The 72,089-nt window shown below is 40.7% G+C and overlaps 2 protein-coding genes across 3 annotated transcripts in view; one reads left to right on the top strand and one right to left on the bottom strand.

Annotated features, from left to right (window-relative positions):
• Positions 1–17,145: 17,145 nt before the first annotated feature.
• Positions 17,146–52,516, top strand: mr (anaphase promoting complex subunit morula). The gene is made up of 15 exons (XM_045738801.2): positions 17,146–17,302; positions 20,096–20,205; positions 22,626–22,793; positions 22,994–23,184; positions 24,908–25,019; positions 26,954–27,092; positions 28,792–28,975; positions 30,188–30,288; positions 33,013–33,137; positions 33,714–33,901; positions 35,186–35,357; positions 37,551–37,836; positions 40,697–40,873; positions 43,199–43,381; positions 52,299–52,516. The coding sequence occupies exons 1-15, from the start codon at positions 17,231–17,233 to the stop codon at positions 52,494–52,496; spliced, it is 2,406 nt and encodes an 801-aa protein (XP_045594757.1). The 5' UTR covers positions 17,146–17,230; the 3' UTR covers positions 52,497–52,516.
• A 5,367-nt stretch (positions 52,517–57,883) lies between these two features.
• Positions 57,884–72,089, bottom strand: part of LOC123755879 (uncharacterized) — a 26,286-nt gene continuing 12,080 nt past the window's right edge. Inside the window, exons 4-6 of one of the 2 annotated variants that reach the window (XR_011221984.1) lie at positions 64,507–65,334; positions 58,233–61,005; positions 57,884–58,166 (exon numbers count right to left, since the gene is read on the bottom strand). Coding sequence is in view for 1 of the 2 variants with exons in the window: in XM_045738802.2 (XP_045594758.2) it covers positions 60,431–61,005; positions 64,507–65,326 (1,395 nt within the window). In the remaining variant the exon portion in view is untranslated. Of the gene's footprint in view, positions 61,006–64,506; positions 65,335–72,089 lie in introns of both variants that reach the window. The other variant, XM_045738802.2, reaches the window with a different exon arrangement.

The following is a 72,089-nucleotide window of genomic DNA, read 5'->3' on the forward strand; positions in this document are numbered from 1 at the left end:
GATAATGGTCCAATATGGACTGAAATATTGTCGTTTCTTAATTTTCTGATGTATCAGGTTTGGTCATTGTATCTTCAGCCATGTTATTATGACTTCATCGACTGCAATGTCAGGGGGGCCTGACGGCTGAGTGGACAACGCTCGGGATTCATGATCCTAAAGTTCTGGGTTCGATCCCCGGCGGAGGCGGAAACAAATGGGCAGAGTTTCCTTCACCCTGATGCACCTGTTCACCTAGTAGTAAACAGGTACCTAGGAGTTAGACACAGGCTGCTTCCTGGGGGTGTGTAACAAAAAGGAGGCCTGGTAGAGGACCAGGCCGCAGGGACGCTAAGCCCCAAAATCATCTCAAGATAACCTCAAGATAATATGTACAGAGAGATACAAAATATCAAAAACAGCTAAAAAATAAAACACAAGTGATGAAAAAAAATGGGTAAACAAAAATCAAATTGAGGAATAGAAAATGATGATGCAACAAGCGAAATGGTAGAAATATAAAACCAGTTAGATGAAAACTTGGAAACAACTTGACCAAATGGAGGCCCTGAAAGGAATGAAAACTAACAAAATGTCACAGAATGCTCAGGAAGGCTTTTTATGGCTGCAAATATAGTGAATCACTGGAAATAAGGGTCAGTTTTGTGAGCATTGCTGTATTTGGTTTCCAATACAACACACTTGCCATTAAATAAACAGTGAAGGACTTATATTGAAAATACAGTACTGCACTCAATGTTCAGTACAATGATGGGGGCTGCTATTCAGTTTTTTATAACTGCCCCCTCTCAAAACATGGGTCAAAAGACTACATCGAGTTTAGATACAGCTGCAGATCATCAGTAACTGTTTGGAGGTGCTACGTGTACCGACAGTTTACATGCCTCTCCTATTTATTAAGTCATACTCTTCCCTGTAAATATTTATAAAGCACCCAAGATTTATTTTACTATATTTATGTCTAGCAAAGAAGCCAGGCTTTTGAATTTATTGCCATTTTGCTTCTGCAGGGGAAAAGAGAGTCTAACTGCCACTTCGATTATGAATTCAGGTGGTCGTTTTGTTCGTTTGCAGCTTTCTTCTATTCTGGTGAAGAATGGGACAGCAGGCTTTCGGAGGAGTTCATTGGTTGTGGATGCTTGGTTGGTTTGGCTGGAGGTGTGTCACGTGTTGTGTCCAGTGGCGGCTTTACGCTGCTACCTGTGGGCCACTGGTTCTGTGACGGTGGACGCGCTTTGTCTGGGTGGATCAGGTTTACTTGGTTCCCTGTTCCAGGGTTTGTGTGTCTCAGGTTGTTTGCAGTGTTATCAAGTCTAGCCAGCCTGCAGTCTACCCTCGTGCCCATGATGTTTGGAAGTATGCTGCTCTCGCAGCGGTTTGGGCAACATGTCTTTGGTCGACATTTGGGTGCAGAGGTTTTGGAGGTCAAACAGGGTCCTGGCCACCAGGTATCTCATGAACGTTCCGGTTCACTCCCAGCCGTGCGTGGCTTTGGGGCACCTGTTGTGGTCGCCTGTTTCTTCCTTGTCTTGAGATCTGCAGTGCTGCCACCTCCCAAGTAAGTCCCTCCTTTGACTAATTTTTGGGTATTTAACTTCAGGAAGCTGATGGGGCTGTCCACAGAAAACTAGTGTTGAATGCAGTGAAACTCCATTTTCTGGGTGCCCCAGGGGGGGGGGGAGGGGTAGTGCTAACAAGGAAGAGTGCTAGTTGCTTTAATTGCATAAACTGTTGCTTGTTGGGTTTCTTTCTAGGGGAAGTTATTTTGATCTTTTACGGCATAGATTGCACAGGCTAACCAGACAGTGGTCTATTTTGATTCGCCTATCTTTCTGGGTCCTTCCCCGGACCCAAAATTATGACGTACATTAAATGTAAAGTGCTCATAGGCCATTGCTCCCTGCACCCCTCTAAGGCTCTAAGGAGACCAGGTTCTGGCTCGTGGTCCTTGGTAGGCATAAGAACTCCTGTGACTGATGAACCCAAACTAATATAGCACATATCAGTTCGGATACCTTCAGGGAGCCTCTGGGGCTCACCCAGAAAATGGCGTTTCATTACATTCAACGCTGTTTTTTAATTATTTAATTCATATTGTGAGCATCAGGTATTATCTGGCTAATTTGTTTTTAGGAAAAATATTCCGTGAGTTTTGGTTATGGCTGGCAATGGGTGGAGAGTTGCCAGAAAGCGCCTGATTTTCCCAGTGTGTGTTGCCAGGTTTTGCCAGTTGATTCATGTGATTATTTCATTCATAAATGTGCTGGTATTATTTTGCTACTGTGTTTAAATTTCCTAGTGTCCAATTTTCTAACTGCTTACCTACTGAACTGAACAGTGTGTGCACAGATAATATAATTAATTTATATACAGTATTCTGCTATGGGAGACAGGAATTATATACTCCTTAATGAATTAAAAAATTGTCCATCCTATACCTTATTCAAAAGTAAAACCAAAAAGTACCTAATTTCATCTTCAGTTTTCTACCGTGTGCTTCAAACTCACACTGTATCATGTGATATCCACTTCCCCAATATTAGTACTTAAGATATGCAACTTCGCCAGTGTAATAATTTTTATCAATATATATTGCAGTTATTATGTTGAACTCAAATTTTGATACAATGTACTTATTAATAAACTTACCTTATCTGTTAGATTAAGGACCTGCCCAAAATGCTATGCATGTTAGTGTCTTTGCAAGACTGTAAGAGCACCAGTATAAAATAAAACTCCGGTGTTATGTACTCTCGCAAACCCAATGTAGCTTTTTGTATATAAATAAATAATTTCATCGTGTGTGGGAGAAGCCGATTGTTCTATGTCAAGGGTGAGGCTTTGCAAGGATGGTGAAAAACCTGGTCATATGTTAATACACAGAATGTCAGACCAGAGTAAGTCCAGATGCATGTAAAATGGAATACCCACAGAATACGTCCACAAAGAATACAGTAAGTACTGCCACCCATAGTGGTAAGTTGTTGTAGGGGTATGTAGCCTCATCTTCACATTTAGATGACAGCAAACAAGGGAGACACTGTCACTGAAGGTGTGTTAATGTGAAATTATGGGCACTGAGGCACCAGTCTGACTACCCCAATCTCATTAGTGGAGGAATCAATAACCTGTTCCAAGGTGAGCGAAGGGCCAGGGGAAGCAGGTGCTTTTGGGAGTTGGCTGTAGTCCCTTGTCAAGACAAGAATGCATGGGTAAGGGGAAATGTGTGTAAGACATGTTAGCACAAGATCAAAATATTTTATCCATTATGGTGACCTGTGCACATTATAGAACACGGGGTCTTACAAGACATTGGAACTGAGCAAAGTGCAATTTTGACATTGTAGCCTCCCTTCCCTATCCCCCCAATAGTAAGGGGAGAATATGATGTCACTGTTGACATTGAGGATGTAAGATGTAAGAGATGAGCTAATCATCACTACCATCAGTTGAGCTACTGCCATGGAGGTGGCAAGAGAAGGGAGATGATTGAGAGTGAACTGGGGACTGTTTCAAGCCAGGACTCAACACAGGTTGCTGAAGTCAATTCCATTCACAACTTTAAAAAGAAGTATGATAACAACGTTAATATTGAGAGGGGTAATCAGTACATTCGGAATAAACGGCAGGGCAAAAGCTATATCTCACTCTCCCATAGTCACTGATAGGTAAACTTAGCAGAAGCTGTGGAGCACGGAGGAAGTTTTCCATCAGGGAAAGGAAAACTGATCTTGGAGAAGGATGGAAATCCATCAAAATGCTTAAAAGAATGAGGATGACCCCCCAAGTGTCATGGGATACCACATAGCAGGGCAGGAAGGGTCACCGAGTGCAGGCTGGTGCAGATAGAGTTTTTTGTTGCAATCACCATTCCACCTTGTCATGCATTTCACTCCCCTGTTTATAAATGAAAAACGGTTTACACATGACTCACAACTGATGACGTTTGAACACTTCTGGAACAAGTGCTTCACTGACTAATTTTGTTCGAACCACAATGCTGAAAGTGCTTCACCCACGTACTACAAATACAAATAATCGCCAACAAAACCTAAACACCTAACCTAACCTATGCCTATATATGCACAATATGCTAATATATTAATTTATATTTGAGAAAAATCCTGTTTTGAATGAACAGCATGTTAAAATTGATGACTGAGTCTTTGGGGTTGACTGCTGGATGGAATGGACTTGGTCTGAGGACGGTTTGGCTACTAAACTTAACAGGGGTGCGTCTAATTACCTAAAGCTACTCAAAGCTCCCTAACAAACTACCCAAAGCTTCCTAACATTAAGGTAGTAATGAATAAATATAATATTTTTATTTATTATAATGTTGGAGCTGAATGTAGAACATGGAAAAACATATTTTTACTCAGAAAAAGTATTATTTCATAGTAGTAGTAGACGGAAAAGTAGTAGTAGTAAATTTCAAGTAGACGGAAATAAGCTGCTGGTGATACCAAAGCAAATTGACTGTCCAAGCGACAATGTTGTGGAGCGACTTATCCAAGACACATTTTTGCTTGGAGAGTGTTTGCTGGCATATCACCCTTCTGTACCTAACAAACCTATCCAAACATAACCTAACAAAACCTAACCTAACCTAACTAAACCTAACCTATCCAAACCTAACTTAATATAACCTGTAGGAAACAATATGTCTTGGATAAATCGCTCCTCGACATTGTTGCTTGGATTGTTGACTTCCCATGGCCTTTCATGCCACCTAGTTTCATCTAATTTTGTTATAAACTTATATTATTTCAGAATAAAAATATGTTTTCTCAAGTTCTACTTCAGTACCAACGTTATAGTGAGTAAATATATCATATTTCTTCATTACAGTACTTGTGTAATACTAGGAAGCTTTGGGTAATTAGATGGATTGCTTAACATTCCCTGTGGCGCAGTGGTAAAACACTCGCCCTGCGCTTCGCAAGTGCTTTGGCCTGGGTTCCTGTCCTGGCGATGGAGGATTGACTGGGCACCAATCCTTAACTGTAGCTTCTGTTCACCCAGCAGTGAATGGGTACCGTGTTAAACGATTTGGCAGGTCATATTTTGGGGAAAATTGGGATTAAAGGCCTGCCCAAAACACTATGCATGCTAGTGGCTTTACAAAAATGTAAGAACTCATATATATATATATATATATATATATATATATATATATATATATATATATATATATATATATATATATATATATATATATATATATATATATATATATATATATATATATATATATATATATATATATATATATATATATATATATATATATATATATATATATATATATATATATATATATATATATATATATATATATATATATATATATATATATATATATATATATATATATATATATATATATATATATATATATATATATATATATATATATATATATATATATATATATATATATATATATATATATATATATATATATATATATATATATATATATATATATATATATATATATATATATATATATATATATATATATATATATATATATATATATATATATATATATATATATATATATATATATATATATATATATATATATATATATATATATATATATATATATATATATATATATATATATATATATATATATATATATATATATATATATATATATATATATATATATATATATATATATATATATATATATATATATATATATATATATATATATATATATATATATATATATATATATATATGACCGCATATTCTGTATTTATTATTTTCTGGTTTAGGGCTTCTATCCCTCTAACTATTTTCTTAGCATCAGGGCTTAATTGAAATAGGAGTTCTCCAAAACTCATTTTCGTACTTTTAAGGTGAAGAAAAGAAGTGATTTACTATAGAGTGTATTACACTTATTTGTATAATTTGCACGACGTTTCGAACCTCCATGGTTCATTCTCAAGTGAACAGATCTTACAATACTAGTTGATTTTATACCCGCATTAGGTCAGGTGATAATACAATGAAGGTGAAAACATGGGGGGATACATAAGGGATAAACATAGGGGCTGCAGAAGGCTTATTGGCCCATACGAGGCATCTCCTATCTAAACACAAAGATTAATCCAGTGTAATTGGCCTGTTATGTTGGACATTGTCTTCTGTGTTGGCATCGATATGTTCTTGTCTTGTCCTTACTCTCATGGTGGGTAGAGTAAATAGTTCCGTGATTTGGGTGTTCATGGTAGGTCGCTCTATTCTTATGTAAATTGCCTCAAGAATTTGTAATCCTCTTGAATCTTGGGTTTTGTCTATTATGCAAGTATTCTTGTTCAACATTTCTCTTGTTAGAGTAATGTCATGGGCTTGTCTCATGTGATTCCTAGGGGCACCAGATTGAAGATGGCATGTCAAACGCCTCGTCAGCTTGGTCGACGTCATACCTATGTACTTACATTGAAGGTTACATCCTTCGTGGGGGCAAGTGTACATGTATACAACGCTTGACTGCTGTAGAGGGTTCTCCGTCGGCTTCGGGCTGTTTTTGATAAGGAGTTCGGAAGTCTTCTTGGTTTGTAGAATATTATCAGGTTTATGTTTTGGTTAGGAGTAGTGCTTTTTGGAACGTATGGGCCAATAAGCCTTCTGCAGCCCCTATGTTTATCCCTTATGTATCCCCCCATGTTTTCACCTTCATTGTATTATCACCTGACCTAATGCGGGTATAAAATCAACTAGTATTGTAAGATCTGTTCACTTGAGAATGAACCATGGAGGTTCGAAACGTCGTGCAAATTATACAAATAAGTGTAATACACTCTATAGTAAATCACTTCTTTTCTTCACCTTAAAAGTACGAAAATGAGTTTTGGAGAACTCCTATTTCAATTAAGCCCTGATGCTAAGAAAATAGTTAGAGGGATAGAAGCCCTAAACCAGAAAATAATAAATACAGAATATGCGGTCATATTCAATGAAACATGTTTGAAAGAAAACCTGCTGCCAGTATACACCAATATATATATATATATATATATATATATATATATATATATATATATATATATATATATATATATATATATATATATATAATATATAATATATATATATATATATATATATATATATATATATATATATATATATATATATATATATATATATATACTGTACTTTGCTTTGAGCATAGCCTAAGGCAGCTGGAAGGTATACCTTGTTGTTGAATCCCTGCAGACAGTGTTTTTTTTATATGCATACTTAATAAAATGGTCAAGGAACAAATTGTTGTGTTCACAATCAACGATCACATTCGCTCCAAAAAAATCACTTACGGGCAATTCATGCCCTTGCCACCTATTGCGTGGCTTAATATTCATCAATCAAATTGTTGTGGATCGCATCACATTGGCCTGCAAGAACATAATAAAGTTGATGCCCTTGCTAAACTTGTAGTAAGTTATGGCAATGGTGTGTAATTTTGCCCCGAGGGAAGGTTTTATTGGGCAGCGCCACTCATCTTGTGAGTGGACGCACCGCCATAGCAGCCTGTACAACACTCCCCAATAGGAAGAAAACCCGTTGGGTTATTCACCCTGTTATTTGTACCCAGACTCGGCTGGGACTTGATTAACTTTCTGCTAGAGCGCAAGTACAATAGTGTGTTAAGTAAGTAATTATCAAAAGAAGGTACCAAATCGGGAAGGCTATATGTAGCACCAACAATAGTGTGTTGCTTCTGATTAATATTATTAATAAGAAGCTTTTATGTATACTAATATTTAATATCAATGATTAATATTACATATTCGGCGTTTATTTTTAATACATATTGAGGTCCCTGAGGTAACCTTACACTCGGGGTCCTTGGGGTGGCCAGCAGGATTGAAAGATTGGGCTACAAGTAGCGAATTGGGCTACTTTTGAGAGCCCCGCGCTCCCAAATTTTCAATTTCGCTACTTGCTACTTTTTGGGCTAATTTAAAACCAAGATGGGGCTAATTTGGACTATTAATGTTAAGAAACTCAATGATGATTATTTATGGTCAGATGCAACACAAACAAGAACCCCGCGATAGCAGCTACAGACTGACGATTTAAATGCGAGCACAGCACGCAGTATATCCTCGATTGGATTAGATTGGTTTGATGTGGGTTGAGTTAGGTTAGTCAGGTTTCAAAATACAAAATTCCACTACGCCACGGAGCAGTCTCTGTGGCGTAGTGGTAAAAAGCGCGCGCCCGGCTCTTCGCCAGCGCTTTAACCTGCTGGCCGTGAAGGATTGACGGGGCGACAATCCTTAACTGTTCACCCGGCAGAGAATAGGTTGTTTGACCTGTTTGGCGGGTCGTATTCCGGAGGAAATAGTAAGATTAAGGACCTGCCCGAAATGCTATGCATGCTAGTGGCTTTACAAGAATTTAAGAACTCTTTTTATATATAAATAAACACAAAAATAAAAAAAAATCCGCTGACGAATCTTCTTGTGTGCGATGAGACTTAATTGTATCTGGCATAATTACAATATTAACTTAAATAATTCGTTTGTTAGATAATATATGATATTCAGATTTATAAATTACTTTAGAAAGGCCTATAATGCATATAAATATTAATTTACACACTCTTGGCGCTATACGCTAGGAATTTCAATATGGCATTCAAATAATTTTAGGCAGGGGGTCTCTGCACGGGGTCGGTTGGTCGCTACGGGTCATCGACGACGACCCGGTCAGTCGTCAGGAAGCAGCGGCGGCGTGAGCATGTCGCTCCCGTACTCACCTAGTTGTGTTTGCGGGGGTTGAGCTCTGGCTCTTTGGTCCCGCCTCTCAACCGTCAATCAACAGGTGTACAGATTCCTGAGCCTATCGGGCTCTGTCATATCTACACTTGAAACTGTGTATGGAGTCAGCCTTCACCACATCACCCCCTAATGCATTCCATTTGTCAACCACTCTGACACTAAAAAAGTTCTTTCTAATATCTCTGTGGCTCATTTGGGCACTCAGTTTCCACCTGTGTCCCCTTGTGCGTGTTCCCCTTGTGTTAAATAGACTGTCTTTATCTACCCTATCAATCCCCTTCAGAATCTTGAATGTGGTGATCATGTCCCCCCTAACTCTTCTGTCTTCCAGCGAAGTAAGGTTTAATTCCCGTAGTCTCTCCTCGTAGCTCATACCTCTCAGCTCGGGTACTAGTCTGGTGGCAAACCTTTGAACCTTTTCCAGTTTAGTCTTATCCTTGACTAGATATGGACTCCATGCTGGGGCTGCATACTCCAGGATTGGCCTGACATATGTGGTATACAAAGTTCTGAATGATTCTTTACACAAGTTTCTGAATGCCGTTCGTATGTTGGCCAGCCTGGCATATGCCGCTGATGTTATCCGCTTGATATGTGCTGCAGGAGACAGGTCTGGCGTGATATCAACCCCCAAGTCTTTTTCCTTCTCTGACATTCCCGTGTAGGTAAGGCTGATCAATTATTTTTGCTCTCTGAACAGTTGGGAGGTACACATGAATGTATAGTCTACCTCCACCTACAATGCTAAATGCATTTTACATTTGTTCGCTATTATAACTGAGTTTTTATAATGTCTCCGACGGTCATTATTTCCGTATTTTTTTCCATCCGGGTTCTGTAGTATTCAAATGTTTGTATTACATTAATGCTAAATTGTTCTGTCCTCTCTCGGATATTGTGGAAGATTTTGAGGATCATGATTTGCCAACATTATATGGGTAGGATATTATGTAGAATACACTTCCCCAGTGTTAAACCACCCTGTCGTTAGGCTAGGCTCGTTAACGCGGCTGTCGACCTCCGCCTCCACCTCCCAAGACGCATTTATTATAGACTTACGCGTACTGTGTATTAAAAATAGTTTTTATCGTGTATAAATTAATTTTATATTATGTTTAATTAGGCGTATAGTAGGTTCGGTATTTAGGTTCTGTTGGCAATTATTTGTACTTGAAGTGTATGGAGGGAGAAGCATTTACAGTTGCCTGTCCTCAGGCCAGGCTCGCCTACGCGGCCTCCCGACCCAAAGCCGCATTCGTTAATTTTATCGCTGTGTATTCAGAATTATTCTCGCGTATAAGGTAATATTATTTCATCAAGTTAATAGTTTTAAAACTAAGTTTAGTGACAAGCGACAGTCCTGTGTACAAATACGGTAATATATGAACAACTTCCCAACAGGAAGGAGCAGGGACACCCCTCCTGGAACTGAATTTACCTGAGGGTCACTAACACTAGTGGCCTCGATGAGGACTGTAAGCCGGCGGCTTGTCAAAGGTCTTCCCCCCCCCCATTTGCCCTGATGATCTTTTCCAGCTGTAATTTAAAACCCAGCAGGGTTTCGGCGTTTACGGCTTCGGCGGGTAGGCGGTTCCACGGGTTTACAACCACTATGGGTGAAAAAACATCTGTTTCCTATCCAACATTCTGGCTTGTTGAGTTTGAACCCGTTGCTCCTTGTTCGTGTAACATCTGACCTTTTGAAGACATTGGCCTGATCGACAACCTCCAAATTGTTTAGTATTTTAAAGGGTTCTATGAAGTCCGCCCTGTCATGCCTGGTTTGTGATGTTGTTAGCCCTGTGGCACTCAACCGTTCCTGATACGAGAGATGACTATAAGCTCTGGTATGACTTTTGTCGTCAGACATAGCTCCATAGCTCTAGTAAGACATGGCTCCAGAGCAGCTATGTCTTTCTGAAGATGAGGTCTCCATGCCTGGATGCATTAATTCATGTGGGGGCGCACCAGAAACTTATACAATTGAAGGTCTACTTTCTTTTCCTTGAAGGTAAAGGTACGCATGACTATTCCCAGGGTTTGGTTTGCTGTTTTGCTGCCGCTCCCACTTGTTGTACAACTATCAGTGATTGGTGGATTATGACTCCAAGATAATGTTCATGATTCTTAGTTGTGTTATGCCTCACGCGATGGATTCTGACTCCAAGGTCCTTTTCTTCATCTATCTGTTGAAAGGTAGTGCTGTCAATTTGGTAGTTGTGACGTGGGTTGTTATGCCCCCATGCAAGGTCTTGCATTTATCGACATTAAAAAGTCATCTGTCCATTTGTGGAGTTCATGTAGATCTCTTTGTAAGGTTTCAATATGGCTTTCACTTCAAACTTTACCATAGATCTTGGTGTCATCTGCAAATTTGATGTGGTTTGTAATATTCTCATCTATGTATATGACAAAAATGGTTGGCCTCAAAATGGGCCCTATGCCACCCCACTTAGCACACTGGTGGGGGGTTGGATGAGATATTTGCTTGTTAGGCTTGCTATAAAACAACTGGTCGGGTTTCTGTTACACAACTGGTCGGGCTTCTGTTACACAACTGGTCGGGCTTCTGTTACACAACTGGTCGGGCTTCTGTTGCATAACTGGTCGGGCTCCGGTTACACAAATGGTCGGGCTCCGGTTACACAATTGGTTGGGCCCCGAGGGTGTCACTTGGGCTACGGGTTGTGCATGGTCGGGCTTCGGTTCATGCATGGTTGTTCCTCAGAGGTTGTTTGGTTCTTAATTGCTAGGCTTGCAGTTACACAACTGGTCGGGGTCCGGTTACACAACTGGTCGGGGTCCGGTTACACAACTGGTCGGGCTTCGGTTACACAACTGGTCGGGCTCCGGTTAAATAACTGGTCGGGCTCCGGGGGTGTCACTTGGGCTTCGGGTTGTGCATGGTCGGGCTTCGGTTCATGTATGGTTGTTCTTCAGAGGTTGTTTGGTTCTTAAATTCTAGGCTTGCAGTTACACAACTGGTCGGGGTCCGGTTACACAACTGGTCGGGCTTCGGTTACACAACTGGTCGGGCTCCGGTTAAATAACTGGTTGGGCTCCGGGGGTGTCACTTGGGCTACGGGTTGTGCATGGTCGGGCTTCGGTTCGTGCATGGTTGTACATCAGATGTTGTTTGTTTGATGTTTGTTTTGAATTGTTTGGTTCGTTCATGCCAGGTTTGTAGTTACACAACTGGTCAGGGTCCGGTTATACAGCTGGTTCGGGCTCCGGTTACATAACTCGGGGGGTGTGATTTGTTGGGCTTTGGGTTGTGCATGGTCGGGCTCCAGGTTGTGCATGGGTGTGCTCCAGGTGTTGTTTGTGTACTAGTGCTGCAGGTTTGTTTGCTAGGCCTCCATGGTTGGTTTCTAGGACAAGTGGAGGGTTTTAGGTAGGGTTAAGGAGATTTTTGTTTGGTGGAGCTGGGTATGGAGTTTGGTTGGGCTCTGGGGCTGTTTAGCTTGGTGGGGATTGGATGAGATGTGTACTTGCTAGGCTTGTGGTTACACAACTGGTGGGGTCCGGTTACACAACTGGCCGGCGTCCGGTTACACAACTGGCCGGGGTCCGGTTACACAACTGGCCGGGGTCCGGTTACACAACTGGTCGGGCTCCGGTTACACAACTGGTCGGGCTCCGGTTAAATAACTGGTCGGGCTCCGGTTAAATAACTGGTCGGGCTCCGGTTAAATAACTGGTCGGGCTCCGGTTAAATAACTGGTCGGGCTTCGGTTACACAACTGGGCTTCGGGGGGGTGCACAATAAACTACTACTCGCTGGTTGAATTGGGGAAGCTGAATGAACTATCCACCTCTGGCGGTAAAAAATCAATGAAGTATGCAACTACGGTCTAGTTGCAAACATTGCAAATAATCCAATGGATTATTGCCGTTTTGTTGTTTGCACCATCTTGAGTTTATTTGTTCTGTAATAAGAGACAAACCCCTCGCTGATAGATGATAATAAGATATACAACGGTATAAGCCGTGCGCTAAGCACGTCAGCCCACATTTAATATCTATATAATAATAGCATTAATGTTTATTCAGGTAAAAGTAAATACATTAAAATAGTTACAAGTAGAATGTTGGACTAATAGATAAAGCTAGTACGTACTATGCTTAAAGCCACTAATACGCACAGCGTTTCGGGCATCTACCTACAATGATTGTAGTGTAGATATATCTAGATATAATTTTGCAGTATGAAAGTTGTTAAGACAAACTTATTTAAGTCATTCAATTGTTTAAGGATAAATCGCCTCGCATATCTGAAAAATACTTTTGTATTATTATAACATAATACACTCATGTGCCATCTTATTATTCACAATTTTAGCTTTTACTCAATTTCTATTGGACATTTTATTATCTTGGCAGACGAGAACAGAAGCGAACACACGCCAGCGCATATGTGAAGACGTGGAAGGACTCTACACCCTTTATGCTTCATACAGTAAATATTGGTAACTTATCCTATTATCATTATATATATATATATATATATATATATATATATATATATATATATATATATATATATATATATATATATATATAATATATATATATATATATATATATATATATATAATATATATATATATATATATATATATATATATATATATATATATATATATATATATATGTATATATATATATATATATATATATATATATATATATATATATATATATATATATATATATATATATATATATATATATATATATATATATATATATATATTAGTATATTTTGGTAGCAGTCTTTCCTGTAGACATATATTATTAAATATGACTGAAAAAGTAAGATTAATAATTCTAACACGAATTTTCTCAATCTTTCGTACATTATGCTTCACTGTTGGAGGTAAATCAAAAATCACTTCTCCAAAATTCATTTTTATTTCTAGTCTGACGCGACACGGGCGCGTTTCGTAAAACTTATTACATTTTCAAAGACTTCACAAATACACAACTGATTAGAACTTGCGTTTCCCTGATTTTATATCTACATTTGAGTGAGGTGGGAAGGGTGATGTGGCATTACATTTGAGTGAGGTGGGAAGGATGATGTGGCATTAACACAAGACAGAACACTAGAGGATATTAATAGGGTATTAAAAGTATCAACACGAGACAGAACAGAAACAATGGGTATTGAATAGAAGTGTTTGTAGAAAGCCTATTGGTCCATATTTCTTGATGCTTCTATATTGGAGCGGAGTCTTGAGGTGGGTAGAATATAGTTGTGCAATAATTGGCTGTTGATTGCTGGTGTTGACTTCTTGATGTGTAGTGCCTCGCAAACGTCAAGCCGCCTGCTATCGCTGTATCTATCGATGATTTCTGTGTTGTTTACTAGGATTTCTCTGGCGATGGTTTGGTTATGGGAAGAGATTATATGTTCCTTAATGGAGCCCTGTTGTTTATGCATCGTTAAACGCCTAGAAAGAGATGTTGTCTTGCCTATATACTGGGTTTTTTGGAGCTTACAGTCCCCAAGTGGGCATTTGAAGGCATAGACGACGTTAGTCTCTTTTAAAGCGTTCTGTTTCGTGTCTGGAGAGTTTCTCATGAGTAGGCTGGCCGTTTTTCTGGTTTTATAGTAAATCGTCAGTTGTATCCTCTGATTTTTGTCTGTAGGGATAACGTTTCTATTAACAATATCTTTCAGGACCCTTTCCTCTGTTTTATGAGCTGTGGAAAAGAAGTTCCTGTAAAATAGTCTAATAGGGGGTATAGGTGTTGTGTTAGTTGTCTCTTCGGAGGTTGCATGGCTTTTCACTTTCCTTCTTATGATGTCTTTGATGAAACCATTGGAGAAGCCGTTATTGACTAGAACCTGCCTTACCCTACAGAGTTCTTCGTCGACTTGCTTCCATTCTGAGCTGTGGCTGAGAGCACGGTCGACGTATGCGTTAACAACACTCCTCTTGTACCTGTCAGGGCAGTCGCTGTTGGCATTTAGGCACATTCCTATGTTTGTTTCCTTTGTGTAGACTGCAGTGTGGAAACCTCCGCCCTTTTCCATGACTGTTACATCTAGAAAACATGACTGTTACATCTTTTCTAGATGTAACAGTCATGGAAAAGGGCGGAGGTTTCCACACTGCAGTCTACACAAAGGAAACAAACATAGGAATGTGCCTAAATGCCAACAGCGACTGCCCTGACAGGTACAAGAGGAGTGTTGTTAACGCATACGTCGACCGTGCTCTCAGCCACAGCTCAGAATGGAAGCAAGTCGACGAAGAACTCTGTAGGGTAAGGCAGGTTCTAGTCAATAACGGCTTCTCCAATGGTTTCATCGAAGACATCATAAGAAGGAAAGTGAAAAGCCATGCAACCTCCGAAGAGACAACTAACACAACACCTATACCCCCTATTAGACTATTTTACAGGAACTTCTTTTCCACAGCTCATAAAACAGAGGAAAGGGTCCTGAAAGATATTGTTAATAGAAACGTTATCCCTACAGACAAAAATCAGAGGATACAACTGACGATTTACTATAAAACCAGAAAAACGGCCAGCCTACTCATGAGAAACTCTCCAGACACGAAACAGAACGCTTTAAAAGAGACTAACGTCGTCTATGCCTTCAAATGCCCACTTGGGGACTGTAAGCTCCAAAAAACCCAGTATATAGGCAAGACAACAACATCTCTTTCTAGGCGTTTAACGATGCATAAACAACAGGGCTCCATTAAGGAACATATAATCTCTTCCCATAACCAAACCATCGCCAGAGAAATCCTAGTAAACAACACAGAAATCATCGATAGATACAGCGATAGCAGGCGGCTTGACGTTTGCGAGGCACTACACATCAAGAAGTCAACACCAGCAATCAACAGCCAATTATTGCACAACTATATTCTACCCACCTCAAGACTCCGCTCCAATATAGAAGCATCAAGAAATATGGACCAATAGGCTTTCTACAAACACTTCTATTCAATACCCATTGTTTCTGTTCTGTCTCGTGTTGATACTTTTAATACCCTATTAATATCCTCTAGTGTTCTGTCTTGTGTTAATGCCACATCATCCTTCCCACCTCACTCAAATGTAATGCCACATCACCCTTCCCACCTCACTCAAATGTAGATATAAAATCAGGGAAACGCAAGTTCTAATCAGTTGTGTATTTGTGAAGTCTTTGAAAATGTAATAAGTTTTACGAAACGCGCCCGTGTCGCGTCAGACTAGAAATAAAAATGAATTTTGGAGAAGTGATTTTTGATTTACCTCCAACAGTGAAGCATAATGTACGAAAGATTGAGAAAATTCGTGTTAGAATTATTAATCTTACTTTTTCGGTCATATTTAATAATATATATATATATATATATATATATATATATATATATATATATATATATATATATATATATATATATATATATATATATATATATATATATATATTATTAAATATGACCGAAAAAGTAAGATTAATAATTCTAACACGAATTTTCTCTATCTTAATTATGTTTCTTTTCACTGTTGATGGTAATTCAAAGATCAATTCTCCAAAATTCATTTTTATTTCTAGTCTGACGCGACACTTGAGGGCGTTTCATAAAACTTGAGAAACGCGCTCAAGTGTCGCGTCAGACTAGAAATAAAAATGAATTTTGGAGAATTGATCTTTGAATTACCATCAACAGTGAAAAGAAACATAAGAAAGATAGAGAAAAGTCGTGTTAGAATTATTAATCTTACTTTTTCGGTCATATTTAATAATATATGTCTACAGGAAAGACTGCTACCAAAATATACTAATATATATGTGTGTATATCACGAAAATAAACACGTGACTAAGAATGTGACAATGTCAGACCACGGAGGAAAAATGAAACAGGAATTTCCTTAAGTACTTTCGTATATTAAATACATCTTCAGAAGGTCTACTTTCTGAAGATGTATTTAATATACGAAAGTACTTAAGGAAATTCCTGTTTCATTTTTCCTCCGTGGTCTGACATTGTCATACTAATATATATATATATATATATATATATATATATATATATATATATATATATATATATATATATATATATATATATATATATATATATATATAATTTATTATTATTATTATTATTATTATTATTATTATTATTATTATTATTATTATTATTGTGTGTGTGTGTGTGTGTGCAGAAATAATATTAATAAAACAATTAACGTCGTGTAGTGTACTCTATATATCAAAATATATTACTTTGAAACCCGTATCAGTCACTAAAAAAAAAAAAAAAAAATTGGGCTACTTTTTATTTCAAAATCGCTACTTTTAGACCCTCAGGTCGCTACTTTCAGCAATTTGGATCTGGCAACACTGGGAGTGTTGCCGTCGGGGGGTGGCTCCGACGGCACAGCAACAACAACAACAAACATGGCAGCAGATTCAAAGCAACAGTGGGAAGTTGTCAAGAAATGTTTCTATATCGATGGGAATTTTACGAGCGTGAGTACGGCATGTGTGTAGTACCGCCGAGGAGGTGGTAGAGACTTGTACTTCCTGCTCGCAGGTGTTAGACACACTTCTTCCTATCTATTGGGGTCCCGGTAGTACAGTTCGTTCTCAACGCACAATCTGAAGTTCGGGGTTGGAATCCCAGACGGGACAGAAATGGGCACATTTTCCTTCACCTAATGTGCCAGTTCACCTAGCAGTAAGTTGGTACTCAGGAGTGAGTGAGCTTGTTGTGGGGTTGTATCCTGGGCGGGGACAGTAATTCTACCTTATCCTCAATAAAAGCTTTACATGTATGAATACCCTCTGGCTTCCTGTCCCCCAACACAATGAATTATTATTATTAGATTTTTACTTGCTGCGAGTGTTATCTGTGTGTCGCAGGCAATTATTGAATATTTGTCCTAATCTCTCCCTAGGCTTATGGTTTGGCCATTACATTGGAATGGTTCCGCAGCGAGAGGTACAGTCTGATCGTACACAGGCATTTTGACAAATCTCCTTTTCTATTTATTAGAACCGTATATATAGTGGTAGGTTTGGCTTGAGTTGAGTTATATTTGGTTAAGTTGGGTTTGGTATCTGTTGGTGAAGTGTTTCAAGAGATGATTTGACTTTTGTTCATGTGACTCCAGCTCTGCTTGTGTGTTGTCGACATTGTACTACTCGAGTTAACACTTCTTCCTTGGCCAGAATTATGATGCCTAGCACTTATTGTGCTTGATATTCAGGGATATTGTTATTTTTAACCATATCCGGTTTAATTTAGCATTGGCTCTGATGAGGGATGCCAGGAGTTTGCATTGATGCATTTCTGTCTTTTTGAGCTTTTATTTCTTTTCATTTGGCAGTGGGATGACTGTGTTTTCCCCCAACTAAGTAAAGATGGAGACTCTGATGACTTTGTTCTTACTGAAGTCCATTATTTCAACCACAAAATGCATTCCTCTCCATGAATTGTATCTGTTTTATATGTCAAGTATATGTGATAAACTGAGAAGCTTAAATGCGTAGTCTAATCATATTTACATATGACATTTGTTAACCATTATTTCTAGTGTTGCTTACTTAATTCTCTCTCCCTAGAAAGAGGTTTGAAGGAAAATCACAGTAGGTAAATTTCTAGTTTACAGTTCAGTACCATCTTTATTTTTGTGTTACGGTATATTTGTTTCCTGGTATGTTGAGAGTATTTCTGGCTGCTGTGTTTACCATATGATTAAATGGCATTGCTTCACCTCACCAGACTTGTCCTTGCCTATCTTTGCTTAACCCATTATATTCTATGCATTCACCCACCTTTTCTCCGTAAAATTAAGTAAACGTGTATTATAGTGAATTTAATGTATGGTGATAATATTACTTCCCATTAGATTTTTAAAAATCTAATGATAAGTCATTAGAAATCATTAGATAAAAAGAAATTGTAACACCTCACAGAACACACTAATACTGTCCAATTACCCTCTCAATAAACTAACAAATTTATATAATTGTTACCAAACTGTGAAATTTGTTAGGCATTTGTTAGGTTTGCTGCTGTGCTTTTGGATACAGGTCCATGGTGAGCTGCACTCTTTGGGCAAAGAATAATGTCTTATTATAAGCAAACATAGTGTAACCTGTTGTTTCAGCCTTGTAAAAAAAAAAAAATTCTGGTGTAGCTTCCTTGCCCATGTCCTACTAGCCTTTTCCCATATTGCCATTAATGCTCTGAACAAGCTCATTTTTAGGTATTATTCTATAACCTACATTGTTAGCACCTTTATGTTGATTGTTGGTGCTCCTTTACATTTTATCTGAAAATTAGTTAAGTTTGTATTAAACATAATTTTTTTTTTTTTTAAATATCCTTCATATACTTTGTCACCTTGTATCACAGAAGAGGGCAGAAACACATCGTTAGCTTACATCGTAACAACAGTCTCAGTTATTTTAGCAGGGGAAAATGCAAGTACGATACTTCTAACAATCAATAAATTGTTTGATGCAATACATAAAATAATTTGTTACATATTTTGTTATTTAAGTAATTTTTTTGTAACTTTTTTGTATTTGTAAATATAGGCTTCCACACATCATTCAGTAATGATTTTCTGCATCAAGAGGTTGTCAAATTTGGCAGAGTTACCTGGAGCGCTAGGAGTTACAGTACTGATATTCAAACTAGTGAGCAGTCATTGTCTCATACCAGATACAACTGATATACAATGAATATTGTGTAAGATCCAAGCTACACCTAGTATATTACACAGTAATCCTGAATATGAACAATGAAATCACATGAACATGATGTGCATGTGCAATAGGAGTCCAGGTAATGCCAGTTTGATCCCATTGTATGGCCTTAACATTCCTCCTAAAAATGAACTCGGCCAAAGCTGGTTCACAGATACCTGAACCAGTTATGATCTGAAAGTGTATGATAAAATAAATAATACTGAATATTAGTTGTCTTGATTCCAAAACTATTCATAACAATAGTTCACATAATAGTTAATCAGATATCTGCATGCTAAAATCTATAGCAATGTGATCGATGAATGAACTGTTTCCATTTCCTTTCCATAGTTATGTAAAATTTTTTGGGGTCAACCAGAATGGAGCTCGCACACCACAGTTTAAGGACCTAAACTGTACCTAGTGTACTGTACTGTACCTATACTGTACCTGTGCCTAGTGTGCTAGGGGTATAAAAAATAACTTACTGTCTAACAGGTGTTGACTGTTCTGTGGCACATGCTTTTGCAATGTATTTTAACAGTGTAATGTATTGAGTTGCAGGGAGGTGGCAGTGATAATGATTTGGAGCTGGTGATGAGACTGGTACAGCAGTTAGGAGCAGGGCAACTTGTTCTGGATCTGGCTCTTAACTCCATCTGGGTCACTTTCAGGTACTAGTATTTGTTTACAATCATCAGTTTTGCATGAATTAAAAATGAAAGCTAACTAAAATTCTGTACTTACATTTATTTAGGGAAACACCTCAGAATTGGGGACTGTTTTAGTGTATTTACATTATACTGACTTGTATTGCCAAGTTACCTGGCCTTTAGGTTAGTTTGGCTACATTGTAGTTGGGATGAGAATAGTTTGTCTACATTTATTGTCTCTCTTGTTGCTTTACCTTAACCATTAACACTATCGCGTGCCTGGCGCACAGCTTCCCCCTCGCACCTCAAGGTAGGCAGAGCGTTGAGCGTGAACTCACCACCACATAAATATGATTATATTCTTTTCAGCTTTGTGACCTTAATTTCAATTTGTTACCAAATTGTTCGCAATTCTAAGGGAAGAGGGATTCTAAGGGAATATTTGAATATAAGAACATATAAGTGTAACTTTTCTATACTTTAGACCTGCCGCGCACCGCCAGGTAATCTGTGCGTTGTCCGTGAGCTCACCACCACATTCAAATGTTTATACCCTGATTAGCTGTCTGATGTCAATTTTCATATGTCATTCAATTTGGTATCAAATTGTTCACAATAGAATGCCCTAAAGGAATATTAAATATAAGAACAAATATTAGAACAATGTTACCAATACAGTGGTACCTCGGAATGCGATTGTCCCTGTATGCGAGGTTTTCGGAAGGCGAGGTGTATTTACTCCAAAAATTTGTCTCGGAAGGCGATGGTTACTTCGGGAGGCGAGTTTGGACGTGAGTTTGTTGATACGCGTACAGCCGACCTAGCGCGTGGTGGTTCGGCGATCGTCGCCCCTCCGCCCCGCCGCCCCTCAGTTTATTATTGTCTCGCGCTCAGTGACTACCCCCACATCAATTCTTCTCGCGGATTTTCAGTGTTTTGTTGGATTTTTGGTGATTTGTCTATACAATTTGTTATTATATATCTCACCATGGGTCCCAAGAAAGCCAGTGGTAAGGATAAAGGCCAGAAAGCTCATGTGAGGATGACAATAGAGGAGAAACAAGAGATCATTCGGAAGCATGAGAACGGTACACGTGTTGTTGAACTTTGTAGGCAGTACAACAAAGCCACATCAACAATATGCACTATACTTAAGAAGAAAAATAAGATTATGGGTGCTAAAGTGGCAAAAGGAGTAAGAACATTAACGGCACAAAGACCACAAATACTTGAAGAAGTGGAAAAGTTGTTATTAATTTGGATACACGACAAGGAGTTGAGGGGTGATAGTGTTTCGGAGGCCATTATTTGTGAGAAAGCCAGGGTGTTGCAAGAAGACCTTCTAAAGAATACCCCTGCAACGAGTGATGCAGATAAGAAAGAGTTTAAGGCAAGCAGGGGCTGGTTTGAAAAATTTAGAAAGAGAAGTGGTATCCATAGTGTTACAAGGCATGGGGTTATGTGATGTGATTATGGAAGGGGACTCCCCTTCCAAACAGTAACTCCTCTCCTCCTCCCCCCTCCTCACCATCTTCCATACGCCTACAGCACTCGACAGCAAGGTAAGTAATAACTGGAACACAGTTTTGTAGGTTTATTTAGATGAATTAGGTAAATTAGGTATAAAAATTTAGTTTGATGTGGGGTTTTTGGGGTAGTCAGGAACGGATTAATTCATTTCCCTTTATTTCTTATGGGGAAATTAACTTCGGAATGCGAGTTTTCGGAAGGCGAGGCGTCTCCAGGAACGGATTAAACTCTTATTCTGAGGTATGCCTGTACTATAAAATAAAGTTCATCGTCATGTGACCAACACCTGCTTTGTTTCATTGTTTCCAGTCATTATTCATTCCGATATACAGAACATGGGAAGATGTTGGCATGCATTTTAAAACAAGTCGCACAGTATTCGGACAATAAATAGAATTTTTACAAATTTTTAATCATTTGAAGCCGTTTGTGTCATCGGACCAACTCCGTATTTTTGTTTTATGATGTCGACACCGTCATTGGGCCGTGAAAGTGTTAAATTGCTAAATTCCTGCAACCAGGTACACATGCAAAAACAGAGTACTGTATTAAAAACCCATAAGACCAGGGTCTTTGATGGATTTTATCCTCCTCCCCTCCAATGTCTCGGGTGACTTCACATCCATCATATTATCTACACTTTAATGTCATCTAAGTATTTTTTTAAATTTTTTGTCAAACCAGACTGACTGCTCATAATGTAGTTGATTGACTATAGCAACAGTTTTGGGCCTGTTGTCCATATGAGATCTATGAGGTCCATATGAGAGGCATTACTGTGACATTACTTGCCTCTTTTTAAACATTCATTGTTTTATCATTACAGTACTGTATAATAATAAATGACACCAAAATAAGTGATAATATTAGTGCTGTAGCGGCTTTTGACTACAGTATTGATATTTTTTCAGACAATCAATTGTGCCTAAATTTTGGAGCCACTTTGTTACATACAACACTCACAAGAGTGGTCAAGAAGAAGAACCAGGCGAGGGAAGTGTAGAGGTCATGTCAAGAGTAACTACTGCAGTTAGTGAACTTTACAGCAGTGTGGTCATGTTTGTGCCTCAGATGTTCAGGTAATCCTTATGTAGCTTTTGTCAAATTGTTTGTCACTTCGAATCTCAAATGCTTTGTATCTGCCAAATGTTAACAAATTGGTGATGAGTTAATTGGTTTTTGGAATACTATATTACCATTAACTATGAAAATAATAAATTATGAACCTCTCATTATTTTTCTGTATTTACTATGCATTATTTTTACTTTCCAAAAATAGATGTGAAATGTTATTTGAGCATTGTGGAGCCAAGATTGAAGACTGTATTCCCGGTGGCCTGTTGGAGCACTTCAAGCTTCATCTCCGAGCCACCCTGCATAGCCAAATGCCAACATCCTTTACAAACCTTCTTCACAAATTTTATGCTGCAGCTTTTAAAGTTTTTTATCATGCTGAAGGAGGCAATCAGGGTGAGAAGAATATATTTGGTAGAATTATGACTTAACATTTTATATGAGTGATAAAGTTAGATCAGAAAGCTACATAGTATTCTATTACTTTAGTTCAGTACAGTATATCAATGTCATGTATTCCATCTCTTTCCAGCAGGATGGATTGCACTGTCTCCTTCAGCATTTTTAATAATTTGCAGCTTAAACTATTTACATTTCCTTACTCCTTTGGTCTATATAATCTTTTGCTTTGCACGAAGAAATCATATTAAAGTGATGTATCAATGATAAAATCAGTAGAAACCATGATGAGGATTTGAACCTGCACACTGGGTACTCCCAAGGATACATCCTAAGCAACTCAGCCACGACATGCTAAAAGTAATGCAACCTGCTTTTAGCAACATTCTTTTAGCATATCATGGCTGAGTTGTTTAGGTCGTATGCTTGGGAGTAACCAGTGTGCAAGTTTGAATCCTCATTGCTACTGATTTTCTCATTGATACTTCACATTAATGTGATTTCTTTGCGCATTTAAAGAGAAGCATTGGAGGCAGAATTCCTATACCAGAGCCAGAGTGCATGCGGGCAATGAATGAAACCCTAATTGGGTTTCAGTTGAAGCCTCATGAGCCCTAGAGGATTCAGTTGAATACCAGGTTGCCTTACTTTTAGCATGTTGTAGCTGAGCGGTTTAAGGTGTATGCTTGGGAGTACCCAGTGTGCAGATTCGAAGACCCTTTCATGTCTTCTACTGATTTTCTTATCTTTTCCTTTATTGTGCCTCTTTATTCTGTTACTTCACACATACCATAGACCCTACTACATTTACACGATAGGCTTATTGTATGCCTTTGTTCTATGTTATAACATTTCATAATATTTACTATTTATGCATTACTAGCGAACCCACTTATATTTGCCAACTACCCTTGCATAACACTTGTCGTTTGGGTGAAAAGTAAGTGTGGGTGGGAGACAACCCTTGCCTGTCCTCAACACTCATCCTGGCTCACCACACACAATCCAGTGGTATCTCCCAAACACCATTTTCCTATCTTACTCGTGCACCCCACCAACCCACAAATGCCACCTGCCTACTACTACACTCGATACCCACCCATACAGCACCCACCTATATATGAACCCATCTACCCATGCATGCATACACCCAAGCACACACCATCCCACCATGTACACCCTTCACATGATCATTCACCCACAGCACAACTCAACCCATTTACACTCAAATATGCAACGCACACTAAATGTACAACATAATGCACATCAAGTGTGCAAAGTAGAGACTGATCACTTTATAACACAGCATTCGAATAGTGGTATTGGTTAATGTGACGGTATTGGTAACGGTCAAAATATCGGTATGGGTACACTTCTTGTATGGAAAGAGATGAGGAATGGGTGGGGGCATTTGTCTTTTTATGAATATTTAATAGTGTTTGTATTGTGTGATCCTGTATACCATGCATAAGAAATTGGAAACCTTTGATTCGCTACAATTGAGAAATATCTAATTATCAACATTACATTGCAGCATATACTAATTGGGGAAAGGGACTCGGCCAAAATACCTGTACTGTATAAAAATATTGGTAGTTCAGAAGAGGTATTGCATGTTTTGCTCTTATTGGAAAACTTATTTATTATTGATCATTTAGTCACAAAGATAGTTTTGTCCACTAACTACATGCCAAGTTTAATGTCTGCAGTTTTGTTTTAGCGGAAGAATCTGACGAAGCAGCAGATGAGGCTGTACAGTGCGGTGGGTGTGATGCCTCAACTGATGCCTGCCAGTGCCAAGCTATTACTAAAGCATTTTGTGAAGTTAACAAGTAAGTAACCTGTGATCTATAGTATGTTTAGTGCTGCATTTGATTTGCTAATTACTGTAATTGAAATAATTAGGCATTTGATTTAATTTCATGGATATAATCATATTCATCTAATGTAAGGAAATTGGCAATTTATTGCCTTGTAATGAATATTATAGAAACTAGAAAATATGTGATATGAATTGAAGAAGAAATTCAAATTAATATGAGACGTGAGAGGAAAGAGAGATGTATTTTGGCGAAGGCAATTTTATTGTGAAAGAGGAATATGTCAAGTTTAGAATGGCCTCAGGAAATTGTATTCTACTCTGATAAATTATTGGATTAATCAAACAGTCATCAGGTTTAGTGGTCTCTAGATAGAGAGGAAAACAGGTTTGAAAAGAATTCTCCTGTTTCGTCTGAGGAACTTTAACGTCGTATTTCATAGTTTAACTTTTCTTGCTTTAACAAGGAAATGCAGTACCAATATGTTATACTGTATTCCTAATTTAGCATGGGTGCACTCGAGATTCAGGGCAAAATTAAACCATATGGATTTTAGCCACAAACATACATGGGCTGCATCTGCTTGTTAAGACTGAGACAGGTGTAGCCTCCATTGTTTTATTGGACACTAGTGGGAAGAAGATTGACAAAATTGGTGATGGTTCTATCAGCTCAAGAATACTTTAAAACTTTCATTTGATTCATCACTTCCAACACTACTCTTAATGACTTAATGTGGATTATAGCTCATTGTAGCTTTTACTTAAAGATTGACTTGTAATCAAGCATGTGCTGAAGATGTTTTCAGTGGGGAGCCCCAGAGGCTCCCCGGAGATTACCGGACTGATATGTATGTATTAGACCGTGGCATCAGTCGATTGGAGTTCTTGCCTACTGGGGATCACGAGCCAGAACCTGGCCCCCTCAGAGAGGCACGAAGAGCAATGGCCTATGGAAACCCCCATGTATTTGGAAGCATTCCATGTCTGCCATCGACCAGGGGTCTGGCACCCAGAAAGGTAGGTGTAACAAAACAAACCCTACATGGTAAAAATCACTACTAAAACCCCCACAGATAGGCAAAACTTCCAAACTAAAACAAGCAATCAAGCAAACATCATTAACGCTGTTGCACTGATGGTCCGCACAGCCCCCTTCCCCTTCCCCACCGCTGTAGCCGCTACAACGTTCAGTTCCTCGGCTCATGTTGACTGTGGTGGTCGTCGACTCTAGCCTCTGACTCTTGGAGTTCTGTGCCTTGTGGTATATTTCTGCTGTGTGTGGTGTGCAGGCTAGGAGTAATTCTAGTCAGCCCAGCCCAGCCTCCCCCTTGTGGATGATCGGCATGACAGCGTTAATGACATTTGCTTGTTAGCTTGTTTTAGTTTGGAAGTTTTGCCTATCTGTGGGGGTTTTGGTAGCAATTTTTACCATGTGGGGTTTGTTTTGTTACACCTACCTTTCTGGGTGCCAGACCCCGGTCAATGGCAGACATGGAATGCTTCCAAATAGGTTTCCATAGGCCATTGCTCTTCGTGGTTCTGAGGGGGCCAGGTTCTGGCCCGTGGTCCCCAGTAGATAAGAACTCCAATTGACTGATGTCACGGTCTAATACATACATATCAGCCCGGTAAGCTCCGGGAAGCCTTTTGGGGCTCACCCAGAGATGGTGTTTCATTACATTCAACACTGGTTTTTCCCTCCTAACCATAGAATTGGGAGCCACAAGCTCAATCTTTCCTTTTAGATACAGTAGCATCAGTTGAAAGTTATAATTATTTAAGTGTTAGCTTTTGCTTTATCTCTGTAGGTAGAGACCTTATTGAAAAATCAGCTCGTTATTATTATTATGAATGTGTAATGTACTGTATTAAAGTAACTTGTTTTGTTATTAATTTCAGTTTATGGGTTTTATTTGATTGAAATACATATACTTGTTGTACCAGACAGTTACTGGATCTGGACTTATTAGAGAGACTTGCTGGTGATATTATATCATCCCTGTTGCTGTCCATCATCACTGATCATGTCACAGCCACTTGCCGGGACTCGTATGATCAGTCACGGATCACCCAGCTTGAGAAGGTTGGTCGTTGTAGTATTATTTGGAGGGATATGGAAATCTGTAGTAACAAAAATGATTCCAGAACTAAGTTGACTCTCATTCCAGAAATTCTCATACTCTCATACCACCTACCTGCCAAAGCTGTAAATACCAAAACTCTGCTGAATTTTAAAATCCAGCTTGCAAACATCATCAGGATAAATGGGGAGGGGAAGGAGGAGGGGGGGGCAACATTTTATAAGCTGTTGGCTTTCACTTCTCATTGAGGTCACTAGTGTGTTAGTGGCACTTAAATAAATTCAGGTAAATTCTCAATGAGAATAAGTGTTAACGAATACTGTACATCAACCAGTTTGAAAATGTCATCTTCCCAGATTACAGTATAGTACTGAATATGAGAATGAGGAAAAAGTTGATACTAACAAAAACAGAGTTATTCTGCTTAAGGCATTGGTACTACTAATGTGTATTATTTGTCACGTTATTAAACTACTGTATGTCAGAGCAAATTCCTCTCGGAAGCTTCCCCTTGCCTTTCGCACCTGACTTGTGTGGTCATACACTTTCTGCCAGACTTTGAGCCACTCTAGATCCTGGTAGACAAGTATCTTTTCACAAGGTGTTGTCCTAGCTATAAACGGAGTGGGTAGCTCTGTACAGAGCATACCCATCACACACACACATGAGGACAAAGCACTGTAACACAAAAAGCCTTCACATCACTCAAAACTGTCCAGGCATATATTGGAGATTTGAAAATTGCCAAGACTTGCTCTGAATCTATTGAAAACAATTGAACCTGTGAGAGACATGTGCCAGCTTGGATGAGTGTTCCACTGCACACCTGGGCCAGGGAAGGGAGGCTAGCTCACTCTGTCTGGCACTTATAGACACACCTTCCCACCTCTTTTGGAACCCTCTGCTTATAACTAAGTACATGTACAGTGTGTTGCAATTCTCAAGGCACCATATCATATGTAAATTATGAAGAAAATTTGGAATAAATGAGAATTGTAGTAAAATTGACTGCTAAGTAGGGGTGAGTGGTGAGACGAGAAGAACAGTGTTTTGGGCTCTCGTCACTAAATGACACCATGTGTTAAATCATTTATTTAAACATTTCCAATGCTGATATTACTGACTATTGCAGTATATGAAGAAATTTTGCTATGAAAGTGGAAATATCACTTTCCACATTAAAGGAGAATTTTGTATTGCATGATCCTTGTTGACCTTTGCAGCAAAAGGCTTAGAGTAAGCCTATACTGTGAGACCTGTATCATACTTCAAAGCTATTTAGTTTTCTTCAGTTTTTGTAAATTAAATTTATATAGACTGTTACCTGAAACAGGTGCTGATGTCCCATGATTTTATGTAACCCTTATAACTAAGTACAGTGTATGGAAGGAGTACTATTTAATATTTTAAGAAATATTATTAGAAATAATGTATATACTAATACAGTACTAGTAAAAAAAAACAGGGTAAAAAGCAAAAAGTACAATGCTTATGATTCAAGGTAACTTGTAAGATGACTGTCTGGAATACACTAAGAAAGATCTCCGCTGTTCTGTTTGTTATTTATATACTTTACAAGTCAACACCTTGTGTGCATCTCCATATCATGCATCTATATTTTTGTGCATATTTTATTTTTCACATTGTTGTGTAAATATTGTTTTAAAAGGCAATTATTCCAGCAGATTTTATTATTGACAGTGGGTAGAGAATGTAGTGATTGGATGGTTGGAAGTGGTGTACTGTGGAGGACGAGGTCAGCTTTCTTCAGCCGATTCTGCCATCCAGACTATGGTGTCTAACAACCTTAACCAGACGTATATGACGGCTCTCTACCATACATACACCACCACACGGATAGACCAGCTCTTCAATATTGTCATTGGTTCGTATTGTTACATTTTTCTTACAATTTTCATCTTCAAATAAAGGGGTTTTGCTTTGTATTATATGCAGTATAAGCCTTCCTTGTTAAACCCATATCCATGCACAAATAAATATGTTAGGTATAAGTAATCCTGTCTCATTGGTATCTTGATGTACAGATATATTTTGTCTGTTATGATTACCTTGCAGACAGGTGTAAGAAAAATAGGGGGCTGAGTATTTGTGATTGCTTATCTCACAGGAGTGTAGTAGTATATCCAGAATGTTACTGTGCTATTGGCTCAAGACGAGAAACTACTGAGTTGCTCATCTTTCTGAGGAGCACCTCAGTAGTTCCATTCATGTTCATTCCATTCCTGTTCCATGAATGTAAGTACTGCTTTGCCTGAGATTGGGTTGGGCCCCCCCCCTCTCTACTGGCCTGTTTGTTTTGGAGCTGCCATTTGGTGGCAGCCAGGGTAGTTAGTCTATGGCAGTTCATTTGAATGTTTCAGAGCAATTCTACTACCTTTGAGTCTCCAAGATTAATTTGCAAAGAGCTTCTTAGTGACCTGAAAGGGTATCTGTAATTACGTAAGTGTAATTAAAGAATGAGAGTTACACTTGTGGTGTCCCGTGTTATGTATGATCTTTGTCATGTGACAATATGTAGCATTCATCATTTAAAATTATTCCATCTATTCTGTCTGCAAAAAGAGTACTTACGTACATTTACTTGGTATCTTACTTTTTGTAGCTTAAATATATGGCCTTTTGTTTTTGATATTGTGGATTTCAAAGGTTCCTCCTCTTAGGTTTTCTTGATGCTTGTTACAATTTTGTATGTGGTGATCATATCACTTTTTCATATGTCCAATAGTTTGTCATATTCAGCACCTCAAGTTTATCCTTATAGCTCTTGTATTTTAAGTTCGGGAACCGGTTAGTAGTGTTTACCTCATTGGTGTGATAAGCTCCCCACTCCATTTATGCTGGGGTAAGACTATTTGAAAAGATACTTGCCATGGTGGAGTGTGAATCACTTGGTGCATGGTGGTTGCTGCATGTTATTTTGAATTTAGTTTATAAAACTGCAGATGCTACCAAGTTAGCACTCGCAAAGAGGCATTTCATGTCTCTCGGCACTGTACTGTACTGTACTGTATTTTTGGACTGAATTATCGGTGTTGTGTATGTGCCTGCATTCACGTTCAATTTTTTTTAATTCCAGAATACCCAGAATCTCAGCCAGCTCTAGAAGATATCAGAGAATGTTTAGATCGAACACATCTAAGGAACCACCTTGTGGAATCCTTGAGATCAGCAATACAGGTCAGGAATAATATGTAACGTATATGATCCTGTGCATTTGAAAACCTTAAAAAATACCTAGAAAAATTTTGAATGATGGAGACATTTCATAATACGGTAATAATTATAAATTAAGGGCAAGAGTGTTCCATGTATACTATTTATGCAAGAAGCTGTTGAATATTAATTATTATATCCACACATTTTTGCTTTACATTTTTTACACATTTATTTGCTTTACAATATACAGTGGTACCTCGCATAACGAATTTAATCCGTTCCATGTTCGTCATGTGAAACGGACGTCATACAAAACGAGTGTCCCCCATGTAACCAGTGTGATGCACTGTGTTTATTGTGAAATTTCCCTAGTGTGCATGACATCAAATGTTCCTCAAAATATAATTTTTATTTGTAAAATGATAAATTACCGTCCCTGAACATGTCTATGTAAAAATAATTACCAAATTCCACTTACTTTGGCTGTGAGGGCGTGGACATGGTGGGCTGTGACGTCATCAGAGCCTGGTCGCCCGTGTGTGAAGCTCCCAGACACGGTCGCGCAGGCCATTCAAGCACCGCGTGTTGCCACAAATATATTTTCAAATATTTTTTCTATGCATTTCCAATGCGGTTTTATTTGTTTCTTTTATCGTATATGATGCATATTTGTGACCTTTACAATATGTATACAGTAGAATGTTCATAATTTTCCATGAAACTGTGATACATGTGTCAGTAATGTGTCCACAATAAATGTTTATTGTCACAATATTACGTGGTAAAAATTCACTAATATTACAATATGTACAGTTTCACATACTATTTACACAGTAACACACAGTATTACACACTCAGTACTTTGGAGGTGCGTAATAGTCAACGAAGTAGTCCATGGTACACAGCGCAACTTTGCTCTCCTTGCACCAGCTACAGATAGATTTTTGTTTCCTTTTTCATCGTTCTGTGTGCTTGCAAATAATGCACTCGCGTGCACCCTTGGCTTTAGTACTTGTAGGTGGTATGTAGCCAAGCTTGTAAAGCATAAAGTAGTATTGAAACGATTATAGGAAAAGCTCAATTTGTAAGGTAGTCTTGAAAAGATCGCTTTTTAAGGTCCCACACAGGAAGAGATTCAGCTAGCCTCAAAGAGTGTCCATCAGTCAGGAAGAGATTCAGGTATTCTTGAAAATATCAATGAACACCACCACCATGGAAGCCGCTAACACTGTTCATCTATGCTACTTGTATCAGATGCATCATCTCTGAACGCAGAAAACGATTCATCTATGTATCATCTATATACATTAGAGATGGCAAGGGTGGGGCTCAGAGCTACACCTGGATACGCTCGCTGTATCATCCTCATAGGTGCTGTATCACAGGCATCCGACCGTTGTGTTAAGCCCTTATTGCGCCTAGCTTCACCAATGTTATGACCCTTATGTTCTTCAAACAATAGGGTCTGAATTGCACCGACTGAGCACAGTCTTTCAACACCGTGTGGGACAGGTGTTTGAGAGCCAGAGGCACGTGTGCCACAAATGGTTGCTCACACACTACTAACCCAGCTAGCAGTCCTTGTCTTTCATATTCGTTATAGCAAAAGGTTCGTTCAGTGTTTGTTGGGTAGGCTGCTCCATTATGACAATCTTTCTTTGTTTCAAATGTGTTCCATTTGTTTTGTATTTGTCACTTACGTCTCAATAATGGAGCAGCCTACCCGACAAACACTGAACGAACCTTTATGACATTTGTCCATTTTTCAAATTGTTTCAACGGTTCTTTTATTTTTCGTTTTTTTTTTTTTTTTAAGAAACATGGAGCAGCCGACCTGTAGACCACCGAACGAACCTTTTTGACATTTGTACTGGTTTTCAAAATTCTTCATTTTTTTATTATTTACGTTTTTTGTATGTAAGAAACATGGAGCGGCCTACCTGCCGACCACCGAACGAACCTTTTGCTATAGGACAAATGAAAAATAAATATTAAACACATTTGAAGAAAGGAAAATGTCATAATGGTTTATTCAGTGTATGTAAGATAGGCTTCTCCATTATTGAGACGTAAATGAAAATTACAAAACAAATGGAACACATTTGAAACAAAGAAAGATTGTTATAATGGAGCAGCCTACCTGCTGAACACCAAACGAACTTTTTTGACATTTGTTGTATATCAGACATTTCATTCCTTTTTTCCTACAAAAACGTCAATGCTTTGCAACATCTCAGCAGTCACCCTTTTATATCCCAGCATCATTAGCATCTTTAAACAAGAACAACATAATTTATGTGCATCGTCGGAGGCGTCTAAGAATGTGCAAGAAGCAGCGCCACCCCACCATGTGGTGTTGACGTTACTCAAACCAGCGTTCGTCATACGGGACAATTTGACACTGATCGGGCCGTTCGTTACCCAAAATATTCGTCTTTTGGGGCAATCGTTATGCGAGGTACCACTGTATTTGACAAATTATTTTTCAATAGAATTTTGGCTTTCACACTGATATTTTTTATACCTTTCCAACATTCTACTTGTGATGGACCATTTGTGTTAATTGCTGTACTGAACTGTATATTGATTACATATTTCTTTGTATTGTAACATGAAAGTATAAGAACTTAATTATACAGAAACCATAAATTGAGTATCTGTAATTAAGTAAGCTAGTAATTTAATAATTCTATAAATGTTAAGCGTCCAATGAGTACAGTACTAAATATTTCTATTATTCTTCAGACACGTCTTCTTCACCCTGGGGTCAACACAACAGATGTTCTTCACGCATACATTTCAGCTATTAAGGCTTTACGTGTGCTGGATCCCAAGGGTGTTCTTCTTGAACTTGTTTCAGAACCTGTAAGGTAGGATGTAATAATTTATATATTTTCCCCCACACATCTATTACTGATTTACAAAATTTTAATGTCTTGTTTTCCTATTTAAAATGTAATGCTAAACTGTTATTTAATTTTTAATATTTTTGTATAGTGTGCATACAAAGTTGATCAGGAAAATCTGTTTTGAAATATAGTGAAAATGACTTGTATTGAAGTTTAAGTCTAAATTCCATAAACAGATACAATAGGCACTATACATATTCATTGTTCTCATACTTGGTTCTTAATAATTAATGAAGTTATGCCATAGTGTTTTTAGTTTTCTATGTACAGTACTGTACTACCTTATCATCCATGATTAATTAGGTCTGTGTTCTATTTATGTTCTGTCAAGTTGTACCAAACTATAGTTGTGAAGAATACACGTCACAGCATAAGGTGGAAGCAGTGCTGGCCAAGGTTTCTGTTGAGTTAATCTTTGCACCGAGCAACGTCAACTGGTGGATAAGTATGTACAGTGCATTTTAAAAGGATGTGCTTATTTTTCATATATATAAAGTATATTTTTATATTTTGTTAAAGCTCCTACTTTTATTACAGACAATACCTACGTGGAAGGGAAGACACAGTGCGTTATATTGTAACAAGCTTGACTGATGAAAGTTGCTCAGAACTATCAGAAGAGTTGCTTGTTGCAGCACCACTAGTCTTGGATGACTCCCACAGTGATGATGATAACACAGACAACTGGGAGACATGGACGCCTGATCCAGTACATGCTCATAGTTGTATGTATCTTTACAAAATCTTTCATCAAGAATTCTGATTTTAGCAGAAAGGTTAAAATTTGCTTTTAGCTAAACCTATAGCTAAATATGTGCATTTGTTCACACATCTATTAAGTGGGGTTTACATTGTCTTTGTCGTTGTTATTAAAGTTGTCTTCCTTATTCACAATGATCAGGCCCTAAGGTTCCAGATTGTAATTATTTTCTGAGTTGAGGTCCCTCAGCTCCTTGTCCCTTTGTGCATTCCTTTACCTGGAGAATGGGGCCATCTGTCAGCTGCATGTTGAATTGCCTATGCTTTTTGGGTGTGACATCATGGTGGATCACAGGGCCTGTGTGCAGATAGCCATGGTTTTGTGTGCACTTTGCAATGGTTTTGTTATGTCTGCCATGGAGCATTACCTTGTCTTGTGTGCCTGAGGTGGGACCATGTAGGCATTGTCTAAGTTACTCACTCCTCTCCTTCAGGAGGCAGTGAAAGACTTCTATTTTGCTTGTTTGTCTTACTGTCGGGCCATGCTGGCCCGTGCCTTAGATTTATCTTCATTCTTGTCCTTATACTTTTCCTTTTTTGTCTTCTGTTTCCCAAGGTTGCAGTCTTCAGTTCTTTTGGCTGCAGTGGTGGGCTTTTCAGCCACCCAGCTGTGTGTTTCTGCAGCAGGATTCTGTCTCAGCTTCTCAGGAAAGAGACATTCAAGGCTGATCCTCACCTGTTGTTTGTTGAGGGATAAGCTTTTGGAGGAGTCAGGTTCTTGGGCCATAGAGCTTCTCTAATTTTCACTCCTTCTGTTAGACATCACTGTCACGCGTCTTGGAGGGGATCTTCGCGTCGACCTTTCTGCACCTTTTTCCCTTTGACAGCAATGTTGGAGAATGTCTTGCCCAATTTGCAACCTCTTGGTCTCAAGATACTTGGGTTTTCTAGGTAGTGTCCTGGGGATTAATTGAAGGTGGTTCTCATCCCCTCCTTTAGTGTTAGGGGTCCAGGGCCAGCAGTCTACCCCCTCAGCTCCTCTCGGTCTTTGTAGGGTGGTTGGATGCTGGAGTGGTTGGGTTAATACCCACTCTGTGTTAGGTCTCCAGGTTGTCTTGACTGTATGCCCCCTAACTAATGGATGTAGCAGAACATAATTTAAGGAGCAGTAGATTAATAAGTTTAGAAGTACACTTTTTATTTGTTTCAATACCTACTATATTTTATTTCAAGTACTGTAATTTAAACCTATTACCTGCAAATAGAAATGATTCTTAATTGACCTAGTTATTTGTTTTCTTTTTTGACAGTGAAATCAAAATCACAGCGTACAGCAGACATCATCTCAATGTTGGTGAATATTTATGGGAGCAAAGATGTGTTCATCACTGAATACCGTACTATTCTGGCTGACCGCATCCTCTCCCAGTTTAGCTATGACACTGAGAGAGAGATCAGATATTTGGAACACCTTAAAGTTAGGTATGAATCATTATATAATCATGGGGTTTTGTTGTTTAATGAAGAATGCTTTTGAAAATTGGTCTTAAAATGTGTTCTTCTGTAACCTTCTGGCAACAATTTTGTTGCTGTCATGTGTTTCAAATTTAATTATATGCAGTTTACTGGCACATCATAAAATATGAATATGTACTTTTAGTTGTATATCTATTCAGATCTCAGTTTCAGATTTGGTGTAATGAGTGACTGGTATGATATTAAACACTTGTTTTCTTGGCATCCCCCCCATCCTCTCGCTCCCCCCCCCCTCTCTCTCTCTGTATCTCTCTTTCTTCCCTCTCTTTTTCCTCCCTCTCTCTCTGTCTCTCTTCCCCCTTTCTCTCAAATCTTTTCCCCTCCCCCTCCTCCCTCTCAATACTTGGAGCGTGTGGTGATCAGTACGACTGATCAGTCGAGATCAGTCAGGCAGTGTGTGTGCTGACTGGACGTGCTTGGTGAGAGGAACTCCAAAATGAATGTAATACATTTCTTCATGGAAAGGAAAAGGAAAACGAGAAATAAGAAAAAGGGATGTTGTTGACAGTAAAATTGATCCTCTATGGAAAGATATAAAAATGGAGAGACAATAAAGAAAAGTGAATGAAAATGAGATCAATTTTTGGGGCGGAAAGTTGGAAGCATTTTTGAAGAGGAATTCATACGTGCTGCTAGGAGAATAGTGAAGGAGAATATTCAGGATAAGTATGGTAAAATATTGACAACTGGGGGAATAAAATAAGAGATAGGTGAATTGAGGCTCACTCTGAAAGTGTCATGGAGAATGCAAATTTGCATTTGCAGTGCGATTACATTTTTTTCTTTTTAATTTATGTATACAAGAGTTTTTACATTCTTGTAAAGCCATTAGCACGCTTAGCATTTCAGGCAGGTCCTTAATCTTAATTTTCCCTGGAATATGACCTGCCAAATTGTTTTAGCAACCAGGTACCCATTCACTGCTGGGTGAACAGTGGCGTACTGCTAAGGATTGGCACCCAGTCTATAGGTTCATTCAACCAAGTTGTTATTGTGGTGTGCAATGGCCAAAAGCTGCTATTTAATCTCATGTTCCACCACAGTTTCTTGTTTAGAATAAATTAATGCGAGGTAAAAATTACTCGAAGTGCATAACTTTGGGAAATGTGGAAGAAAATTCAGCCTACAGATCAAATCTCTGTAGGCAGCTGTGGAATGATTGAAGATTGAAGGCACTGGGGACTGTCTGGCATGGAAAATCTTTCCAGAAGATGGCTGTGGAGGGGAAAAGAAAGCCATCTCAGTGGCTGGAGAACAGCAGGCGTATGTTGTAATGTTCTTGTAGTGAGGTAATGTGTGTGTGTGTTTGTGTGTGTGTTTGGTAGTCTTTGTGACAGACCTTTTTGTTTTTCAGTCAAAATGAACTTTATTTTAAATGTGGGTTTGTAGTAGTAGAGCCCTCATGTAGTGTGAGGGGTGACTATTTCAGACATCTAACTGGTGGAATCAATTAAAGACACATAAATGTGAATATGTATGATAATTTTTTTGGGAAAAAAGAGCATAGGTGGTTTTAAAGCTAATGAAGTGACGCCTTCTCCTCTTGTACTACTTGGTAGCAACACGAGCTGCTGCTGCTGCACTCCAGTCACTCAACTGCAGTTGTCCCAGCTGCTTAATACACTGCATTGTCAGTTACCAGTGAAGTTTCAATGATGCTTCCTAGCAAACTGCTTTCACTCGGCTGCTGTTATGTATACCATGGTTATGTATACCATGGTTATGTATACCATGGTTATGTATACCATGGTTATGTATACCATGGTTATGTATACCATGGTTATGTATACCATGGTTATGTATACCATGGTTATGTATACCATGGTTATGTATACCATGGTTATGTATACCATGGTTATGTATACCATGGTTATGTATACCATGGTTATGTATACCATGGTTATGTATACCATGGTTATGTATACCATGGTTATGTATATCATGGTTATGTATACCATGAATTTACCCTTTCACACAGCTGGGCAGTTTTATTTTGTTATTCAAGTGTTATGTATTTTATTTAATCTTTTTCTTTTCTTGGAGATTTTCTGCCCTAGGTAAATGCATCCAAACCTGAATGTGGTAAATGACAATGAAGTCATGTGATTTCTTTGTAATAATGTAAATTTTGACTTTCAGATTTGGAGAAACCCTCGCACTTCTTCATAAATGTGAGGTAATGGTGAAAGATGTTGCAGACTCCAAGCGCATCAATAGTTCCATTAATTCTGACGAAAACCCTCGCAGGGAGAAGCAAATGTTTCCTGTGTCATGTATGATTCTTTCTGCACAGTTTTGGCCATCATTTAAGGAAGAACGTCTTCAGCTACCCGAGGAAGTAACAAAGGAACTTGACACCTATACTGAGGCATTCCAAGACCTTAAGGGTAACAGAACACTTAACTGGAAGCCACACTTAGGACAGGTATGTGATATCTCATATGTAATTGCTACAGTACTGTATTTAAGAATCCCGTTAACCTCCTAACCCGTGGTTATTGTTATTTAATGATCTCCTGGGTTACAGGTTGATATTTTTTCAGTTTTTGCTATTATTGTCTGTTTTCTGTGGGGAGCCCCTACAGCTTCCCTGGAGCTACCTGGTTAATGTGTGATATATTAGACCAGGGCATTAATCTATGGAATTTAGCTTACTGGCTATTGCATGGTTAGTCAGGCCGGGAGTGCATCATGTGTTGTGTCCGGTTGTGGCTCTTCGCCATTATCTGCGTGCTTTGGCTTCTGTGGCTGGGGATGCGCTTTGGGTTGATCCGGTTTCCCCTGTTCCCTGTTCCAGTGCTTGGGTCTCCCAGGTCGTCCGCAGGGTTATTAACACTTTCGCTCACCCCGCGCGCCACCCCTCGACAGGGCGATATGGGCCCCAGCGTGTCACGGAAGCGCGCGTTAATTCCGAAAAGTGTATACTCTCTTCAACTTTGTCACCTCAATTCTCCTTCTACGAGAATAAATTTGGTATCATTGTGTTCGCAATAGAATTCTCTACAGCACTAAATGCATATAAACTCCAAAAGCCCGGCTAATTACCCGCAGCAAACAGAGAAAGTGCGAACGAGTTACCCGGGAGCGCGCAAACGGGATAAAATGTTTTCACTATTTTCACTCTGGTCACCTCAATTTTTGTCCTAGGTCTTTCATTTTGGTCTCAATGGGTTCGTAATAAAATTCTCTAGAGGAACATTAGCATATAAAAAAAAACACCTGGTCACGCTCCAACCGCCGACGAGTTGAAGACGGGCCACGCGTTAGCCGTGAGTGAGCGCTCAGAGGCCTTCCTACTACACTCCCAATTCCCACCCTTTTCAAGCCTTTCTTTCGCAATTTTCTTCCTGGAAGGGCCTTGTTCATGATTACTATCCATCGTGGAGTAAGCGTAGATAGTTTCTAAAGCCGCAGTAAGAAATATAGCCACGGAAAATAGCCGAAATGTTCACACGTTTGAGATGCGAGGGGAGACGACATTGGTCACAACAGTGGAGCAAAGACAATGGGCCCACGGCGTGTGCCAAGCCGCCTGAGGGCCACGAGGCTCAACAAAGAAAATGGGAAGACATCGGCGCACATTTTAAAACCAGTCCCCAAAAAATCGGATACAAACCTGATTTTTGGCGAATTTTTAAAGTGGATGACGCAATGCTGCGTCATCCCCGGCATTACCGCCAGTAAACGGATGACGCAATGCTGCGTCATCCCCGAGCGAAAGTGTTAAGTTTAGCCAACCTGCGGTCTATCCTCGTGCCTATGACATTAGGATATTTGCTACATTGACTGCCATGTTTGGCAATATGTCTTAGGCTAATATTCGGGAGCAGGGATTTTAGAGGTCGAACAGGGTCCTGGCCGCCCATTATTTGGTTAACACTTTCGTGTGCCGCAGACTTCCCCAAAATATTCCTGACGTTTCGGGAGAGCGTGCGGCGACACTGAAATGTATATACTCATTTCAGTTTTCTCGCCTTTATTCTTGTGCTATGTCGTTCCTTTTGGTATCATTGTGTTCGCAATAGAATTCCCTACAGGGGTATATGCATATAAGGTGCAAAAGCCCGGCGCGACTCCCACAGAAAAACCGAAAGTCAGCCGAACATTATCCCTGAGTTCGCAAAAGCAGTAAAGTGTGTATACTCGTTTCAGTTTTCTAACCTTAATTCTCGTGCTACTTTGTTCCATTTGGTATCATTGTGTTTGCAATAGAATTCCTTACAGGACTGTATGCATATAAGGTCGAAAAGCCCAGTGCGACCCCCCACTCCCCACAGAAAAGTCTAAAGTTGGCCAACCGTTACCGGTGAGTAAGCACCAATTGGCACACCCGCAACCTAAAGTGTATACAGTGGAACCTCGATTAACAAATGTAATCCATTCCAGCACCTAGCTTGTCATGTGAAATGCTCGTCTTTCAAAACAAATTTCACCATTTGAAATAATGTAAATAAAATTAATTTGTTCTACCATTGAAAAACATTAATATGATATTAAATTTTTTAAATAATGGAGTAGCCCACCTGACATACTGAACAAACCTTTATCACATTTTGTCTTTTTTCACATTTGTAATTTTTTTTATTTGTAATTTTTTTTTTATAGAAAAAGGGTCGTTCAGTGTATATCAGGTAACCTTCTCCAATTTTGTATAAAAAAAGGAAAAAAAAAATTTAAACAAATTTGAAAAAAGGAGAAATGTCATAAAGGTTCATTCGGTATTTGTCAGGGCACAGGGCCAAGCACTTTGTCAGTATTTTAAGGCGCTCGTCACTTGAGGTTCCACTGTACTCTTTTCAGTTTCATGACGTCAATTTTCATGTTACGTCTTTCATTTTGGTATCAAATTATTCACAATATAAAGGCGCACATTTTAAAACTAGTTCCATAATAATAAAACAATAAATGGAATTTTAACAAATATTTTAATTTTAGATGCTCATCACCACAAAAGTAGTCCACGGGAGACATCTCCCGTCACGCAGGGTGCAGTCGCACCTCCACAGATCTCCAGTATCATCTATTGATACTGGAAATGGCTCAAAAGGGCCACCACTTATAGGCTATTCATGCCCATGCCACCTTTTGGGTGGCTTAATCTTCTCTCCCTCTCTCTCACCACAAAAGTACAAGTACAGTGGGGCCTTGATGATGAGGTAATAGTTTTGATAGTTGCGTTGCAAGTGTTAACCTTCAAAGTGCACGTCAATACAGTACTTTATTGTCAAACTACCAGTATTTGAAATGAAATTTAATTTTAATAAAGGACCTTCATTTTTACACAGGTTCAGGTAGAAATTGAGTTGAAAAACCGTACTCTAAACTTGACCGTCACACCAACACAAGCTACTATCATATATCATTTTCAAGAACGATCTCGTTGGACCATAGATGATCTGAGTGCTATCACACAGGTTCCTAAAACTGTTCTGAGGAGGAAGATTACTTACTGGCAAACACAGGTAAGGTAAATTAGGCTTGTAAGGTAAGGTAAGGCTTGATATTCTTAGCAGTATCATACTTGCCAGTGTATAAGATGCATCTAATTTACAAGGATATCTTGTGATTTATTTTCTTTAGCATGTTTCATCATACATTTATGGAAAGTTATTTTCAATTTTTTTTTTCTAGAGAAAACACCTGATTTTGTGCATGTAAATACAGTACAATATATATCTGGTTGAGCTTGTACCAAAAACATGCATCCTATCTGCCAGTAAACACAGTGTTATATATTTGCAGTGGTACAGTAGCAATATACTGGTATACCGTGTATTGGCATGGTGTAATCCGTCAAGAGATTCAGGGACTGGCTGGAGCTCGTGGTTGGTCACACCTCTTTTTGGCCTTTTCCCTATGGGTTAAATTTGACTATTAGAACCTTCTCCAGACTTGATAGAATGATCTTTTTTGGAAACTTCATTGCTTAAGGATCAGCATTTTGGCCTTCCATGATGACTGTCTGGTCTTGTCTGGCACATCAGGGCAGTTTCCATCTCCCTATAGATGACAACCATGAAGTCTTCCAGTCTTCGTTTGGTGTTCTGCAAATGTCACCTCCGACATCAAGAGTTTCATGCGTTACATCAGGTGTCTCAACTTTAGTTTGCATGGTTTACCCAATGGTTTGAATTTGGCTTTAGGCTTTAAACTACTGTCCCCCAGCTAGAGTGTGAATGATTCACTTTACCAGTGATCACCAGACCTCGATGATGTATCGGGCTACTATCTCTAGCAGTGGAGAGAGTGAGTGCGAGTAGGAGTGTGTGTGTGAGTGTGTGTGGTTTGTTGATCACCTAGTTAGAATAAATCAAAGAGTTCTGTTGTTTGATTTGTGAGTACCAAACTGCATTTGGAGTAAGTTAAAGGGTTCTGTGACTTTTTTTTTTGTTTTGTTTTGGAGGGTGGTTCACCTTGGTAGGTGGAGAAGGACCTTTAGTTTGTGTGTGTGTTCTTCCTGCCCCTTGAAGGGGACAAGTAGGGCTTAGAAAGGTCTTTATTCCCAGTGGGTAGCAAGTAGGTCTGTGAATCTGGTATGCAAAATATATCCCTAGCATGCCAGTGCTAAGCTGAAAAAAACTACCGATGTACTACCCTAGAAAGGGCATTTTCAATGCACTCTTAAATTTTCCTTTTTTCATAGGTATAGGAGCAAATGACTTCTAACACGCCTATTAATAGGCTTAGAGCTCTCCCTATCCCTGCTTATCGTAATCTTTAGCCTGTTAAATTTCCCTGTAACATGATTTGCTAATTGGTTAACAATCAGGTCCCCAATTTTTGCCGAGTAAACCACCTTATGAATGTATAATATTACTGTTATATCTGTAAGGTACTCTAAGGATGATGTGCTTATTTTTTTTGTCACTATCTGTTTTCACTATCATCTGGAGAAAAGTTTTCATAAACTTTTCCTACACAGTTAATATTTATAACCCATCCTCTACCAGCATGTGCCCTTGTTACTTTCCCTCTCCAAATACATGACCCTACCTCTATTTTCTAGTAGTTTAAATTCTGTCAGATCCCATTAACAGCAGTAGCAGCTAACAATGATGCAAAAGCTACAGCTCATGCCTTAGAAAAGTGCACCCCCATCCTGTCTGTTCATAGATGTGTTCCTTGTTGTCAAATGTTGCAATGGCCCTTGCCAGTTTTGTCGAGTTGCCATTTAACACCCATTTCCCTAGGCAGCCATTCATTTCCAACTCCTATTCTATGAATATTAACACATTATTGGAATCCCTCCGTCTGATCAAATTCTATCTACATCTACCTTGTAACTGGTAAGTAATTCCACCCTATTACATTTCCCTATATTGTGATGAGTATCAGAGGTGCTCTTGGGAGGATATGGTGCAGTACAACCCTTGACAACATGTTGAAGACTAATGTGATAAAATATTTTTTAAGAAGTACAGTAGTTTTAAATTGGGTTAAGTCCATTAATGAAGATATCAGATAACACACATGCATTCATTATCATTACCCTCCCCCCCTTTTCTCACTCTTGTGTGGTGGGAGCACGAACAGAAAAAGGTGAATAATGTATTCAAAGAAGATTACCTTGTATACAATTTCCTGGTATGTACATTTTATGATTTAAATTGTTCTATATTGATGGGCTATCAGTATCTATGTATACTATGTAATACAAGCTTTTATGTTACATAGTTATGCTCCACTTATTTTCATTCATGAATTGATTCATAAATTGATTGCTTGATTGTATTAGGAAGTTGACTTCCTTTAATCTCCGTTCTCTATGGAAATGTTGCCATTCACAGGGTGTGTTGCAAGAGGTTGAATCAGATGTGTTTGTACTTGTTGAAGGAGAAGAACTTGGTGACAAAGGTCACGTTGCAGCAGCGGGTGTGTCCCAGCCTGATATAGCTCCTGCAGCAATAGAGGAGGATGAAGCAGAGAGTGTTATGGCTTCAGCACAAGACCAAAGAGAAGAGGAGTTGCAGGTAAAAATTTTACAAACATTCTTTGGGAGATTGTTAGGTAAATTGTACAGTGGCAGTAAATAATTATGGCAATTATAATTATTTACTGTGCTTCTTCCTAGCATAGGGTGATGGTACAAAATTATATACTGTAATGATATTTTGCCATTTTGAGGTATGTAACTTAGGTGTTCTCTTAAAATGTATCAAGCTTGGCTCCATGGACATAAATAGACAGCAATCAGGACAAGCCAACACTTTCTCCTGGTGCTGCAGCAAAGATCTTTACAAAAGTTCCCATTGGGTCATAGTGGGAATGTGGAGAGACTGGAGAAAAAACGTTTCCAGCCTGGGATGATGATCTGGAGAATTATTCATTTATTCACTCAAAACCCCCTCCAAAGCAAACGAAAACAAAGCCTTTAGAGTTATGACTTCAAGCAACATCAACATTTGAAACTAAGGAGTAGGCAAAAGTCTAATAACACTTTAATAAGCGAGATGGATTCCAACAGCTCATAAGGAAGATGTATGTGAAATAACTCGCCCAATAACTTATTTACTCCAAGTTAATAAATAGTGGTAAATAAGATAGATCAGGCCAGGATCCAGAAGTTCCACTAGATCCATCTGAAAAAAATGACTTTAGGCATGATTCTTCATTCAGTGAATACCAAGTAAAAAAAAAAAAAAAGGAAAATCAGGAGAGGCAGACCAATGCATGAAGAATGATAGAGAAACATAAACTGCTGGAGCACCTGCCAGGCTGCATGGCAAAGTGGGACCAAAGAGTCAAAGCTCAACCCCTGTAAGCACAACTAGGTGAGTACAATACGGCAAACAAGAGGATGCACGTAAATGCTAGTGAAGAATCTCCACAAAACAGACGGTGGTAGATCTGTACTAGAAATTTTACACGCGCAAATAAATGGTGGAGAATCTGGAAATGCTCGTGTAGCTCTTTTGACCATTTAGTTATATGAAGAGAAGAGTTTGGAAGGAAGATGAAGTGAACCAATGAGGGAACCAGAGCTGTACTTACCAAGTAAAATTGTGCAATAAATTCCTAGCTTCAACAAAACAAAACCATCAACATCAGCTGGACTTGAGAAAATAAATTATCTCCCATGGTTTCAATTGGGATGAAAAGCATCACAACGAAAGAGGACTAGTTTGTGAAACAAAGCCACAAAATCTGGAAACTTGTGGTTCCGTGTCGACTCAAATAGATCTAATACAAATACTAAAGCTTGCAGAAAGTGTCATATGTGCACAGAAAAGATGGCTCATTCATCAACCATTTCATCCCAGTCATGCATAATAAAAAAATGTCCAGCAGAATATATGATCCCCCTTGAATGTGAGCTGCTGTGAGGATTAATGCCCAAAAATCTAAAGAGAGAGAGAGAGAGACAGAGAGACAGAGAGACAGAGACTGTGAGACTGAGACTACAACAAGAGTCAAATGCAATAACATGGAAGACTGAGCAGTCATTTTAATTGATGCAGTACACTACTGGAGCACTGTCCGAATGCACATGAGAGTTGTGCCGTTCGGGAGAAACACTTTTTAAAAGCAATTCAACACTGTCACCATCTCCCATATGTTTATTTGAGCAAACATCAACACTGGAGACCTGTACCCAGTTTCACCTAATGACAGCTGCAAACAAAGCTCTATCCTACTTGACTTTCTCCTATGCTCATCTACCTCCCATGTTCAACTTTCCTTCCATTCTCAACTTTCCTCTCACACCTGCCTCTCATTTAGGCTTTTCTCCACACTCGGCTCTTTCCCACATTTGACATCACTCATGCTCAACGCTAAGAGCTCTACTGTAATAAGGAATTTTTCAAGTGGTCTTGTCATGTCGTTAAAGGAGGGAGAGGGGAGTGGCAAAATACCTCAGTCAACCACAGATCAAACTACTGTATTTGTTACTACCCCAACTGCCACCAGATGTCATCGCTAGCTAGCACATCAGGGTCAAAGGTGGTGGCAACTCTCACTTTGTGCCTGGCATCCACTTATTAAGCCCCCAGCTCTGCAGAAATCAATGCAGCTAAGTTTACTAGTTGTCCTCTGCTCAGGATGGAGGTGTTTCATGCTTTAGTGTTCATTGGGTCTGAAGTGGGAATTAACACCACCTCCTCCAGCCCTGTTGTGCTAGCCAGTAGCTAGTGCTGACACCTGGTGGTGATCAGTATAGTACATAGTTTACAACTTATGAAATTCCATAGCAATAATTGGCTAGCCTTGTGAGCCCAGTGATAGTTTGAGGGGGTGTTGTCTTGAGGTTATGTTGAGTGGTTTGGTTTGTTTTTGGTGTCTAATGAGTGATCACTCAACAGTGGATTTAGGTTAGCTCTCCACTGCACAGTCTCTCCCGCCTCTGAACTGAGTGGCAAGACCCTATATAAGTTCATTACTGTGCTGACCAGAGCTTGGCATGTTGACAGGGACCTGGGTGAATCCATAACCCTGGCTAAGGAACAATTATAGAACTACTCAAGAAGGAGCATTTTATTACACACAACTCACTTTTCTGGGGGGAGCCCCTACGGCTCCCTGGAGCTTATCGGGCTAATGTGTGTTATGTTAGACCGGGACATTAGCTATGGAGTTCAGACCTACCAGGGACCAGCGCCAGAACCTGGCCCCTTCAGAGAGGTTTCAGGGAGCAATGGCCCTGGAAAACCCCATATGGTTGGGGGTTTTCCTTATCTGCCATCGACCGGGGTTAGGCACCCAGAAAGGTAGGCGTAACAAAACAAACCCCACATGGTAAAAACTACAACAAAAACCGAACAGAGAGGTAGAAAACTCCCTACAATCCCAAGGAAAACAATCAAACAATCAATTTACTGCCGCGCCGGTCGTCCGCGCAGCCCTCCCCTCCCCGGGAGGGGGAGGGGGGGGGGCCCCGGACCTCACCGCGCCGGCTGCCGTCAGTTCGCAAGCTAGTGTCAACCGGGATAGACGCTTCTCTGGCCTCAAATTCCTTGGCGGTGTTTGCCTCGTGTGGCGTTCTCTGCTGTTGTTGTGGTGTGCGGTGGCCAGGAGTACCTCATCAGTGCCGGGGCTGCATGCGTCTAGGGCTTCCTTCCCTAGGCGCCCTGTGAGTACTGCCCTTGCGTGTCAGGGTTATCTTCTCTGGGGCGTTCGGGAACCGCTCCCGTAGAGGTTTTTGCTGCTCGGCATTTGCCTCGCCCTTGGGGCCAGCTGGGGCTTGGGGCCCTTGTTTGGCCTTGGGTAGGGAGTGGTTTTGTGCTGGTTAGGGCGTCAAGGTGTTGCGCGGCCTGCCACCTAAGCGGCGACCGGTTCCTGTTGCTCTGGGGACGGTGTACTTTTGCGGGGTTTTTCTTTTGTTTTGTTTTTGGTTGCCTGGTGGAGGTGCTGCCTCGTGGGCCCATAGTTCCCCTGGTATTGTTTTGGTGGTCCTCTGCTAGGCCCCCGTGCTTGTACACGTCCCAGGGGCTTTCAGTGTTATCATTTACCCGTGTTTTGTTTGGGTTTCTTAACCGGTTAGCAACACCTTGCCCGGGCTTCCCGTAGTTGCTACCCTACGGGCCCTGGAAACCCCTGTCGGGGCTCGGGGACCCATGGAGGCGTCTCCCGAGTTCCAGCCTGCCTTGTGCGGGTTTGAAGGTTGCAGTGTGCCCTTGTCTCAGGGTGACAGTCACCTGTTTTGCCTCCGTCATGCTGCCTGTTGGGTCAATGACACCTTTGACCCGGAGTCTTGCGAGTCCTGTTCTCTGCTTGTGCTCAGGTTTTACTCTGAGGATGTTCCTATTAGAGTACAGGCAGCATCAGCGTTGCATGTTAGATTTAGGTTATTGCAACGCGCTAGGTTGGTTTCCCACCTGGATGCCCCGAGGCTGCCCCGTTTTGGCTTTAGGGACCCTGACCTGGGGGCGTTGATTGCTATGGCTTTGACTCCTACGCCCTCTGGTCCTTCCCCTGTGGTTCTTCGTGCACCACCCCCCCTGTGTCCGGCTCCGAAACGTATGCGGCTTTCGGCTTTGGCACAGGATTTAGTTGGTGGAGAGACTCGGGCTGCTTCGGGGGCTGCCCCATCCGGGTCGGGGACGGAGGCATTTGAGCCGGTTCCTCCTGCCGAGGCTTCTGGGTCCCACCAGCAGGCCCCCTTGTCTGCCTTTCCCTTGGACTCTACCTTTTCTTCAGGGGTAGAGGGTTTGGAGGACGGCTCTGCCCCGGGTCCCGACGTAAGGGATCCTGGGGCTGGGGAGGAGTCGGCCTGGGGGCCTTGGGCCCCCTGTGACCCCGCTTGGGTGCTTTTGCCTTCCCCACGGGGTTTATTGTTGCAGGGGGAGGGGTTTTCTTATCCTCCCTCCCTGTATGAGTATGATTTGGGTTCGGCTCCTCCCCGTGTTCGGTTCCGGGCGCCTTTGGGTACCTCGGCTCCGTCTTTACAGGGGTTTGCTACTTCCCGTCTCTCTGCGAAGGTGGCTCGGGAAGCTCTTGCTGCATACCTCTTGCGAGACCCGGGTTATGCCTCCCCAATGGATCCGTCCTCGTTTGAGTTCGGTTCTTCTTCCCGTTTTTGGGTACGTTTGGAGGTTCCGGGGTCTTCCTGGCTAGCAGACTGCCCTTTCTTTTCGTTGGGGGCGTGGCATGGGTTCTGTCGGACCCGCACGCTTGATTGGCGCGAGACTGCTACTTTTATGCAGGTTTACCTGGGGGGTGAGTTTGAGCACCTTAATGCGTGCTTATTCGCTCCTGTGCTTTCTCGGGATGTTGGCCTTTTCCAGCTTCACGTGCAGGTTCCTCAGCTTTCGGCTTCATTGGTTGCGGAGGAGTTGCGCTCCCGTGGGCATTTGGCTTCGGTCTTGCGTTTCTTTTCCCTTCTCGAGCTCTCTTCTACTTGGCTCGAGGAGGATGTGGGAGCGTTGGCTGAAGGGCCTTCGTCCGGGGCGCTTTCTTCGGCAGCTAGGGCGTCGGCTGCACTGTTGAAGCTCTTTGCGCCCATCCTGAAGGAAGCGGTGTCTCTGTTTTTTGCTTCTCGCCTCGCGTGCCGTCAGGCTGTGCTCACCCTCTCTTTGGATTCCGCTTGGGCCCTGGCTCTTAGGTTTTCGTCTCCTTTTTGTCCGTTGCTGTTTGCAGAGTCTGCGGTGTCCCAGTTTCTGCATGCGGCTTCGGCTAGTTGTCGTCCTATGGCGGACTTGTTGATTCTCCGGAGCAGTCGTTCTCGGCAGTTTCGGAGGGGTCGTGCCAGGGTTTCGGTTTCCGCTGGTCGAGGTGGGCCTTTGGTGCCGGTTTCTGAGCCGTTGTTCCCTTTGGGGCCAGCGTCGTCTGGGCGGCGCAGTGTTCGCCCTGTTCGACGGTTGGGTTCTCGTGCGGGGCGTCGGCCCTTTCGCAGTTTGCCCCGTTGACGGGGCGATGGGGGGGAGGCTCGCTCTGTTTGCCCACGCTTGGTCCCACGATTTGTGGGCCTTTTCGGTCGTGTCATCCGGCCTGCGGTGGCGTTGGGCGACTCGTCCTCCTTTGGGGGGTTCGGGGCTAACAGGGCAGGTCTCTTCTCCTGCGCTTCGTCAAGTCATCTTGGAGTGGGTGCGCTTGGGCGTGGTCGAACCGACTACGTCCCTCAGGTGGGTTTCCCGCCTGTTTCCAGTGCCGAAACGGGACTGTGCGGATCTGAGGTTCATTCTGGACTTGTCCCGTCTGAACCCCTGGATTCCTTGCCCCTCCTTTCGGATGACTACTCTGTCTCAGGTCCGGCTTCTGTTGGAGCCGGGTGCCTGGATGGTGTCCCTGGACCTAAAGGACGCGTATTGGCACGTTCCTATTCATCCGGGGTTCAGGGACTGGTTAGGCTTCGTGGTAGGGCGTCACGCTTACCGTTTTCGATGCCTACCTTTTGGCCTGAATCTGGCACCTCGCGTTTTCACGCGTCTGACCCGAGTTGTGGTGACCCGTCTGCGTCTTCTCGGGCTTCGGGTTTTGGCCTACCTCGACGACTGGCTGGTGTGGGCTCCCAGTCGGTCAGCTTGTCTGCTCGCCAGGGATTTGGTTCTTTCCCAGCTCGCCAGGTTCGGGTTCCTGGTGAACTGGAGGAAGTCCCATCTGGTTCCGTCCCAGGTTCGGACCTGGCTGGGTCTTGTTTGGGATTCTCGGACCGCTTCCTTGTCTCTACCTCCGGTGGCGTTGCGACGGCTGCGGGACCGCCGTTTGCTGTTTCTGAGAGGGTCCCGGGTCACTCGGCGGTTGCTCGAGCGGTTGTGCGGGAGTCTGAACTTCGCCATGCTAGTCTACCCGCCGGGTCGGGTTTGGCTTCGGCGTCTGTTTTGGTTCCTTCGGGGACGTCCTTTCCGCCTCTCTCGCGATCGTTGGGTTCGCCCTCCGGGGGTCTTATGTCGGTTGCTGCGTCACCGTCTTCCTCTTCGGATTTTTCGGGGTTCGGTGCCTTGGCGCCTTCCCGAGCCCTCGCTCGATGTGTTCACGGACGCGTCGTCTCTCGGCTGGGGCTTTGTGACCAGTGCTCACCAGGCAGGCCAGGGTCGGTGGGGTCCGTCCTTCCATCGGGCTCACAGCACGGTTCGGGAGTTCGCGGCTGTCTGGTTCGCGCTTCGGAGGGTTCGGGTCGCTCGGGGATCGACCATTCGCCTCCATTCGGACTGTTCTCCGGTGGTTCATTGCCTGAACCGCGGGGGTTCTCTTCGGTCCTTGGCTCTTTGGGGTTGGTCCCTTCGAGTGGTTCGTCTGCTGGATTCTCGGGGTTTGGCTCTCCGTGCGGTTCACGTCCGGGGAGTGTCCAACGTTCTGGCGGACGGTCTGTCTCGCTTCCTTCCCCTGTCCACGGAATGGACGGTCGACGACGACTCGTTTCGTTGGATCTGCCAGACGTACGGTCTCCCAGATGTGGACCTCTTCGCGTCGGCGTGGTCCCGGCGTCTCCCTCTATATGTGACGCCCTTCCCCGACTGCGAGGCGTTCGCGGTGGATGCTTTTCGGCTGGACTGGTCGAGGTGGGGTTACCTGTACCTTTTTCCTCCGGTCCAGCTGTTGCTTCGGGTTCTGGTTCGGTTAGAGACATTCCCGGGGAGAGTAGTCCTCGTGGCCCCTTGGTGGCCGGCCCAGCCTTGGTTTCCGGTGCTTCTGGCTCGGTGCCCGAACCCGGGACGTTTCCCGCGGCTCCGCCTCTTTCAGCAGGTCGGTCCGATCCGGTACGGGGCTGGTTCGACCTTCTCCTCTGCTCTTCGCGTCTGGTCTTTTTGACGCGGGTGTATCACCATTTCTATGGTGATCAGGTGGCTTCTTTGATGGTGTCCCACCTGAGAGCTTCGTCTAGGCGACAGTATGAAGTTTCCTGGCGTTCCTTTCGCCATTTTCTGGCTCTTCGTAGGTTGTCTTTTCTCTCGGATCGGGTTGTTTTGTCCTTCCTTACTTGGCTTTTTCAGGACCGTCATTTGATGCCTAATACTGTCGCCTCGTATCGTGCGGCGCTGGCGGAGCCGCTCCAGCTCGCTTTCGGGGTGGACGTCACATCCGCCCCGTTTCGTAAGCTTTCCCGTGCTATGTTTCACCTCCGGCCTGCTCATGCGCCGCCTGAGCCGTCCTGGTCCTTGGACAGGGTGCTCTCCTATCTTTCCTCTCCTCGGTTTGTGGTGGCCCCTTCGGTTCCTGATTGTTTTTCCAAGGCTTTGTTTTTGTTGGCATTGGCCTCTGGGGGCCGGGTAGGGGAGCTTCATGCTCTCCTCCGGCGCAGGGGTTACTGCTCTTTTGGTCCTGGGGGTAGGTTTGTCCGTTTGCAGCCTTCTCCGTCCTTTCTGGCAAAGAACGAGACGGCTGCTTTCCGGAGGGGTCCGTGGGTCATTGATGCTTGGTTGGTTCGGCCGGGGGTGCATCATGTGTTGTGTCCTGTTGCTGCACTTCGCCGTTACCTGCGCGCTTCGGCCGGAGTGGCTGGGGATGCGCTTTGGGTTGATCCGGTTTCCCTCGTTCCCTGTTCCAGGGCTCGGGTCTCCCAGGTTGTCCGCAGGGTTATTAAATCTAGCCAGCCTGCGGTCTATCCTCGCGCCCATGACGTTAGGAAGTTTGCGGCTTTGGCTGCCGTGTTTGGTAATATGTCTTGGGCTCATATTCGGGCGCGTGGATTTTGGAAGTCGAACAGGGTCCTGGCCGCCCGTTATTTGGTGAATGTCCCTGCTCCTCGTCGTTCTTGTGTTGCTTTGGGTCGCAGGTTGCAGCCAGTTGTCTCGACTTCGAGTTGAGGAGTTTGTGGCCCCCGCCTCCCGGGTAAGTCCCATTTTTCCTTCTCTTTGGGTATGTAGCTCCAGGGAGCCGTAGGGGCTCCCCCCAGAAAACCAGCGTTGAATGTAATGAAACGCCATTTTCTGGGTGAGCCCCGGAGGCTCCCTGGTTACCCTCCCTCCCATCCGGTCGGCGGGGTTTTTTCGCGTTGGTTGAAGCCTAGTTTCCGAACTGACGGCAGCCGGCGCGGTGAGGTCCGGGGCCCCCCCCCCTCCCCCTCCCGGGGAGGGGAGGGCTGCGCGGACGACCGGCGCGGCAGTAAATTGATTGTTTGATTGTTTTCCTTGGGATTGTAGGGAGTTTTCTACCTCTCTGTTCGGTTTTTGTTGTAGTTTTTACCATGTGGGGTTTGTTTTGTTACGCCTACCTTTCTGGGTGCCTAACCCCGGTCGATGGCAGATAAGGAAAACCCCCAACCATATGGGGTTTTCCAGGGCCATTGCTCCCTGAAACCTCTCTGAAGGGGCCAGGTTCTGGCGCTGGTCCCTGGTAGGTCTGAACTCCATAGCTAATGTCCCGGTCTAACATAACACACATTAGCCCGATAAGCTCCAGGGAGCCTCCGGGGCTCACCCAGAAAATGGCGTTTCATTACATTCAACGCTGGTTTTTTTCTTTTTTTTCTTCAGTATTTGCATATATGGTAACTGAGCTTTCTTTCTGCAGGTGTTTTGGACGTACATTGTTGGAATGCTGACAAACTTGGACTCTCTTCCTCTTGAGCGTATTCATGCTATGCTTAAAATGTTTGTCCAGGGATCTGTGGAATGCAGTCCTCAAGAACTGCGGGCCTTTCTTGATCGTAAAGTTCGCCAGCACCACCTTATTTTCACCAATGGCCTGTATAAGTTGCCTAAAAATTAAAATTTATTACATTGACTAAAGTGTGTTTTTTTACCTCTCATTAGTTATGTATTTATAGGAAGAAGGCTGTGCTTTATAGTGTCCTGTTTTCTTTCAAGAATGCTTCCCTGTCAGTTAATTATGTCTACTATTTTTTCTTCCATCTTACGATATGGGAAAATTCAGTATCTTGGGTGTCTATCGTTTTACAATCTCAGAGCCACTATTGCAAGTGTTTGAATTTTATTTTGTACAACTTTCCTGTACACATCATTATGCTTAAAATTCTTTTTCTCAGGCCATTCCAAGAAACATCAAAAAGATTTCTCAAACCAGATTAGATTTGAGATCTACAGCAAGCCTGGAGCCTGGAGAGGGAGTGGCCCATAGGCCCACATATTCACTACAATCTGGTTGGTCTGGCACTTCTTGCAAGAAATTGTTTAAGTACCTCTTGGATACATCCACCTTTGTTCTGGCAATATTTCTAATGGTTGCTGGGAGGGTCTTAAACAACTATGAACCTCTGATGTTCAGATAGTGTTCTCTGATTGTTCCCATGGCACCTCTACACCTTATTGGTTCTATTCTGCATTTCCTTTTGTATCCTTTGCTCTAGTATGTTGTTATTCTACTGTGCAAATTTGGGACCTGGTCCTCCAATATCTTCCATGTATATATTATTTGATATCTATCTCGTCTCCTTTCCAAAGAGCCTTGAGATAGTTCCAATAATTTAGGTGCTTTATCGTGTTTGTGGGTGGCACATATGTTCTGTTTATTTCCTCTTTTTCAGAAATCTCTTTTGGTCTGAAAGGGGGAAGTGAGTACCGAATAATACTCAAGGCAGGATGGCACAAGTGATTTAAATAGTATTTGCATTGTTGTGGAATAACTGGATTTGAACAGTCTCATAAGCCATCCTATCATTTTCCTGGCTGACACAATATTTGCTTGGTTATGTTCTTTAAATGTCAGATCGTCGACATCATAATTCCAAAAATTCTCATCTACACTTCCATAGAAATAAACTCCATTCACCTGGGCTGTATGGGTCTTGAAACCGTGGACCACACGTGTGAGGCCAAAGCTCTATCGACTGGACTATGAGTAGTCTTAAAAAGGAAAGTTTCCAGAAGCAGCATCCTGCTGCCAAACTGGAATTTTTGACTTTACCCGACTACTACTGAAGCTCAGAGGACTTGGTAACTTTCCTTTTAAAAGACATAAGACAAAAAAACTGTCCTTTTTAAGACTACTCATAGCCCAGTCGATAGCGCTTCGGGTTCACACATGTCAGGTCCACGGTTCGAGACTCGTACAGCCCAGGTAAATATAATAATAATTCCAGATCTTTTACATGTTTTCCTTCTATAAAGTAATTCTGATTGTGTCTTCTATCCTGTATTTCATTAAGTTCTTAATTTTTACCATATGTAAGTAAGTGGAACTTATCACTATTAAACATGTTATTTTTCATTGTCCAATCAAAAACTTTATTGATATTGGCTTGTAGTTTTTCAGTGTCCTTTACAGAAGTAATTTTCATGCTGATTTTTGTATTGTCTGTAATGGATGATACAAATCTCTGATTTTTTAAATTTTTTATATGTGATATGAGAATGAGATAAAGCAGAGGTACCCAAGTGACTGTTCATTGTGGTACAGAAATTGTCTCTGCACTTGGACTTAATTTTACTTGATTGACTGTTACTCTTTGTATTGTTTGACAGAAAATATAAAATCTAATGCCCTACTTAACCCATTATTCCTGTTGGTGTCATTTTATGGGCTATCACTCTGTGATCACACTTATCAAATTCCTTTGCAAAGTTTGCAAATGTATACAACATCTACATTTTTTTTCTAATGCTTCCATGATTTTGTCATAGTGGTTGAGTAATTGTAAAATACAGGATCTTCCCTCTCAAAATCTATGTTGACCTTGGTTATCAAGTTCATCGTTCTCCCTAAACGTAGCGATTCGATTCCTAATCACTCAAATTTTTTTGTGTGTGATGGTAGTGCGACTGGCCAATAGTTTTTAGCCAAAGCCTTACTACCTCCATTGTGCAGTGGCACTATACCTGCTGATTTAAGTGTTTATGGTATTTCACCTGTATCCAACATTTTTTGCCATATTACACTGAGTGCTGGTGCTATTGGAACTTTACATATCTATGAATATTGAATTCCAAGCATCAGGACCCTGGGCTTAGTGCATGGGCATGTCAATTTCCCTTTCAAAGTCTAATGTGCTATTTCAATATATTCCATGAACAAGTAAATAATAATTGGTGAGAGTAGGTTTTAAATCGAACCATTCATCTGTATATAGAACTATTAATAAAAATAAATTAGGCAAGATAAATTTTGTGTGTAAATGCTTAAAGTATGGATATTGTCTTACATTAGTTCATGGAGTAATGCAGTCATCATATGATATTAGTAACATTCCGTTCTTATATTCATGATGTTGATACAAGTACTGTATATTGGCTTTATATGATGCAGAGGAGTTTACTAGACCCATAAAAAAAATTCTGCTATCATTTCCTTATTGCATAACTATATATATGTGGTTATCACAAATGATACTGTGCCAGTGCAGTATTCATCATGCTATAAAATTACATTATCAATACATGATTTGTATACCGATTATGTTCATGTGGTTTTTTTGCAGATCTGTATGGTTGTAATAAGTGTACTAGGTCAACCAATCAACTTTTGAATCACTATCATGAGTTACCTGTATTTAAGCCTGATGTTATATATCTGTTATATATTGGTGTTTCCCCACTTTTGTTTGATTCCATATTGTCACACATTGTGCCACTCAAGATCCATCACCCCTCGGATCACCCAACCCCATCAAGGAGCCATGTCAGAGCATACCTCTCTGTCGAGAAGGGTCATTCCACAAATGTACTAAACCGTTTCTGTACTACCCAAGGACTGAATATGGGTACAGTACCTCAATTGTGAGCTGATGATGTAGAACAGTCCTATAAAACCCTTACTTATATTCATTTCTTATGACCCATTGTCTGGGATACAAAAAATTAATGACCACATATACAGTACATTGGAGAAATGCAGTAATACTAAATCCTGATTGCCTTGTTAATTAAGACTAGGTTTTTCAGGTGGTTGGTGTCAACATAGCATTCAATACATTCTCCATCTTCTGTCGTGATATTTACAGGAATATAATCAGCTTAGGTGAGTTTCACATCAATAATACAATCAGTAAGCAGTATGATAATCAGAAGATACTAGCATAGTTTGTTAAACTTTTAATTGTTCTATATTTGACCAGACTAAGAAGCCTGGTCAGAGACTGGGCTGCAGAGACCTTGACCCCCCTGGAATCGACGTAAGGTAGGTGCTGGACACAATTGCATTTTAATATCAACAGTTCTAAGTATCACTGTACTCCAAAAATTTGATGGCTGAAATAATTTGAGTTGGTGTTCAGCACTCATGGTGATATAAAATATCGACATCCATGATGTCGATATTTTATATCGACATCATGGACTTACCCCAACAGCAATAGTGTGATGGGAATTTGATAAATAATTAAGGGAAAGATCTACCCCGAGAGTGATGGTGACCTTGTAAGTACTGTATATCATCCTCTGAAGGGAAGTTTAGTGATCTTGGTAAACTTGTCCTCAGAACAAAAGTATTGACAAAAAGGACATTTAGAGAAGAGGGAAATGATGACAGAAAATACCAGTAAGACAAGCAAGAGACACTTGAACTCTTGACCCCATGAGCATGAGGCAAAAGCTCTTTCACAGTACTACAAACTTTGTACTTAAGCAGTGACTGGGAGAAGTATAAAATTTGAGATGGGTAGTGGATTGCTACCTCTGAAATCTTCTCTATTAGAGCCGTCTGCGTAGTACAGTGGTAGTGCTTTTGCCTCATGCTCGTGGGGTCGAGAGTTAGTTTCCTAGTGCCTAAGGGAATGAAAAGCAAAAGGATAAGGTAGTAGGAAGTTATCAGAGAAGAGAAATCATAACAGGAAAGGTACAGTACAGTGCTGTAATATCATGTGGGCACATATTATAACAAACCAACTTCATGATAATTCTAATGGGATTGCCAAAACTAGCCCATGCCCCTGGATACAGCAAGGCTTAGTTCCATCTGTGACTCATTTTGATCACAAAACACACCTCTGGTAATACACTACTGTACTCAAGAAGTATTGCTCTTTTGTGCTCCATGCCAAGCCTCAAGATGATGTGATAACTGTTAAGGACACCTCAGTCCCAACCAGCGATAGGCTTCCACCAAGGTAATCTATTCATGGACCTAACACATCAACTTATTCCTCTTTACATGTCGATATCTTGTGTAATTATAGTTCTTTCCTCCACCATCTTATGCTCCTCAACTTGCTTGTGTCCAATTTTGACACCACTCAGCACCTACAGAATCTGGTATTTGGGTGCAGTCTTTGTTTTGAACTTCATAATCTGTTTCTATTTATTTTAAGTTTTATTCTCATCTTAGAATATTTTTTTATGTTCATATAACAATTTATTTAGCACTTTTGGCTTTTCAGCTATTATCTCTGATCACTATGAGCAAGCCCTTTTGTGCATTGCATCACAAAGTGGTGCTCGAAATGGCTTTTCTCAGTTATACAGAGAAGTTTTAGTATAACTGAAGAAGGAAGTACAGGAAGTACTGTACTTCCAAATATTTGGATAGAGTTAAAGAATAATACACACATTAAGTTTTAATGACTTAATATATCACAAGCAGTATCCAGTTGCTAATATATACACTGTATGTAATCAGTTGCTAATATATACACTGTATGTAATCAGTTTACATAAATAGACACTGATATTTACTATTTATTAAATATCACTATTCATAGTAATAAATAAGTGTACACACTTTCCCTGAGTCTCCGTAGGACAGAGAGATCACCAAGTCATACAGATCAGTTTACCTTAACTATATCAATGATATATACAGTACCTCACAGCAGTCTGAAGAGGGCTAATTGTCACTCGATCTATCCCACTAGACAACCCCTTCTTGGGTTCTCTGCTCTTGAAACATTTACAGGTGAACTTGGCACTGGCACATAGCACACTCAACCCTTTGCGAGTGCAACTCTAAAAATATTGGAACAAAATAAACTAAGTTTATTCTTTCCAAATGAGTTTAAATAATCTAAACAAAATTCCATATTATGGGATCAGTAAATCTGTAATTTATTCCATAAATTAGATTTATTTGCATATACAGAATTTCAAATTAATTATGATATTGATGTTAACTGACCAAAGTTAGATAAAGAGTTAGCTCTTATTTTTATATTTTTCTTTTATTGTAGAATTTGAAAGAAAGCAATATAGGTGAAGAAAAATACAAAAAATGGTTTCAAACTTAATATTTGTAATATAGTATGGATAGTAGTATATATTTTTTGACTGACTGGTGCCACATGCTTTAAAAAATTTCTAATTACCGAAGTAGTTATGAATAGGATTAATAACTTTATCGCCAGAGAAATGTCAAATCTTGGTAATTATAGAAATTTATAAGAATACAGTTCAGGTATTGTGAAAAAGGTAGATCAGCATGAGCTGGTTATATTCCTTGATATGAAGTTTATTCATAAATATCTTATTGACTTTAGCAACATGGAAAAAATATCTATATACTACAGGGGCGCATCCGATCCCACGATCGTCGTCGCCCCTAAATCAACACAACAACAACATATATACTACAGGCTAAATTAAAATAATATCACTGATAGACCTCTACTCTTAGCCTACACCTTACACCTGTGAAGCACCAATTCACAGCATAGAGAACACATGTTCTTCCAAAAGATGAAACAATGGCAGCTAAATTCCTCTTTCCCCAATTTCTACTGTCCTAGTAGCAAAAGCTACTTCTTAAACTACAATAAAAATATCCAGAAACCAAAAAAATGCTTCCTACAATATAAAATGAAGACAGTCCTAGCCACTAAGAGATATTAACCTAACTAACAAGCATAACTCCCCCCCCTTTGAAGGTTTGCTTCACTTCTTGATGAACTCTTCTAGTTAATATTGCCCAGTAGATTGTTATCAACTTTCTTCACCAATTTTCTTTTGAATTTACAGAGTATCTGAACAGAGGTGCTTTGGGTTGCTAGCACTGAATGAAAGTAAAAGCCCAATATCACCATCAGTGTTGATATTGAGCCACATTCCTGGGTGGGACAATGACTGTAGGGCTCTGAAGATCCTTTGATGATGGGGTGTGTACATATAAGGCCATAGAAAACTTGATGGAAGTATAGTAGTACTAGTGATGGTATGCTCTCGTGTGTTGGGCAGGGTACAGTGTTGAGCTGGCAAAAGAGGGCAGTGACAATTCTCAGTACCCATAGCAGAAAAGGCATCAGTCAGTGGTCCCTGGTTGGTGATGATGTGGAAGTAAAGTTTCTCATGGAAGAGCTGAATGGTGGCGTAGATAGCTAGTAGTTCTCTGTTGAACATATTGTATTTTGTCGAGCCTGATCGCCACACCAGTGGTGGTAAAAGTGTTCTTAATTGAGTTGTGGGTTCAGTGCTGTTGCTGATTGGTTTCTGCAGAATGTCAGGCTCGTACCTGACATCAAGGAGTCTGGGACATGAATGTACATCAACCAGATTGGATGCCATGATGCTCTGTGGATGTGATCTGCGGCCCCTCACTGTTCCTTCTGGTTTCTTGTACATGTTTGGAGCAAGGAGAAGCAATGTAACTTGTGGTGCCATGTTGACCAGACCACACACTAGAATGGTCCAGGACGAAACGAAACGTCGTCGTTCCTTCACCTTCTAGTGTGTGGTCTGGTCAACATACTTTAGCCACGTCATTGTGACTCATCACCTGCTTGTGGTGCCATGTATTTATGAATATTACCCGCATAAGATTTTTATCACAATCTAATCACTGACCACAGGAACAGATGTCATATGAAGGAGCCTGGATGAAGTTTGATCCCTGAGGTCACAATGAAAGGCCCAGGACACCCTATGATATGAGAGAAAAATTCACAGGGTGGCAAATTGTCCTTGGTCTGATGAATTCCTCAAACACAGACCTAATGTCTTGAAAGATCTTGTACTGCATCATTTTGTTAGTTTATAGGATTGAAACAGGGACATCTGCCTATGCAAACCACACCTCTAGTCATTCGTTATGGTATGTCGGCAACTGGAATAAACAGAACCTCAACTATGGAAACACACCTGGATTGTTCACTGGGATGTCAGTAGCCTGATAGTTTACTGCATGTAACCAGCATATAACAAACTTATTTGGTGAAGACTGGGTGTGAAATTAACTTCCAAGTCACTAATTTAGTGATTCACAAGATAAAGTACTAATAAAGCATAATTTAATAACACCAGGTATAGTGTTGATACAGTACAAAGTACTGTAGATACTGTAATCAACAACTGATGCCAGCAATTAAAAACTGCTAGCCAAAGCAGTTAAAGATAATCAAAGTAACAGGTGTCCCATTGAGATATGAGGTGTTTGCCAGCAGGGGTATTGAAAGTGGAGCCAGTGGAAGAGTGAATGCTGTGATCCAGTCCCTTCCCTGTACATAGTTGTTGCATGAGCACATTCCACTACACATGATGTAAATGTATGACACCAGATTCTGTGTGATTAGCCAGCCATAAGACCATAAAATGCTTCATGAAGTATGGATTTGTAGATAAAATTTCATGGCATGATAGTTGCTACAAAGTCTTTATGAGATAAAGATTGAACTTATTTTCCTTCTATTCATGATTCAACACTGAAGTCTGTGATGCTAACAGCAAGTAGTTGCTGAATGTCTAGACAATTGTTTATTCTTGCCTGAGAGGCTGGCAATCCATGTTGTGTGGTGTTCTATGTTTGGGTTCACTCCAGAAGGAGCTGTCTCACCTCTGGTCATAGCTGTTGCCATTGCTGCGTATGGGAGGCCACGTGTTGCTACCACTGTTCCAGCCAGTGCCGTAACGTTCATGACTAAAGTAGACATAATGCGGCCTGTCATTGTGCCGCCTTATCTGAGTCTCTCCTGTAACTTGATCAACACCCTGAAGGAAACCTTGATTTGCACCTTGATCTAAATCTTGAATATTAAATTGACCAACACCTTGACTATTAAACTGGCTAAAACCCTGATCATTTAGCTGGCCAATCCCTTCATCATTTAGCTGGCCAATACCTCCATCATTTAGCTGGCCAGTATCATCTTCATTCACCTGGCCAATACCTGAGTCATTTAACTGGTCTAAACCTTGATCACCATCATTAACCAAATCTTGATCATTATTTTCACCTAAATCTTGACCATCAGCAGAGTTTAGGCCTTCATCAGTGCCATCACCTGAACTTTGTTCATCAGCATAATCTGGACCACCACCATAGTCGGCATCATAGTCGGGTGGTGGGTTGAAGCCATACAAGAGGAACTCTTCGAATGTGGGAAAGCCAGGGACATAAGCCGTCACTGGAAGAGAGAGAGAGGGGGTCATAAACAGAAATGGTGAAATCAGGTGCTTTGAGCTTAAATGCTAAGTACTGTGAACCACTATTTTAAATGCAGTGGTAGATAGCATGTTCAAGAGTTGCATGCTAATTCACCTTTTAAGTGCTTACAATCTGGTGCTAGGTGTACAATGACTATCATAAAATTCGAAAAATTATGATAATTACTGAAGTCTGATGTTTAATACTGGAATTTTATAATTCTAATGTCTTATGCTAAATGCTATCTATGATAGGATAAAGCCCCTACCAAGAGAAAAATGCCATAATGGAGGCTTATTTTTTCTTTCATGAATCAACTCGTTGACCACATATTGTGAACAAACTAGGTTTTGATGCTAAACTGGCTGAGGATAGAGCGCACTGGTGAAGTAATTCTCAAAAGAAGACACCAAACAGATTACCGGTGTAGTTGTACTGTATTACAGAACCTATTGTAAACTAAATATCAGAGGGACTCCACTTCCACACTACTGACTACCTGCCCTCAGTGGGGACTCAAACTTAAGAGCTACTGGATTACCTGGCTGATACAATGGATACGCCACTACTCTGCCCAACAACTTCATCCATCCACCCCGCTTCATCCTACCTCACCCAACTACTCCAAATTATATTTTATTAAGTGTTGTAGTCTAGTACTAAATCCTGTCGTTATATATAATAGTAAATGCAGTGGTATGAAGGAAAACAAATTTGTATGGTAATATATTATGGGGTTTTGTGCTAAATATTGTGGTTAAGTGGACAATGTGTGGATTTCTGCTTAATTATGTTGTCCTGTGCCAAATGTTGTAGTCTGGTGTATAGTGGTGTGGTGCCTTGATGTTGTAACCTGGTGTATAGTGCCTTGGCATTGTAACCTGGTGTATAGTGTTGTGGTGCCTTGACATTGTAATCTAGTGTATAGTGTTGTGGTATGGTGCCTTGACATTGTAACCGTGTTGTGGTATGGTGCCTTGACATTGTAGCCTGGTGTATACTACAGAACCTATTGTAAACTAAATGTCAGAGGGATCCCACCTCCACTAACTGCCTGCTCTCAGTGGGGTTCTCCTCCTCTGGACTAAATGTTGTGGTGTGATGTTAAATGTTCTTGTCTGGAGTTAAATTATATTGTATGGTCCTACATATTTTAGCCTGGTTTTCAATATCAGTGTTGTGCTAAGTGTTATAGTCTGTTGGGAATTGGTGTAGCCTATTATAGCTGCATCCAAAAGTTCGGTTTACCAAACCACCAACTACGAGGCCTGTTCATATATAAGGGCCATGGGGTAACCAATGCAAGGTAAACAAAAGGTAATTGCACAGTTGTGTAAAATAGTAGTATAAAAAGTAATAATTAAAAAGATAATATTAAACATATGCAATACATTGGTAATACAGTTTGGGAAATTTGTTGCAAGTTGTGTTTGGTCAGTTCTCGCAGGTGAACATGTCTAATAAAAACTAATGGATAATCCGTATGTTGCTCTACAAAGCTTGGAAAAAAACTATCTGGAATTATAGGCATTGTTGAAGACGGTTAAAATGCAAGTGCAGTTTTCTGAGAAGAAATTTTATAAACACTTTCAGAAAGAGAAAGCAATTGAGAGGTGTACTATCACCAGCAAGAAGGTGAAGATTAAAACGAAGAAAAAGAATGAGATACGTGCCAGAGTTGAGAGCGAGAACCCCATTCCTGCCCTACTGGAAGAAGGAAATCTTGAGGACTATGGTAAGATGGCCACTTATAAATGTATATATATTTTTTTTTATTCTCTGGCAAGTAATATGGATTAGACTTTTTATAGTAAGTACTGTATAGGTAAATAAACGATGTATTTTTGTTTTATGGCTGGGATGGGTAATGTTCCCAGCAAGTTTGATAACAGGTTGGTTCCCATTGCTAGTCATGATGTTATCTGCATAGACATAAAGAGGCAATGATGTTAGGCAACAAAGAAACATGGTATTTCCTGCCAGACATTGGGATTCAGTAAATACAATTGGTACCATGGGAGGGATATCCACCTAGAACAGGAGTTTGCAAATGATTAACTGTCCAAGGAATTAACTGTTTGTGTTTCCAAGGCCACTACCCTGGAAACACAAACCGAAACTGTCTATTTTTTGCTTGTTACAACTTGTAATAAACTTGTTACATCTTGGCTTAACGTGTTTATGACATATTAGAACGTTGTTACAACTTGCTATATTGGTTGTTTTAACTGGTTAGGAAGCGTTAAAACTTGTTTGAACGTTGTACCAATGTCGTAGTTTCAGTGTGTGTTTAGCGGGTAGTATCAACCGTTGTCTGTACAAATATTGCGGTTACTGAAATAAAAGTCATAAATATCTGGGACAAATTATAACAGTACAGTATGTTATATAACATACACACTATAACAGTATGTTTTGGGGGTGCAACTGGGACAGATATCAGTCTTAGCCATAAGATGAGGCCATTTAATTTATATAATTTGCATTCATTCTTGTAAGTTTTGTCTTAAGAGCTTCAACACTCGTTTATATCAGATTTGTTAATAACTTTCACCCATTATATAATTTAATCATATCTACCCTTGTTCTATGTTTCTCAAGAAAATACAACTTCAGTACTTTTAATTAGTTAAATAAGATTCCTAATGCTAGGGATTGACTTCGTCATTCCACATTGTATGTTTTAAAGAAAAATTTCCATTCTGCTGTATGGTGAACACAAGTGTACAGCATAATGCAGGTGTTGGTGAGAGGTAAATGTTTTGGATTCCATTAATATTCCTATTGCTAAGAGTTTTAAATAGTTTCCCATTGTTTGGGATAGGAAGCCTGTGGAAGTGACCTTCCACAGGATGCAGCCCACAACAGTCGCCTAACTCCCAGGTGCCTAATTTATTGTTAGGTAAAGAGAGGCATTAGGTGACAGGAAATGTGGCCAAACATGTGTGTGTGAACTGAACCCAGAACCTTTCAGCTGTAAACTATACTATCCACTGCATTACAGGACTCTATCTTTTTGGCCTTATTGAATGTATTATCATAATCACTGTTTTGGTTTTTAGTCTTTACTGATTATTTGCCCTAGATCAATTTATAAATAGCACATCATTTAGTTGATAGTGCCTCTTCTCTTCCTAAATTTTAAGATCTACATTTGTTTACATTGAATTATACTATGTAAAATACATTTTTGGGATATAGGTTTTTTGGTTTATAAAACATGTTGCCAGATAACATTTAGATATGGCGTCGCTGGAGTGTTTACAATGAGTGTTAGACAAATATATGACTGGCTCTGACTGGGCATAGATAGCAACTGCCTCACTGGGTCAGTAGGCCTTCTGCAGTTATATAGATTCTTATGTCAATAAATATATGAACCACCACAGAGATAACATTAAAAATATTTACAAAGTGCATTAAGGCTAATATGACAGATCAGAACTTTAAAGGCCTAATAATAATTAGCTCTCATACTTACAGAAAAGTGAATTAGCACCTATGAAGATTAATGCGTTGAGAATAAATTTCACAGGATCGTATATTGAAACAGTAAACATTCCAGGTATATTAACAATTCCCATAGCATCCATCCATACATTGTAATTTTCTTTGCTTGGTAACATCTGTTCATTGAAGAAAGAATAACTGTATAAATGTTCTAAAACTTTCTCCAGCCAATCCACTATTGAAGCAGATGACTTAGCATCTTTGATGATATGCTTAATCATTAGCAAGAACTGGCCAATGGGGTCAAAAGTAACGCCTGTGGAAGTCTGCTGAAAAGTTTCACCTTTTATCAGGAAGTTGTATGTGCTGTTATCTTTTGGAGTGACTTGAAAATAATTAAATACATTTCCTATGAATATCTTCCATGTGAAATAACGGATATCCTGTAACACTGTTTCTAAGTCTTGGCCATAAATCTTTTTCATAAGTTTTAAAGGTAGAAACTGAAGTATATTTATTATCCATTCAGACCATGATTCATCTACCATATCCATCTCTGATGCACTGTCCTTATCTACCACCATCACAATAAAATGAAAAATACTGTTGAGAGCATTAAATATATTGAATATGATGCTCTCAAATTTTGTAGAACCATATGATGATGACTCTAATCTTGGTTTCAGAAGATCCATATCAAGAGAATGGATAATTTTCTCATGGTTTGTTGGTATATCAAGGGTGGCTTGTGAATTGGACACAGGTTCCTGTTGGTCATCAGAGGGCAATGGCAAGCTAAGACCACAGAAGGCGATTATTACTACTACTAAGTAGCAGTTCACCACAGCCATCGTAACATCTGAAAAAGTAAAATAAAGATAGTTACAAATGATAATAAACCTAAACTCACAAGTTAACAGTCATAATGGCAAGTAAAAACATGCATTTTTAAGAATGATGCAGGACGTGAACATAAGAATAAAGAAAATTGTAAGACAGCTGCTATTTTTAACCAATACCTATCTGTATATTTGTAAAACCTAAGCTTGAAACAGTGAGGGAATCACACATGTAAATATTAACTAACAATGTATTTACAAAATCTATAACCCTACAACTACCATATAGTTGAAGGTAAATATATACACAAATAGATGAAATTGCTAATATGTGTAGAACTTCAAGAGTAGCAGAAAAAACAACTGCAATAGCAGAAATAAAATCAGATAATAAATCAGAATGGGGAAGAGTGAGTAGGAGAGGATGTAGACCTGAACTATAATTGGCAAGAATAATTACTAGCCATAGCAACAGCCAGAGACATGAAGATACTGTATATGGTAGCAGTTATTTACAACCCTGCAAAACACACTATGACCTAGGAAGCTATGTGACAAAAGCAGCAAGACCTTAATAGAAAAAAACATCAAATGTGGCAAGAGGATCAAGGGCCATGATTCAGATACAAATTTTAATCACATGTAAATATACTGCATGACCCACATTAGGCAACTTAACAGATATCCGACAAGTGGAAGGAGAGAGGACCCAGTCACCAGTAACAGTCTTAGAGTTTCCCTAAAATGAGGTTGATGTTGAGTAGAATATGAGATGTCCTGAGGAGCTGGCAATCACTGCATTAGTGTTCCGAGGAGCTGGCAATTACTACATTAGTGACCCGAGGAGCTGGCAATCACTGCATTAGCGTCCCAAGGAGCTGGCAATCACTGCATTGGTGTCCTGAGGAGCTGGCAATCATTGCATTAGTGTCCCGAGGAACTGGCAATCACTGCATTAGTGCCTTGAGGAGCTGACAATCACTGCATTAGTGCCTTGAGCTGGCAATCACTGCATTGGTGTCCTGAGGAGCTGGCAATCACTGCATTAGTGACTTGAGATGGCAATCACTGCATTAGTGACCCGAGGAGCTGGCAATCAATGCATTAGTGTCCTGAGGAGCTGGCAATCACTGCATTAGTGTCCTGAGGAGCTGGCAATTAATGTATTAGTGTCCTGAGGAGCTGGCAATCAATGCATTAGTGTCCTGAGGAGCTGGCAATCAATGCATTAGTGTCCTGAGGAGCTGGCAATCACTGCATTAGTGTCCTGAGGAGCTGGCAATCACTGCATTAGTGTCCTGAGGAGCTGGCAATCACTGCATTAGTGTCCTGAGGAGCTGGCAATCACTGCATTAGTGTCCTGAGGAGCTGGCAATTAATGCATTAGTGTCCTGAGGAGCTGGCAATCAATGCATTAGTGTCCTGAGGAGCTGGCAATCACTGCATTAGTGACCTGAGGAGATGGCAATTAATGCATTAGTGTCCTGAGGAGCTGGCAATCAATGCATTAGTGTCCTGAGGAGCTGGCAATTAATGCATTAGTGTCCTGAGGAGCTGGCAATCAATGCATTAGTGTCCTGAGGAGCTGGCAATCAATGCATTAGTGTCCTGAGGAGCTGGCAATCACTGCATTAGTGTCCTGAGGAGCTGGCAATCACTGCATTAGTGACCTGAAAAGATGGCAATCACTGCATTAGTGTCCTGAGGAGCTGGCAATCACTGCATTAGTGCCTTGAGCTGGCAATCAATGCATTAGTGTCCTGAGGAGCTGGCAATCAATGCATTAGTGTCCTGAGGAGCTGGCAATCACTGCATTAGTGACCTGAAAAGATGGCAATCACTGCATTAGTGACCTGAAAAGATGGCAATCAATGCATTAGTGTCCTGAGGAGCTGGCAATCACTGCATTAGTGTCCTGAGGAGCTGGCAATCACTGCATTAGTGTCCTGAGCTGGCAATTAATGCATTAGTGTCCTGAGGAGCTGGCAATCAATGCATTAGTGTCCTGAGGAGCTGGCAATCAATGCATTAGTGTCCTGAGGAGCTGGCAATCAATGCATTAGTGTCCTGAGGAGCTTACAATCACTGCATTATTGTCCTGAGGCGCTGGCAATCACTGCATTAGTGTGTTAAAGTACATAGTGGGAGGGGAGGGGGATGGACAGAGTGTTTTCACACCAAGAAAACGTGGAGTTGAATGCCAAGTAAATTCAGGTAAAGCCTTGGTGTTTTCCCACAGCCATCTCACAAAGATGGCTTCCCAAAACTGAGTCACTTCAACCATAGGAGTCCTGTAAGGCCTATTGGTGACCAGAACCAGAACCTGGCCTGCTCATAGAGGCACAGGGAGCAGGGAATTGTTACAATCACCCTTCCTTAAGAAAACATAAAAAAATAAGCAAAGCAATCCAGACAAATACACAACCCGATTACATCCAGCCGTCGACCCCTCAGACGCATTCATAAATTTTTACATGCTGTTCATTCAAAACGGGAATTTTCCAAATTGAAATTAATTTTATAATATATTAGCATATTGTGCATATATAGGCTTAGGTTAGGTTAGGTGTTTAGGTTCTGTTGGCGATTATATGTATTTGTAGTACGTGGGTGAAGCATTTATAGCGTTGTGGTTCGAACAAAATTCGTCAGTGAAACACTTGTTCCGGAAGTGTTCGAACGTCAGCAGTTGTGAGTCGTGTGTAAACCGCTTTTCATTCATAAACAGGGGGTTTGGCGGGTGCATGGAATCACTTTTGGATCTTTGTTTGGAGGACGGGCTGATATTTGTAGTACATGGATGAAGCATTTATAGCGTTGTGGTTCAAACAAAATTCGTCAGTGAAGCACTTGTTAGAGTGCTTCACTGACGACAACAGTTGTGAGTCGTGTGTAACCCGTTTTTCATTCATAAACGGGGTTTGGCGGGTGCATGGAATCACTTTTGGCTCTTTGTTTGGAGGACGGGCTGCAAATACAAGGTTCACAGAGAATAAAGACCGAAACAGTCAAACAACTCTGCAAACAATTTATTCAAACCCAATGATTCACTCAAATCTAGCTCGAACCCCCTTGTGTGAATGGCTCCCAACAGGTGGCATGGGCAAACATGGACCCTCCTAGGTCCATGTTTGCCCATGCCACCTGTTGGCTTCCTCCTCATGACTTGTTGGCTTCCCCGGGCCCCATAGGTCGGCCATTGTAACCCCAAAGCAGAGCCATGTTCCATGTCAAATCCATGAGACAGGAAGCATTGTCCTACAGAGAAGGATTGGAGCAAGGCAGACCAGCCCCCCCCCTCCTTCTCTTTGTGAAGTAGAAAGCTCCAAATCCCCAGATGTGAATGGGGTAACCCCAAAGGTAGCTCAGTTACATCCAAAGCTAAACCCCTGGCCAAACTTCAAAACCCTCAGATGCTTCAGAGGATGAAGACCAGTGTTGGGTGAACCATAACAGCAGGGGGAAAGGAGGGGCAAGTGTAGAATCCTCCAAACAAAAGCCCAAAAGTGATTCCATGCACCCGCCAAACCCTTCCCCCCCCCCTGTTTATGAATGAAAAACGGTTTACACATGACTCACAACTGATGATGTTCGAACACTTCCGGAACAAGTGCTTCACTGACGAATTTTGTTCGAACCACAACGCTGTAAATGCTTCACCCACGTACTACAAATACAAATAATCCCCAACAGAACCTAAACACCTAACCTAACCTATGCCTATATATGAACAATATACTAATATATTATAATATTAATTTATATTTGATAAAATTCCTGTTTTGAATGAACAGCAAGTTAAAATTGATGAATGCGTCTGTGGGGTTGACCGCTGGATGTAATGGACTTGAGTCGAAGACGGGTTGGTAGAACAGGTAGAATCTAACTTCGGGTTTCTAAACACCATAGGGGCCAACTCTGGAGTATCCATTTGCGCACCAAACCATCTACCAACAATGCAGGAAAACGAGCCCTCAAAATGGCAGCTTCCTGACAAGTTTCCTATCTTAAGGCAGGATCATATAACAGACCCAATGAGCACAAACACCGCAAGACTCAAAAGTTGGTAGTCACCGATCCAGCTGGCAGCATGGAGGAGACAGAATGACCGGTACGTAGTAAAGCTGACGAGCACCCTTCAAATTTGCAAGTAGTAAACGTGGGCTCGACAGATTGATGTATTATATGCCAAGCTGCAGACCTGTAGGGGTTACCAAAGAGGACCTCAATAAACTTATTTCAATTTCTAGTGCACCCCACAACAGAACAAACCTATCCTAACTGCAGAGGAGTCAAAGACTCGCAGTACCCAGGGGGACAAGGCTCTCTACACAGTACCATGGCTTCTCGGGGCAAATTTCCGAGCACACCAGAGAATTAAATGTTAGTGCTGGGGCAGTGCTAAACTAGCACTTGGGGAAGAGCTGCCTTAAACACTTGCAGCTCATAATGAATATAAAACCGTTGATCCAACAAGTTAGGCTTGCAGACGAAGAGTCACAATACCGTGGCTACTAACTAAACTAAACTGGACATAAAACTAACTATGGACTCATTCAAGATAATCTATACAGCCTATGATCGTATGTCTTGCTTTCCTAATTTCCCTAGAGGTCAGCTGTCCCTTCGATTGAATCTTTTTGGTGAATCAGATACCTTTGATATCACCCGCCTTATATCCTTCTGTTCTCGTATTGGCGACTTGAGTGATATTTAGCGACACGATGCTACATAGCCAGCTTATGTGAATCAACTCTAAAATACATAGCACCAGCATAAAATATATACATCCTCTTAAACACAGAACTAAGTTTGAAAACGTGAAGAGGTTTGTCACAAGACTAGTGGCCGAGTTAAGAAGTTAATCTCACAAGGGATGAGAAGGAACTACGTGAACAAGATCATTATGTACAAAAAAACACTGAGCTGGAATAGACAAGGTGGACAAGCAAGGACAGCCTCTTTCAGAGAGAAAACAGGACAATAAGACATACGTCGAAGCTGAATGTAAGGAAGTATCCTATATACGAGTGTTCAGGAAATGGAATGCACTGAAACCAGACGTTGTAAAAGCCACCTCCATCCACAACATAAAGGCCAGATTCGACAAAGAACTTGAATGCCAGTAATTTTTTTAACAAGGTTAGAGGTGGGGCATACAGAGCTTGTAGTCAGAGTTAAGTAAACCTACATTATCAGGACAAATGGGGGACCTTTAACAAGACACCGGCTTCCTGTCCTCATCGAGGCCACTAGTGTGTTATGGCCCTCAGGTAAATTCAAGTAAATTATTGCCAATCAACAGAGCATCCTCGATTGAAGCAGAAGTGACATCACAATGAAGATTGTCTCGGCAGGAGTGGACATAATACCTCGTGTTAACTGTAACACTGTGTACGCAGGAGAAACTTATAGAAACTTAGTGCTGAGGGTTTAAGAACATAAGTATGCACGCCGCATCAACAGCACTGAACATGCTTGTGTTGCACGTATCATGGTGCTCGTGGTCTTCACTGACGCTTAATTAACACACCATCACCAAGGAAAGCTACAGTTAGAAAGTGTGTAGACACTTCAGGTATCAAGCTCTACATCATGTGTAAATAACTGTCGTGCTTTTTCATTACCAATTGTTAAACTGTAGGAAAATTTAAAGAATTGATAAATGCTTCAGTTTGGACGGAGAAGTAGGCTATGCGGTTTAGTGTTGCCTATGTAAATGTTTAAATTTCACTAGATATGAGGTAAATAATGTGAGGATTAGTAAATATCTTTGTGATTGGGATCTGAGAGTAATAATAACAAGCATGACATCCAACGAGACATAACGTGACTGCTTCCATCTAGAGGGAATGTTTCTTACGAAGACGACAACTTTAAATTCCCCAAATTCTATTTCCTTGAGGTGTTGACTGGCGTGTACACATGGGTGACAGCCATAAACACAGGGGATATAAACACCATGTTAAAACTATAACAACAGCATAATTCGTAACAATGGATTAAAATTTAAATTTTTTTTAGAGGGAATAATGATAAACACCGCGTCTGATAGTCTCTAAAGAATGCAATATCACTTCCAAGTATTGTGACAGAAGGAAATATCTTCGTATGTTCTAAAATAAGGTAAACTGGTACACCAAGGTACACCAACGAAAATATATGATGGGCTGCCAGCTGCATAATACCAGGATAGGCAAAACAACTACTTACCTGCCCCTTAATTTATAAGTAAAATTGTTTTCAAGCACTCCACAACATCGGAAAGTTCAACAAACCACTGCTACGTTTCCATATAACTATCAAAGATAGTACAGTTTAAACACACTGCTACAGGAAGCACTCACTGCTTTACGGGCAGTGACCATGAAGTTAGCGACACTGAACGACGGGCGAGTACAAACTGAGCATCACTGCCCTAGTACAGCGCCCTCATGAGACACTAAGTGGCCCCGCCTGCCCGAGTCCCGACACACTGACCCACTACCTCAGTCCCCTTTCACTGAGGAACTCAAGACTGGCAGCCATTAGTAAGTCCCTTCGTCGACGATGTATATTCGTCCCATGTTAAAAGAAGCAATGAAGCCGCTGGCTCTGACATCTAGACCGCACACCTATAGTTAGTTGTTGCTGTTTAAGTAGAATACATGAAATTATATAAACTCTTCTTGAAATCTGATTAAACATACTGAATAAGTTATATTACAGGAACAAACTCACATTAAAGGTTCAAACGTCGGGTTGACAAATAGATTAATTGTCTCCCATGTGTCAA

Source organism: Procambarus clarkii, chromosome 43 (genome assembly GCF_040958095.1).
Source record: "Procambarus clarkii isolate CNS0578487 chromosome 43, FALCON_Pclarkii_2.0, whole genome shotgun sequence".
Taxonomy (NCBI): domain Eukaryota; kingdom Metazoa; phylum Arthropoda; class Malacostraca; order Decapoda; family Cambaridae; genus Procambarus; species Procambarus clarkii.

Excerpts from the sequence above, each read along its gene's own strand:
- mr (XM_045738801.2), top strand. The coding sequence starts at position 17,231 with ATGGCAGCAGATTCAAAGCAACAGTGGGAAGTTGTCAAGAAATGTTTC. Across the intron at positions 35,358-37,550 it reads TTGGAACACCTTAAAGTTAG|ATTTGGAGAAACCCTCGCAC; the intron begins GTATGAATCATT and ends TTTGACTTTCAG. Across the intron at positions 37,837-40,696 it reads GGAAGCCACACTTAGGACAG|GTTCAGGTAGAAATTGAGTT; the intron begins GTATGTGATATC and ends ATTTTTACACAG.